Source organism: Haemaphysalis longicornis, unplaced genomic scaffold, assembly GCF_048455015.1.
Source record: "Haemaphysalis longicornis isolate Haplotype H1 unplaced genomic scaffold, Haemaphysalis longicornis Haplotype H1 scaffold_25, whole genome shotgun sequence".
Classification (NCBI taxonomy): domain Eukaryota; kingdom Metazoa; phylum Arthropoda; class Arachnida; order Ixodida; family Ixodidae; genus Haemaphysalis; species Haemaphysalis longicornis.
In genome coordinates, this window is record NW_027526314.1 from 4,255,037 (window position 1) to 4,327,125 (window position 72,089).

Consider the following 72,089-nt stretch of genomic DNA (forward strand, 5'->3'; position numbering starts at 1 on the left):
AGTGCAACCCCCCCCCTTTTTTTTTGAGGATCACATTTTCTTAGTGAGCACAGATACTTCTGTAGGTACGTTGACAACGGATATTGCCAGGTTTGTTTTTCTGAAATGGTTGCCCTAAAGGACAATCCCTCTTTGTGCATCTTCGCATTAAAAAAGGTTCTAACGTTAAGCCCTTTGCCGTTTTACGCTCGCCCCTACTTGTTCCAAAACACAACCTTCTTGAAGTTTTTATTTACAGCTGATCACCCCTTCTCATTGTACAAACCTCCCGGAACAACCACAAAAGACCTTCTTCAGCGGACTGTAGGACCCTTAACCCGTTGTGAACCATATAACTAGCAACAGTCAGGGAACGGTCCCTCTGCCTGTGAACTGATCTTGATATTTCTACATCAATGGCAGAAAGGACTGGGGGCTTGCTTTGGACCTTGTTTAGGCCGAACCTCCCGACGAGAACAGCCCGTCAAGAAGCACCAGGAGACGTCATCATCTTCCGACACTGCGAAGTACTGGAGAGACTGAAAGGTGTGTTTAAGAAGGGCCCCAAGTTTCGTTTTGAGCCGTGGCTTGGGCCGGCTGACAGACTGTCTGTGTTAAAGTCATTGCAATGGTTTGCAACTGAGGAGTTCCAGGTGCAGTTTCTGGCAGAATGTGCTGACGTCGTAGAAAAATACGGATCAGTTCACAGGCAGAAGGACGATTCCATGTCTGCTGCTAGTTATACGGTTAACAACGGGTTAAGGGTACTAGAATCCGATAAATATGGTTTCTTTGTAGTTGTTCCGGGAGGCACGTACCACGAGAAGGTGTGATCAGCTGTAAATGACAACTTCAAGAAGGTCAATATAAAACCTGAAGCGCAAAGAAAAAAGGCGTTCCGGTTGCTTTCAGATTGCGCTTTGGAACAAGTAGCGGCTAGTGTAAAGGTGGCGAAGGGTTTAACGTTAGAGAATTTTTTTCACGGCGAACACGAACGAACAGGGAGTGCCCTTTAGGACAATCATTTGAGATAAATACACCTGGCAGCATGTAAAGGAAAGTTTGACATCCACCTAAATGCAGCCATACGGCTACAAAAGAAAGCTATACAGCTTTCCCTTACAGGAAAGCTGTAGAAAGATTTACAGGAGAGAGAGAGAGAGAAATAATTATTACTTTCCTTTACAGAAACTTACTCCACGTTGGGGATTTCCCCTAAATCTGGTCGATTAACACCTGTCCTTCACTTGGAGTTGTTGATCAATTCGCTTTCGCGCTACTAACGACTAGCCTCCTGCTTAGCTCAGTTGGCAGAGCGACTGCCCCTGTTAAGCAGTGGTCCCGGGTTCGAATCCTGGACCAGGACGAATTTTTCTTCAACTGCGAAGTTTCCGAGGAAGCGGTATAGCTTTCCTATGTAGCCGTAAGGCTGAATTTAGGTGGATGTGAAGCTTTCCTTTACAGAAACTTATCTCCACTTTGGGGATTTCCCCTAAATCTGTTCAATTAACACCTGGCAGCATATGTTGTCACAGTACCTACACAAGCATCTGTGCTCCCTAAGAATACGTGATCCGTAAAAGAAAAGGTGACCTGTTTGTGTTTGCCACCGTCTTTTCGTCTTGTCTTTTTGTGTACTACATGGGCATATTACTGCAGTGTATACAAAACACATAGGTGATCTCAACATGAAACATATATACGACACATAGGGAGGAAAAAAAAGAAATAAACAAAAGGAGTTTAACAATGGTGCTTTCAAGGAATACATGCAGGATGTCCTAGCTATCATGCACCAAGACTTCAGAAAAAAGAAGAAAAAAAGAGCAATGGCGCCATTTGAACAAAACCCAGTGCACAATCCGGTACAGCGGGGCCGGGACAGTGTTTTTTTTGTTAATGAGACCAGATTTATTCGTTGTAATTAACTATCTAAATCGAGAAACACTGTCCCAATCATTAAAGTGTCAATGAGGCCCCGGTAGGTACCCAACGAGAGGAATCCAAGTGCGGTACTTCCAGCGACAAACCATATGCGCACTCATTTTTTCCGACTGACAAAGAAACCCCGCGAAATACAAAAAATACCGAAGCACTTGTCCACGTTCACGAAGTGATAAAGTGATATGATCAAGGTGGCAAGAGGAAACAAACACGCTGAAAATTCGCAATATTACGTCGTGACGCTAACTGAACTATATTAATCTTGAGAATGCTCATTGCGTGACATTGCCTTCTATTTTGGTTCAGCCAATTTCCACCATGTGCAAAGGGCCGGTTTTTTTTCTTGTCTTTCCCAGAAATGTTACAAGCAGTCTGGCGACGCACTGGAGGAGGTTGCCAGGATAACGCGCGCATTACCGCCCACTACGTCGCCCTTGACTGACAGGTAAACTGCGCACGTGCCGTTCCCCTTTCGAGAATCTTGTCTCCGATGAAAGGTCCCTTTAGTCCAGATGCCATTCTGACTGAACAAAGGCCGGGATAGTCAGCGCCCGTCACTGCGATTGCTGTGCGGTCGACATAATAGTGAGGAGTCCTTCGCGGTGAAAGAAGACAAAAACAAAACAGGCGCCGAGGTCATGCTTTGTCAGCCGGGCATCACAACTGACTCACTGCGGTCATCAACTGTGATGTCCTCAGGTATAAACGCGACGTGCCCACCGTGGTTCCGCTTTTCTGTGTAGAGGAGTTGGCGCGGACGCCGTAGAAACATTGCGGTGCTTACGTAAAGCCACACAGGAGCATTTTTGTGCACATTTCTAACAACTCTCGTTTATTTAATCACCTAAAAAAGTAAAAAGGGAACTAGCTGGTAGAAACAGCTCAAGTACGTACATCCTTAAACGGATATTTCGCGTTGCCGCAGCGGAAGAAACTGCATTAAACAACACCAAATAAATTTAATTTTTATTTACCTGGTACTTTAAACAGATACTAGTATTGTGATTCATATTCAAGAAATACCAGTTACCAGAAGTTAGGCGCGCATTCGCTGCGGACCAATGGTTCCACAGTGGATTTCCAATGGCTTCGTCAGAACTTCTAGGTTGGATGCGCTAGTAATGACTGCTGCCCCTTGGCTATTCGGAACCTTGTTATGCTACTTCGTGGTCTCAACAAGTAGGGCGTGGCTAAAAATGTGGCTGGCACTGAGACCTCTCCCAGGACCTTGGGATGGCATTCCCTTCTGGTTTTCAACAGTCACTTATTTGAAGAAAAATCGAGAGTTCAGCGCCAAAGACGCTGCTGTTGGTGAGTACAGGTTTTGTCTTTTTGCTAAGCTCAGATAGACCTGTTATCTATAGACGTATTACCTGCTATGATAGATAGACGTATTACCTTTTACGTAATGTTGTCCCAATTACCCGGTTTTCACTAAGGGTGGCGAAACAAAACACGAGTTAAAGACATAACTGAACTTATGGCCCTGTACACCCCCGATTCCGCCTCACTCGGCATTTTAAAAGCGAACCTCTAAGAGCAACCTCACAGATTCCCCCTTTTCTGGATGTTTTTACCTCAAGAATACTTTCTCCTGCCAAATTTCAGCTATTTGTTTTTAATATTAAAACCTTTGAAGTCCACGCGCAGTGGTTGCTGTTCTTCAAATTACGCTATCAGTTCAAGCTACGCCCTCACCAAATAGAACGCGCGTAATGCTCGACGTCGAAGCGCACTTTCATAAACCGTATCTTTCCAAAAATACGGAATTAAAAAATGCAGACTGTTTCAATGTTTGTTCATTAGCAACCAGAAGCAGCCGAGTGACACCATATTAAACTTTGAAACTTTATAAATGCATCTAGGAAGAGTTTAAAGAAACTAAAAAAAAAGAACAATTTCTGCGTATAAAGCATACGAAGCTCGGCTGTATCAACTTCATCTTAAGCGTCTTTTGGAAAGAGACAGACGAAGCGACATAACAACGAAAAAAGGAGGACAAAGCACTTACTGAAAAATATATTTAGTATCTGGTGTATTATCTAATATGAATATAGAAAGGAGTCCCCCCCCCCCCCCCAAAAAAAAAAAAAACATACGGCACGAGACACAAGGGGAATTTTAAAGTAAATGATGATTCCTTTTTAGAATGCGATATTGAGGGCCCACTCGCAGAATCACTGCCGCTCTTAATAAAATATCTCTCGCATATTTTCAGCGCTCCTTGTCTCGCATTGCTTTTAGCAAAGAGACGCATCCACTTTTCGAAAAAGGGCCCGCCTTAGGACTTCCAAACGACCATTCCAGAAAATAAGCATACTAACGCTCGTTAGTGCGTCTAGACGTTCGTGCGTCTGTCCGTATAGCCCGCGACTAGATTGATTGATAACTAAACTACCTGCTCAAGCATCCGGCGCTTACGGGAGTCAGTGCGCCAACAAATTGCTGCGTAGAAACGGCCCGCTTCGTCAGGTGCTGCTAAATTTATTCGTCAACTTTGCCAGCTTACGTTCACTCGTAGTGTGACCTCTGACTGTTGACGTAAGACGTAGCGGTCGTATAAAAAAATACCGACCCCACCGATCACTTCACATAATACCGGTCAGTGCCAATTGGTCAAACTGAATCCCCATTTTCGCTATGTAAGCGTCAACGCACCCAAGTAAACCACATTGGTACCATGTCGGCATTTCCAAGCGCTTGTTATTTTTGAGCATTTGCATTGATCCAAACTTTACGGACCTTTCTCAGCCTCGGCTTTACCTTGAAGACCTTTCTTTTTGCGTGAAGCTCCGCCAGTATACGCTAAAAATTCGACAGCAAGTACCTGATTGTATGCGGAAGCCGCTCCAATTCGCTCATTTTGGCTGTGACAGCGCCATCATTTTTGCGCGAAAACCGAAAACTTTTAGAGCGAATGGAGCACAAGAGACGCGAACTTCTTCCACAGCTGCGGCTCCTTCACTAGAATGAGTATCCTGGCTTGTATAGCAGCTTCTCAACGTCGCATACATTGCCAACAAAAGGCAAAGTTGGGTATGACAGCCAACCTCAGTCATACCTGTTGTTATCAAGATGTCTATTTTAGCCACTGTTTGCGTACAGAAGCGACAGGCAACTCGTGCAAGGTAATTCCTCTGGCAGTGCGGCCGCTGCTCTCGCACAGCTGTAGACAACGATCCACTATGGGGTGCTGTAATGTGCTCACTGAAAGTACGCGAGAAAAACCTCCTCACTTAAACACTCAATCGAGACCACAGCAGGCGTGTACTCCCCCCTTGCGAATGGGCAATAACTATGTGCAGCGAGAAAACGGATGAAATAAGAGCAGCGGTAGATCTAGAAAGCGTGCATACAGTGCACAAACAGAGGACTAAATAGGACCGTCAATTTTTATAGCTGAGCATAAAATACAGCGCGATCTAGTTCAGGGGAATCAGAAAGAGCTAAAAAAGTATAAAAAAATGTCACTAACAACTTTGTTGCGCGGTAACGCAGAGCATGGCTAGGTCGTTACCTATAAAGACCGTTATGGTACTTATCACCTTAGCCAGCGGCCTACGTGTGCAGCACAGAGAATAGAATCCTGTACCCCACAAGCATTTGGCACAGAGCATCCTCACAGTCGTGGAGCTTACGTTAACTGTGCTGTTACTGGGCTTCTACAGCCTACTTAGACTGTAACGAGTGCTTAAAACACCCGCCTTGGATATTTTGCTTGCAGATTAGGCGAAACGACATATTTATACTCAGAAAATGAGGTGACTCCTTTTCGGGACCTGGAGGGACATTCGAGGTTTCCTTTTTTAAAGCAAAGCTTTTTACCTCTACCCCCCAAGGGTTCTTTCGCGACCGTTGGTGTCACCAGAAAACTCCAGCGAACAAATAAAAGAATACTGGCACCGCCGGGAATCGAACCTGGAACAAATAGACTAACAAAGCGAGAGCCCTTTGTCTTACCGATTAAGCTACGAGCCCACGCGAAGACTGGGAAGAAAGGTGGTGTACTCACCAAGCACATCTACGGGTTTACCCTCTGCGTTCTCGCTGAATGCCACTTGAAAGCGTTACGCGACCACTCACGCCCATCTAGTGGCCCTGTGCGCACCTTTCTCATGGGATTAGAGTTCAAAAAATTCAAGGAAGCTCACACCAATGCATGGCATCTCACTTCTAGTAAGCCAATGTGCTAGAGCCTGTGGCCTCCAGTGTTCACGTAAACACTTACAGCTCCTTGTCGTCCGCCCTCACGCCAAATCAAGGAATACATTCAAATACTCCTTGATGGCCAGGCCATCACTCCAAGTCCCAGCATCAAGATCCTGAGCCTACATCTCGAGGCTAACACCAAGAGTGACGTCTCCTTGCAGCGCCTCAAAAACAGCATTAATCAAATCATACACATGATCAGGCGAGTTGCCACCAAGAAGCTAGGCCTAAAGGAATCCGGTACCTTTCGATTAACTGAAGCTTTTGTCCTCTCGAGAGTTACTTATGTCAACCCCCTGTCTTCTCGACAAGGAAGGCATAGAGATGCTTTATATAATGATTAGAATACCGTCGAGCAGGCCATTCGTCTTCTCATGAGTGCGTCCACACAGAGGCTGCTAGCACGGGGCTACACAACACGGTGGAAGAGCTGATGGAAGGCCATCTTTCCAACCAGAAGGTCCGGCCATTGTTCTTCTCATGAGTGCGTCCACACGGAGGCTGCTAGCACGGGGCTACACAACACGGTAAAAGAGCTGATAGAAGGCCGTCTTTCCAACCAGAAGGTCCGACTCAGAACTGCGATGGGTAACCGCATGCTTCACAAGATTGGTTGGGCAGCCCAGAATATCACTCCGCTTGACGTACTCCGACACTCTTGGCGACTAAAACTAAAGATGCTCCTTTTGCTTAGAAATATGAACCCCTCACATGACGAGGGTCACCGAAAAGCACTCGCTCAAGCGCTAACCTCCACCCTCGGTGGGGATCATGCAGTTATCTATAAAGACGCCTTGAAACATCGAGGGCAGCAATACGCCATCATCGTGGCTACCTCCAGAACCATCCTCCTTGCGTGTACCTCGCTTAGGACCCAAGAAATGACGGCAGCAGAAGACGCAGCCATCACCTTGGCTCTCGCTCAACCAGGGGTTCGGAGGGTAGTCATCGATTCCCAGCAAGCCTACTGGAATTACCAGTAGGGTTTGGTGTCCTAACCTGCCCTGTGCGTGTGAAAAAAACCACTCCCCAAACGGTTCCATTCAGCTCATCTGGGCATCCGCTCACGATTCAATGGAGGGCAACAAATACGCCACCCAACAAGCCTGCGCTTTTACCTCCCGTGCTATGGAGCTGCCCGAGGACAGTCACCAGCTTGTCACGTTCAGGGAGATAACCCAGCATTATCGCCTTCTGAGTCAGACCGTACCTTCGCCTTACCCTGCCCTTTCCAGAGAACAACAAACTACCCTACGCCTCATACAGTCGGGGCGCCTTCCCACAAGCTACGCGTCTTCACTTCATGTATCCGAATAGCTACGACGCTGAATGTAAATTTTGCTCAGAAGTAGGAACACTCCGCCCCGTAATCGGGGTGTGCGACTTTAGCCCTGAGCACCCTCCTCTCCTTCCGTCAACTACCCAACAAGAGAAATAAGAGATACTGCTGTCCAGGCCCTCTCTACCTACCCAGCTTCAGCGGGTGTACAGAACAAAGGCCGCACGGACTGCATATGGGCTCCACAGAAGAATCACTCCCCAGGGCTGCACTCTGGGCAGTTCAGAAATCTGAACAGAAGAATTTCTTCCTCTTCCTCCTTCTCTGCCCCAAATCTCGTCGCCTCCGTCCGCGGCGCCGAGAAGGAGAAGACAGATCGTCTAACACCGGGTTGGAGCTTACTTTACTTTTATAAAAAAAGTTTCCACTCTTGAGCTACACCAATACAACTCAACCAAACACCGTTCAGGCTTCATGCATTGATTTAACCTTAACAAGAATATTTCTTTGAAGTAATAAATGGTGTGGTTAAGTGCATTTCACTTCTCTCTGGTTTTGCTATTTGTAGAGCGATGTGAGGGAATTTAAGTTACGTCACATGGGTAATTGTTATGGGTGCCGTTTACAGCTTTGCTTTCCAACCACATTCACGGGGTGGATTGGCGCGATTTTTTTGTTTATGCAGCACACTTAGGCTAATATCAGAAAAAAAATATAGGGTGTGAGCGAAGCTGGGCGAGGCAAACGCAGCGGCCCCAGGCTCGCGCATACTTTTCACGGTGCATTCAAAAGTACAGTGGTGATCTCGCTTAGGGTGAACACGGAAGCCCATGGCCGCCGGTACTATCAGAGCAGCCTACCGTGGGATGCGTGAAGCCGCACGCATGCGCTGTGCGTGTCGAGCGAGGCTACATTTCCAGCGCGCACATCGCGTCATCCGAGCGTCTGAACGTCGTCTGCTAACTTAATCGCGCTAGAAGCGGTGGAGCAATCGGCCGCTGTAAAAATAAGTGGAAACTTGAAACCGCAAGAAGGCTGTTTCTTAGTGAGAGGTTATTCGTTCATCAGCTTGAATGCAATGCAATTGGTTCGTCACATCGCAACTCGCCAGCTTGCTTCAATGAGACTCCATAAAAAACATGACGCTAATTGAAACAGCGATTTATTTGTTTAAGTTTGGCCGCTGAACCCAAGTAAAGCATGCACACAGTGTTTATCAGAAATAAATTGAGAGCTTGAAGTGAGCTAGGGCACTACAACCTCGATTCAATTTACGGTGGAAAAGCACCTTTGTGATTTTTATTAGGCATGTTCGGACAAGGATCGAGGATTCGATGTTCAAAGCGAGGCACCATTAGCAGATGACGCACAACATAGCAGAAGACTAGCGGACGATCCGATGACGCGATGCGCGCTTTCAAAGCCAATTCCGGCTCGACGCGCACAGCGCAGGCGCGATGCTTCGCGCGCCCCACGGTAGGCTGCTCTGAAAGTATCAGCCCGCACGCGCTCCCGTGTTCACCCTAAGCGAGATCACCACTACTCTACATTTGGCGTTCGAATTGAGGTGTTAGATATGCTCACCAACAATCCAAATTCAAAATTGGGCGTTTAACGTGCCGAAGCTGCACTCGGTCTATCAGGCGCCAACGGGACGGCTCGGGAGACCTTTGTAAGGCTGAAACCACGAAAGTCGAAATATCTCGACACACGAGCGCTTCCGTTTTTCGCCTCCGTCACATAAAAGAGGCCGTCGCAGCCGGAATCTAACCTGCGTGCGCTAGTTCCACATCACAACGCCGTGTAAGGTCGCCACGGCGGGTCTGCGCTCATACAAGATGTTGGCGACACTTCTTGATAATTTTCAAATATGGTGACGAATACAGCTAAAGCACTTTTACCCCACCGCGTGCTTTATGTCCACAACCACGTGCGCGGCCCTAAAATAATTCTGGGTCAAGGTAACGGATTCATTACTATGTGCGGCCTCTGACTCTATTTTCGGATGCACCCCGATGTTGAAAAAGTATCAGATTATGAAGAGATAGTGCACAGAAGGAGAAATGTGCGAGGTTTTCTCTTTATTTAGAGCAGCTGCGACCACGCTGATCACGTCGCATCTTGAAAAATGAATGATGGTGTCTATCAAAACTACACACTGTGCTTTCCTACCTTCTTTTTTATTATTTCGAAAACGTGTTTCCGCACTTATGCCAGCGCTTGCCTAATAAAAAAATTATTCCATTTCAGAGAACGCTTGGCCCCCCCCATTCTTCGCCCGTCGTGTCGTTTTGCGGTTGTCATTCCAAAGCGAGGTCATGTACCAATCAAATCGGTGCTATGTGGAAGTTCTAACTTTATACCAGTATTCTGGCCTATAATACGAACACACATCATGTTCTGCGGCCCCGTAATGCCTCTTTTTACCGCACGGTGCTTTTTGTGCTTTATTGTGATTGTTGTCCGGCTATGTCGATGTGGGCGTGAAGAACGGCCAGAAAAATGCGGAAACTAAAGGAAAAGTACTTGCATGAAAGAAACCACGGCACAAGATGTAAGGGGAAACCCCTTGTGACTTATTGGCGACCATTCCCATTAAAAAAAAAAAACACGATAACTAGTGGGCTTCATTTTGTTTGGTTGCACAATGCTCACTCCCGGTTGAACCTTACTGAGGTTTCGCGTTGCTTGGCAAAGAGGATACGTTCCGGTCATTAGGAATATTTTTATTTGACGCACAAGCGCAATTTTTCATGTCAAATAACAGACTGCAAGTTTTCGCGCCAAAGACATTCCTGCTAATATCAGCGTATGGTTTCGTGAGCCACAGCAGTTGCTATTAGGACGCTGGGAAAACTCTTTTTTATTCCTTTTCAGGGCTGTTCTCCGTCATACGCGAGTTGTGTGACACGTATAAGGGAAAGACGTTCAAGGTGTACTTGGGCGTAACACCCATCGTAGTTCTGCACACTCCTGAAGCCGTTGAGGTAAGTTAAAAGGTTTCGCAACGAGTTAATTTGCCGAAAATCCCAGGTGCTCGTTCTCAAGCGGTAGCGCCATTTTAAATGAAGGTTCTGGCCCTAGTATTGTCTACAAAGAAAATTGCCTTAAAGGACGTTGAAAATAACACGCAGGTTTGGTTTTTAAAGGCTGCTTTATCCCAACAACACTGATAGCAATTTTATTGCAAACTTCAAACAAACAATCGAGATATAAGGAGAAAAGACGAAGCAGTGGTGACTCCCCAGCCATTTTCTGGCCAGATCTCAATGAAGTCATTGCGGAGGTCTCCACTACGGCGCGCCTCATAGCCCAGCGGTAAGTGTTGGCGGGTTAAACGCCCATATACCCCCCCTCCCCCCACCGTAAAAAAAAAATGACGCAAAGAACCTTAGCATCCACCCACAAAAGCTACTGCCACGAAACACGACGGAAATTGAAGTGGGGCCTCTAGATCCGTCTAATCGCATCAGTTGAATGCTGAAGTCAAGCTACTCCGCTGATACAAAATACTTTTACAAAATACTTTTAGTGTTCCCTCGTTGCGTCGCTGCTCCCTCGATTGCGTCAGTGTTGTCATCGCGTAGCGCAAATTTCGAAAGTAATTCAACATGTGGTGTATTTTCCGTTAAAAAAATTCCCCGCATTTCCCCGAGGGGAAGAATGTGAAAGTGCGAATGCAGGAGTTGAATTTGCGCGAAAGAGAGATCACACACACACACACACACAACTACAAAGAAAGAGAGATGCATTTATTCACAGACACCTATTTGTGTTGTCGTTGTACTTGATTGCTAGAGCGGATCTCAGCTTTGAAATTTCGTGTCAGGACTCCTTTAAGCAGGTGCATTAGCCCTTCTCACGCCCGATTCTTGGCCAATCCCCCACGTGGGTATGTGCCATGTCAGCGACCAGGCAGCGCGCGCCCATCTCCCCCCGTTGCCAAGGAAGACGAGGAGATTCCTGGCCAATCCCCCACGTGGGTATGTGCCGTGGACATCGCCGGTGGACGCAGGTTCAGGGTCGCTTAAGAAGTGCATTCGCACTTAAAAACGTCTTGCGCCATAGAGCTGAGCCGGTTTCCAAAGGCTAGCTCTTTCAAACTGAACGGTGTTGTATATTGTCTTCATGACCCCTTTGACGCCCGTTCCCACTATAACTGACATAGCCTATGTATATATAGGAACTATATCGCTCATTCACGAACCCCCACCTTTCGCTGAAAATTGTCAACTTCTGTTAGAAAAAAGAACAAGGTGTTCTTTTTTTACGGAACTGTTCACTTTCTTTTACGCTCCTGACGGGCCAATCGCTCAATCGGGTCACTTGTGCGCAGGTATCGGCGGTGCATGTCCTGGCCCAGAATCTCTGCCGGGATATGTAGTCAGACCACCACGGTTTGGCCTGCGGATATACTCGGACCGTCGTTACGTTCGCCGCCCTCGCATTCCCAAAAATATCATTGTGCTCCACGCGCACACACAGACTTACACCCGCACGCCCGCGCACGGATGCATACGCACGCAGACACAGGCAATTTCTTAATTTGTGGTGGGTGACAGGAAAGAAACGATGGTGTCAAATAGAGCTTTATTTCTAAACTAAGCACCGGAGAGGCATGGCGACAAATACAGCATGACGCCGCAAGGCTCTAACAGCAGCAAAAATTTTTATAGCGATGATTGTGATTATTATAGAAGGTAGTTTTATGAAATGTACTTTTCTTCTGAGTGTGGCTCTCACTAAGCGTGCGTGGCCATGTGCCAGTTGTCGGTGTCACAGCGCGTGCGCTTCTGAAAATCAGAATGATTGTGCCACTTGAGAGGGGTGCGGTGTCAAACCGATGCCCTTATTTCTAAATTGGGCATCCCAACCAGTCAACCATGAGTTCTCGCTGATAATGACGTATAATTGCGGGTTGTGTATTCAAGTGTGTTACCTGTTTGAAGGGCTAGAAGGCAGAAGAAAAAAATTCCCCCGCATTTCCCCGAGGGGGAGAATGTGAAAGTGCGAATGCACGGTTGTCGGCCCGCTTGCGGCGCTTGCGCTCGGCCCCCGCAGCCCACCGCCTCGCCGCCTTCTCTTCCATCTCTTCCATCGGGTTTGTAGTATCACGTGTACACCACGCAGTTATCAAGCCGCTATAACGCCGCTGAGTCGCCAACGCACGCCGCTGACGACGTAGTTTGAATGCGTTAAAGATATAAGGCGCGTCACTAACACTAATATCAGCGTCGTGTCCGTGGCTTGGTCGGTAGAGCGTCGCGCTGCGGCCGCAAAGTCCTCGGATCGAAACCTGGCGCCGGATGCTGTTTCTTTTTTAAATATAGAGGAGCACTGCGGACGCCGACGCCGCCGCCGCCGCCGCCGGCGGTGGATGGTTTGGGGTCGTTTATAAAGTGCATTCGCACTTAAAACATCTTTTGTGGCTGTAATGGATTGTATACTTCGGCGCAACTTGAAAAGCACGATTACACGCTGTTTCTGCTTGATACCCATGCCCACGGGCGCATGGTGCACATCCACACGCATAAATGACCACCAATGGAAACTTCTCACAGAGTTCGCTCGACCATCTTCGAATATGCGATAAAAATTAATGGTTCGTCACTTCCGTACACTATTTGCTCTCGTAGCCCATTTTTTCGAACAAAAAAACATTTTGTCTTACGGCAATTGGAAAATACTGGCGATGACTAAAAACCTTTGTTCGAAAAAAAAAATCGCAAAAATAAAATAGTGCAGGAAGCACAGTCATATAATTCAAGGAGTTAGAAAAAGGAGCGCGCTTCTTTGCTAGAATGCATGGACAGTTGTTAGTAGGTTTGAAAATGAACTTTGCCGTGAAGAAAAGCGGCATTTCTGGCCGATTTTCACACATTTTTTACATGCGGTAAAACACTTTTAGAGACAATGAAGCTGCACGCCTTGTTCACATTGTTGTCGGTAAGCGCGAAAAAATTCTATGGGAGCGGGAAGAGGTAGTCTCAGTGCGGTAAATACATCAACTGTGAAACATTTGCAAAACTACTCATGTTCAGGGGCTTATCGTGCTATGTGGCGCTCAATGCGAAAATTCACGTTTAGGCTAATTTTAAAAGGTGTACAAAGGGCTTATATTTCAGAAAGCGTAATCGGAATACTCGTTGCTTTAAGTGATAAAATAATTTTTATATTGACCGCCCACGACGGCCTGAGACGGCGGGCCTTAAAGGGGCACTGACACAAAAATTTTGCATCTTGTTTTTTTTTGTTGCGATAAGTAGCTAGTGACCTACTTATCACCTGTAGAAACCTCATTTGCTTCAGCGTGCAACCGTTGTTTAATTAGAGGCATTTTCAATACGGCCAGTCGGAGTTTCGGTTTCAGCGGGTGCCGCGAAACGATGGATTTTGTGTGAGCAATGCTGACCACGTGACCATCGGAGGGATATCACAGAGAAAAGCTGCCGTAGCCCTGTCGAATCCGTGTCGCCGGCAGTTTCTGCCAATGCCCCCACGTACTGATCTCGTGAGCCGCTTAATTAAAAAGCGACCGTGGACGTGACGCAGGCGCTGCGAGTGCAAATGCTGCCGCGGCTAGAGAACGACGCGTGCTGGGAGCAGCCGTGCGGCCTGCCTACAGTTCCGCCTACAGATATGTTCGGCTTAGCACTGCGGCGGATATTCCATTGCCGCTCTCGTAAGCGGTGGAGATGACAATTTTTAACGCAACCCGCCATCGCATCATTAACTCCTTTCTCATATAAACTGCCGTGGTTGGGACTTGGGTGCAATTTTGTGCAGCTGTAACAAGCTATCACTCGAGCTACCGGCGCCGGCATGGGCCACTTCGCGGCCGTGGCGGCCGCCTGCACAGCGACCGCGCGGCTAGCTCAGTGGGCTTTTCGTGCCTCCGGCGCGTTTTCGCGTCCAATGTAAATCAAAAGTAATAGAAACAGAGTGCCTGGAATCGCTGTAGAACTTTGGTCGCGGCAAGCTGCCCGATGAGCTGACGAATTCACGGCGCCTCCGCCGCCAACGATCGGGTCGTTCGTTCTCGAGAGCAGAAGCTCCGCCCTCCGGCCCTCCGATTGGAGCGGCGAGCCGGGTGAGCCGGCGAAAAGCGGCGGCAGTGCGGAAGCGGCAAACACAAACTCGTGACGTGGGTGGATGTTGTTTATTTACAAAATACCCACGGGATGTCGATTGCGCGTGGTCCTCTGCTGGCTGCTCGGTTGCGTTTCTCACACTCTAAAATTCATTTTAAATATGTTCTAGGCTGTATTCGCCGCTGATATTTTGCAGATGATGTATATGTGTCCGCACCAATCTATTTCCGAAGTTATCTCGCCTGCAAAATTTTGTGTCAGTACCCCTTTAAGTCCGCTTCACTGCAACGATAGTTCAAACGCGACCGCAGAGAGGTGGAGCTGCAGTTCAGGTCGATATACCGCATGTTTCGTTGGTTTATAACGATGCTGTCGGCTTGTTAAAATTGATTTCACATGTATCTTCAGGCCTTCCGTCATGCCGCAGGCGAAGGGTGTTGTTAATCTGTTTCACTCAGTTCTTTGAATTAAGAGACTTAGGATAACTATTTCCGGGCATACTCTTCTTGCAAACAAACTGCGACTATGCCGCACGCTTCGGAGTGACCCGCGTGCGAAGCTATGTGGATTAGAAGCAAGGACGGGGTTCTTGGTGCACCTCCAAGAAAAGCAAGACGCGAAGTAGCGAAATTTTCAATGACAAGATTTTATAAGGACAATGCCGTCTTGTATTTCCTACCCGGAAGGGAAGACGTAATACGTGGTGACCAAAAGCGATTAGTCTTGCTAAATCGGGGAGAAACGTACGAGGAGTGAAAAAAAAGTGCGCTCTAAACTTGCGGATTCTCATCGCAGCTGTGCGCCCTCCACCCTGCGTTTTGGCCGGCGGAAGTGGCACCCACACAGTTTACGTGTGTATGGCGCTCCAAAACTTCAAACTCATGCTTAATGCCGGAGGCTTCACGCAAACTGCAGAAGAATTGATGTTAGCGATTGTATGCAACATCGACGATAAAGACGGCACTGGAAGCCTCCGTCCGGTGTGTCCCGGCAAAGATGCCCTTCTGAGCTTTTTTGGAGAGCGCACTGGATATGGGCAAAGTTGAGGACTTCCATGTTGAAAACTGGTTCGCAGATGCTTGCTGAAGGCTAGAGAAAATCATTTTTCGGAAAAGTTTCAGACGTTTTAGGAGATATCAAGGTTAGCCGCTTCATAAGCAAACAGCAAGCAAAATACCTGCGAGAGCTAAAAAGTAGCCTAAAAGATGAGAAAATGACTATTCTTTTAGACTTCGCAGGGAATTATAGCGTCTTCATCAAAGATGCTCCACAATTGTACCACTGGGTACGTGCGCAGGCCACGATACACGCCTTCGGAGCATACTATCGTTCAGAAGACACTCAGGAACTCTGTGTAAAATCGCTTGCCGTTATGTTGGACTGTCTTCACCAGGTAATAGCGGCCGCGAAGGCACTGGTTTTGGCGGTAATAGCTCTTAAACACTCATTCTCTGCTGTCCGAAAAATTTCCCATTTTAACGACGGGGAATCATCACAGTACCAGAACAAGAAAAATTCCCTAAATTTGTGCTACCATGCAAATGACTTCAATGCATCAGCTGAGTGGAACATTTTGCAACGTCCCATTGAAAGAGCGCTTGCGATGGTGTTGGCGGGGCGGTGCCGTTAAGCGATTGGCGGCCAGCGTCAGAGACCATACCAGGGACTAATACTTACACCCCATCAGTTTTTTACATGGGGGGTGGGGGGGATAACAATAAAAGTATACCCTGCTCTGAGTGAATGGTTAAGGAAAAAAAAGATAAACTCTCAAGAAAGTTTGAGTCGACAATTCCCTTGAAAGTACGCCTACCTTTCACCACTTCCTACCATAATCGCTAACAACTATAAATGCTGGAATCACGTATTACTCCGCAACCTAGACTTTCCAAGTGACGAATAACACACGTCTACAACCACGATGAAAACTGGAGCCTCTTATATGGACCAAAGCCGGACTGGAAGCCGACTTCCTACTACATCTGTATCACCTGCATAAGTGAACCGTTCCGGAGTTCATTTAGGAGCGCCAACAAGTGCTCATCTGCCGATGACGCCCTTCCGAAACGCAGTACCAGCCAGCTGCACTTCTTTAAAGCAGCTAGGCGCGTAAAAACTCAAACCCCACGTGACCTGGGCTGCCTCCGCACCTCTCCGCTGCCGTGCAGAATGCGTCGTTGCCGTGAAGCGGGCTCGTGGCCCCCGTCTGAGGCCGTGGTGAGCGCTAAATTTAAAAATATTTTCTTTTTCAAAACAATAAGTGGTCCGGTTAAAATCTCTTAAATAAATGGTCTTTGTACACCCTTTCAAATGAGCATAAGCCTGTATTTTCACATAAGCCGCCACACAGCGTGATAAGCCTTTGAACATGAGTAATTTTGCAAATGTTTTAAAGTTCGTTCTTTTACCGCACTGAAAGTACCCCCTTCCCCGCTCCCATGTTATTTTTCTGCATTTATCGTCAACAATTTGAACGAAGTATGCAGCTGCATTGTCTCTAAAATGTTTTACCGCCTGTAAAAAAATGTGTTAAAATCTGTCAGAAGCGCCGCTTTTCTTCCCCGCAAAGCCCATTTTCAAACACACTTGTAACTGTCAATGCATTGTAGCAAAGAAGCGAACTACTTTTTTCTATCTCCTTGAATCATTTGACTGTTTTCTGTGTATTATTTCATTTTTCCGAATTTTTTTTTCGGAAGATAGGTTTTCGTCCCAGCCGCGATTTTCAAATTGCTGTAAGAGACAGATTTTTTTGCCAGAAAATCGGGTACGAGAAGGAATAGTGCAGGAAAGTGATCATGCATAAATTTTTATAATGTAAGCAGAGATGGTCGGGCGAATTCTCTGGGCCATTTGGCGTGGAATGAGCCAGGTGTGTGAATAACTTCTAGTATATTTGGTCATCTGCCCGAGTTCAATGCTTATGTGTGGACACATGGTGCTTGGTCACCCTGAGGGTTTTGGTTTTGAAGTCAGAACTTTAGGATGCAGCACACGAAATGTTGTCCTAAGGTGGCTATCTTGACGTGTTGGTTGAACATTATCCGGTGAAAGACAGCTCAGCTGACACATGGTTAAAAAAAAGAAGACGTGTGTATCCAGTCTTCTTTTTGTCCGTGTGCCAGATGCGCTGTCTTTCCCCGGAAATATTGCCGATGCAGAATAATCATCACAGAACAGCGCTATGTAAAATGCTGTCGGTGTAATTTTGATTACTCCGGTGTGCTCGTTCGAGATATCTAAGTAAGTTGGGTAGATTTTCTATATACACCGTATTAAAATACCCCCTCCTTAAAAGACTGTTTTTAGTTAACTTCGACCCACTTTTAGAGTGTTGTGAACACTGCTTTACTATATTCGTTTTTTCTCTGAATGAAAGCTTGAACTTTGTGAAAAAATTAACTGCCTGCGCTAGAATGTATTTAAAACTACATTATTGTTTACATGACGTTTAGTCGAGTTGCTTCATTTCTAATTTTACTGAAAGGTAACAGCCTGGGTTTGCACAGTGGGACCCGTGAACTAGTTGTATTTAGCAGTGTGCGGGACCACAAGACTTCACCACACGAAACTTCAAGAAGGTGATCTTAGGGACAGCAAACACTTAATCGACTTAAACAGTTCCAATAGGCTATGTTACGTGAAGAAAGCGTATTCTGATGTTTTAACTGAACCACAAAATTTCTAGGGCTAGAAACGTGGGTTTATTGACTGCTGCCACGCTATTCGAGAGCCCCTGTTGGATGTTTGAAAAGACGTAAGCAAAAAGCACGGACACTTTCACTTCGCAGGAACTACTTTCGGACAAGGAATGCCTCAGGAAACCAACTGTATACAACTTCATTGCAGCATGGCTGGGGCCAAACAATCTTTTGACAAGGTTGGTACTGCACACTGGTTTTTGATGCTTTCAAAAGAGAGACGGCCGGCTTGAGCTGCAGCTTCACGTAGCACAGGAGTATAATACGCGGCACAAATCTTTCAGCCGTAACATATTTTCTTAACACACCAGTCCCAAAGACCCTTGGAAAAGAACTGTGCTGTTGTTATTTCTTCCCTATAACTGCTGCTTGAAAACATTTGGAATGTTCATTCCTGCGCTGCGTTCCATTGCGGTGGCAGGGACAGGGGCAAAAACAGTGAGAAAGAACTTGTAAACTTGGTTCATATTAAAGACACACTCACACAGACACAGACACACAAAAAGAAAACGGTGAGCTCGCTGGTCGTCCCTGTGCTACGAGGCACTGCAACGAAAATGGACCCCGCACACATCCACGACTCCCGCTTGATCCAAAACTGGCGTGCCTAGAAGCTCGGCGGTAGAAACGCGCACTTTCAGGGCACCCAAGCATTCCACGGACCTCTTCCTACTCCGCTACCAGTTGTAACCTTGCCCTGGCGGAAATCAGTTGTGGCTTCATAATGGGGCTCCCGCGTGATGGTGGCTCGTATCACCGATATGCCACGGCAGGGTTTGCAATTGGCGTTCCTTTCTAATCATCGGTTCTCGCTGTCCGTGCGCAGCTGCCAGTGCAGGGAAGATCAAGGCCGGCCTGCTATGCTCTCTCCACCGGTGAACCTACACATGTGCACCACATCTGAAAAAAAAAAAAAAAAGATTTTGGCTATTCATGTTTTAATACGGAACGACTAGCTCTTCTAAACCTGTATCAGTCATATGGAAAGGCGATGAAGTGGTTTAAATTGATGAATTGGGTTGTCCTTAGTTTGAGTGGCTGCTGCATAAACTATATCAAAAGCCGTTTGATGAAGTTCATGGCCTAGGGGAAGGGGAAGCGAAGATATTTTTAAGTATTACTCTTTAAATTCGATGCGCAAGTGGTTATATCTAAAATAGAACCTCAGGAACCTAAGAGCCCTGTAACGTAAACATTACAGGCGAACGGGCCAGTAGTAATTGCCAAAAAGCTTTGCATCTATCACATTTTTGCAAACAGTGGGCCTGCACTTATCAGTCTGTAAACATGAGTTTACTTCATGCGTATTAAAATATTCCCTGCTCCGAGCCATGTCACCCGAATAAAGCAGTCTTCCAGGCAAAAGCACGGGCTCCGTAAAGGGGCCTGCGCCTATTAGGGTAGCAAAGAAGATGCGACGACCGGCCGCGTCGGGACGGGGGTCATAACAAACCCCCGCCCACTGCAGGATCGATGTGAATAAAATCCTTTCCAGTCCAGTTGTCCAGGCATAATACAGGTAATTATTGAACACGTTACACAAGATGCATCCGGTATTACTTTACCCTAAATCATGCGGAAAATATGCGCTGTGTCAAGAAATGAAACGCGTGCGCTGCGAATTAAGCAGACAGAGAGAGAGAGAGAGAGAGAGAGAGAGAGAGAAAGAGAGAGAGAGAGCGATAAAGACAGGGGAGAGAGAGAGTGTGGGAGGGAGGGATGGAGTCATGTGGCCAGAAATAAATAACCCGACGTTGAACAGGCTAGGGAACAAGTATACGGCCTCCCGTAAAGAGAGATTTGCGCCTGTTGATAGAAGCCCGTACTTCACACATTGCATGATGGTGTCATCAAATGAGGGTGGGTTTCCGGGTTAGTTGGTTCGTGGTGACTAGTGTTTAGAAGTCGGCAAGTGCGAAAAACGGACACGAAACACGTGACTGAGCTTCTGGCAAGAATAAATCGCTGCGGGAAGTAGACGAGCTGCAGTGCCTTCCAGGCGTGTTCCACGCTTTCGACAACCACGCAGGGCTGTATAATTGTCCCTGAAGGACAACTCTTCCTTCGCATAAAAAGGGCGCTCCCAGAACCGGCTTGGTGGGCCAGCGTTGATATCCCCAAAGAGACAAGTACCAGTTCAAGCACAGGAACGAATTAAACATTAAAAACAAGTTTGTGTACGTGAACGCGTCAGCGAAGCGGCAGTCAGTATATAGGGACTCTTCACGATGGTCGATTTAAACGGTTAATGTGGCAACGGTAAACATACATAGGAAGAGAACCCAGGTCGACGAGTAACAGTTTATTTTTCGAAGAAAGGTATTGCTTTACCGGACAAAAAAAAAAAAAAAAACTGTCACGACAGAGTTAACTACAGCCGCCATTCAATAGCTTAAAACTTGTCTTTCCGTGGTTCGTTTTGGGAACTATTGAATGGAACGTAGGATAGAGGAGAGTCAATATAGCTCCACAGGCCAAATAACTGCATCAGTTTTTTATACTGCGGAATCAATCGCTGGCCGCTACACCAATAGAGGGGAAAGGGGGGGAGGTAGGCTAGCGGCTAGCTTAAAGTGACCCTGCAACACTTTCGACAAACGCTTTCACTCTTTCCTTCGCGCCTAGAAGTACTGCGAAATCTATAGTTATCGCCAGCACGGAACGGCACTGCGTGATTTACTTGTCGCAGCAGACACGCCTTCCGTTACTGCTTTGTTTTTGTAGCTTTATTTTCAAAGTTGCTACCGAATGGGTTCATTGCTGCATCTGAAGCAAAACCGACCAACAGCTGCTACATGGCATCAGTGACGTAATTCGGGCCGTCGAAGAACGTCAAGACCGGCAAAGAGCGGAAAATATTTTGAGCGAGTTTTCAAGTTATCTGATGGGCATAGAGAAGTAATTTTTGGCTGAGGTACTCTGCGACCCCATAATGTAAGTACTTAATGTGTTGGGCTCTGCAAGAATTTAAGATAAAAAAAAAGATGAAAAAAGTGTTGTAGGGTCCTTTTAAAATTGCGTACATTCAATCTCCATCGCTAGGTAACAGCGTTGAATCTAGGTGCGCCTATCAACATGGTAAACACACAGGAGAATATCAGCCGCAAATATCCGAAAGAGTCTCCAGTGATTTGCGGTGCCTGCGTGGAAAGCCCCACGTTGCACTCCAGTTCGTTGGATCACAGAAACCGAAACCGAAACTAGCAGTGATCGCACTCCGCAGCTTGTTTTCTTTTTGTCCCTTTATTAGAGCTTTATATAACAGCAAAGTTGTTTAAAGCGACGAGTACTGTTGACCGAAAGATCGACTCGCAAAGTTATTAAGGCGAAGGCCTGGAGCAACACATTTCAGTTCATAGGAACGCGGGCCTCCACAGTTGTACCCTAGGGCACTGCCACTGTGCTATCTCCGAACGTTGCCAGCGGTGGAAAAAAAGGTAAAAGCTAGTGCATGCCGCGTGACAAGTGAACGTGACCGTACGTGAGTAGAACAGGTTCACCGAGCCGCCCGATTCCGGAGAAGCCGTGGCGTGTGTCACCAGTCTGTGTGTTTGAGTATTTCGCGCCAAAAGACAGAAAAGAACGAAAGGGAGCAAAGAGACGCGGACACGGTGTAGCAGTTAAGAAGATTCGGTCAAGGGCCCAGCAGAATTTGAGGAGAGAATAAGGACAGGAAAGAGGTCTCGTTCCTATCCTTACTCTTTTCTCGGGCGCTTCAACGAAATTCCTGCACGGGAGTATCAACTCGCCCACACATACACTTTAATTCCGTACGTTGACAAGTATTGCAGTCTCTCGCCTACAAAAAATACAAGCAGACATCAGTTCCCCGAAAAGTTTTGCTCTTAAGGATTGTTTTTAGCCATTAACGACTTCAAAACTTTCGGTCGCTAAAAGTGCTTGAGTAACCGTGGGAATTGTATCATGCAAGCGGGCACATTTATTACACTTTTATGGCGCGTTTTACCCTTTGTATTTAGGGTCGTGTTTTTTTAAACGTAACGTAACGCGAGCATGTCCTATGTTTGTGACCAGCCGTAGCCTTCGCTATTGTCTCGTGTTTTGGTGAGAAACCACCCGTCCGTGGGTGCGGGCTAATCCCAAGCTGATGCCATGATATCTTCAGCATGAACTGCTTTGTGGATCTGTGTCCTAGAACTTTCTAGAAGATGGCTTCTCTACGGAGAATTGGGAGATGCCTCTTTTTAGGGAAAAGGCTGATTCCTAACACATAGCAGCGAATTGCTTCAGGGAGGTAAAAATAACCCGCAAACCAGTCAGCCGTCGTGATACGCACTGAGTCATCCGCTATTATTGGTCAGCAAACTACCGCTACAGTGAAAAGGAATATGCGGAAGAAACATAGAAGGCTGACATTTTTGTGGGTTTATCTATGTGAGTTCCTCAATGTGAGTTCCTATCTATGCGAGTTCCTCAGTGGCTTTTGCTAAAGCGGACGTAGGTGTGCTCGAGGTTGGGGAACAATGGCTCATGCCGGAATGTGATAGGTGAGATCTTGTGGATCCTGTTATCGAATTCTGATGCTTCCTGAAATGTCAGTACAGGCAATGTGCGATGTACCCTCTTGCGGATGAGCTGCGAATAGTGTTTTTTTGGACACTGTACCATGCATTTCCCTCAGTATCCTTGCCGTCGTTGAGGCCCTTGCTACGCTTAAAACACAGTTTACCGTTAAACATGTGTCTTTAGTGCCTGCATGCACAGATGCCAAGCGATGAAGGCAGAAGTTCATTTCCAGCTTTTGTTTTCAATACACAGAGCACTGCCATGCATTATAAAAATATACAGTCTGACGAGGAATTTTCTGAAACAGCTGCTTTCTTTTCTTGTTTTGGCCTTTTTTCAGTCGTGGAGAGCCCTGGAAGCAGAAACGCAAAATATTCACTCCCGCCTTCCACGCCCGTGTGCTAGAAGTCTATATGGATGTTTTCCACAAGAACAGTGACGCCTTCCTGGCGCAGATCGAGCACGCAAACAAAATTTCCCCCCACGAGCCTTTCAACTGTTTTCGCGGACTCCAGAAGTGCTTCGTGGACATCATGGCTCGTACGTGGTATAGAATATATATTTATCACTGATGCTGGTGTTTAACAAAATCATCAAGAATTCAGTGCCATTCCACTCTCTCAATGTGGATGACGAGCGGTGCTGTTTGTAGGTTATTAGTTCGGCCACAAAGATCCCGCTCATATCGCATCTCCGCGCCGGGTATTGTAGCGTCGCCGAATTTGTAGCCCCGCCGACTTCTTGCGATTTCCCTTCGCGGTATGCAGGGTCCCGACGGGCATCGCGCTTATGCTTGTCGTCCGGGGCCCTATCGTCGTCAGCGACTTTCTTCCGTCTCGTTCGCGCCCATTGCCGCCTAGTTTTTTTTCTTTGAGTAGGCTTCACTGTGCAACATATGATGTGGGAAAACCAGCTTTAAAAGACCAAGTGAGCTCACACCGATTTTCTTTAGTCGGTTACACATGTGAACACTAGCAATATACGCCATTTTAAATCAAAATATTGAGCGGTGGAGGCAAACAGGTGGCCGAAGTGAGAGGGTGTGCAGAAGGGAGGTGGAGGGTGTGGAGAGGCTTTTCTCGGTTTACGCACACAACAAAAAAGAAAAAAAAAAACCTTGAAAGTTAGCCTATAACAGTTCCGCCTTAATTATAAGAATAGCTCTGGTAACTAGTTTGTTTTGCGCTGCCCATTCTACCCGGATTATTCTATACAAAACTCTTCGCATCAACGAGATCTGATATAATTTAATAGAGGCAATAATGAAACGAAACATTCAAGTATTTGTGTTTTATTTATTTTGTAGGAAATACGAATAGCGTTCATGCCACGATACAAAACACAAAACCATGCATGTTGTATTTTCAGCGGCCTCAAAATATAAAAATGACTAGGAGCGGAGATGTATGGTTGTTTGCAAAGTCAGGGCTCATCAGGATGGCAGGAATGAAGTTTACTGAGGGAAGGTTACCTCTTGTTTTAAAAGAAATTTGATAATTGTCTGTTTAAAAATACCTTTAAATGGACTCTGCAACCCTTCCGATAAACGCGCTCACTCTTTCCTTTGCATCTGGCAGCATTGTGAAAGCTGCAGTTGTCGACAGCTCGGAGAGGCACTGGTGATTTCCTCGGCGCATCAGAGCCGCCTCATGCTGCTGGTGCCCTATTCTCGACTCCGTAAATTCACCGTCAACTGTGAATTTACCGGAAGCCTCTTCTGATTTGCTTTCAGTGGTGGTCACGTGCTTCCGGTTGACAAAGCGGTTGTGTGTGCGTTCGTCGTTTTGACGTTTCATGACGTTTACTAGCCCCAGTTTTAAAGTTTGCCTTATCTCTCTATTGAAAGCACGTAATTCTTGACCGGCAATGAAAAACTAGACGAAATGCAGCGGTCATGACAACGTAGGTCTTTCTTCGATATTCAACTACAATATGGCTTGTATGTCACGCAATCTCTGTGACTGGCTCAGAAGACGTGACGGAATATAAACACTTGACGGGAGAGTTTACCTCACACGTATTGGCCACTTCAGCCTGCGTAAAAGTGACGTGATGATAAGTAACAGCTTACAAATGGCGGCTGCCATCGCCGTCAAATAGGGCAAAACATTTTACCGACCCTCGGCCCCGTGGAATCCCCGTGAATTTTTAGCAGGCGTAGTTTCGCTTGACCAGCGGTTTAAAACCATGTTGTCGAGAAAGAAATAACAGCTTTGACTGCTTTCAAGTCAGCGATAACGGAGCATAAAAATAACGTCCTATATTTCGTTTTGATGTTTTGCAAAAAAAGTATCAATTATTAGTTTGGTGCAACAGTAACTTAATAGGACAATACGAGCTTCTCCATTGCAAAGAACCCAATGCATGGCAGCTGCGCACATACCTCCTAATAAGCGGATGAGTCCCATGATCGAATTCCATGGGAAAATAAAAAAAAGACTAACTTTTATCCATTACTGCGCTCATTGAGTACGAGCTTAGCGAATGAGTGAATCGGTGGCATCGGTATGCTCCTCCGTTATAAGGCGTAGCGTTTCGCTGTCTTTGTTTAGCCTGCCGTTTTTCATGGACCTCCGCGCTTCGATAGCAAGCCGGAGCGCCATTGCGCATGCGTGGCGCGCTTGGCCGCGAACGGCATTGGCTCCGGTTGCGCTAAGCGGGCCGCTGATACCGGAGCGGACCGTCGAATACGGTCAGCTAAAACTCTCTTTGTCATGCAACCGTTGGACGCGGCTGTCTTTTTCTGCGATCACGCGCCAAAACTTGTAACATAGCAGCAGATGATAGCGTGGCTGCGGTGACGGAGGGAAGGCGACAACGCAACAAAGCTTGCATTGAAGCAGAGAGCTACACTATGCTACCAAAAACAATTGAAAGAAATAAATAGATACGGTAAAAAGATTGTGTGATGTTCTTTAGCTCAACACTTTTCTTTCGCTCGCTTTTGGATCAACGTTACTCGATCGGCTTGTGATGTTCACGCTAATGTTAACCTGAAGAAATGTGTTTCTCTTGCCGGCCTCAGCTGCCGTCCAAATTTTTATAATACTTCCCAACTGTTTTAATATCGTTTATGCGCAATATTTGATACCTTGGTTGTGATCTTTACAAACTAAGTTTCAAATTACACTGCACGTCGTTATAGCTATACGAGCATCCCCCCACTGATGGCTTACGTTCTGCTCACGAAAAAAAAAACGGCGAATTCATCATGAATTTACGAAGTCGAGACTAGGTTTTGAGGCGATTTTTAAAAGCGGCTACTGAATGGGCTTATTGCCGCAACTGAAAGGAAGCCGGCCATTAGCTGCTACATCGCTCTAATGACGTCATTCAAGGGCTCGAAAAACCTGATTACGGGTTAAGATAGCAAAATCTCTTCAGCAGGTTTCTAAGTTTTGATCGTCATAGGGCAATAATTTTATGTTTAAATACATCTTGACCCCCTAGTCTAAGTACTGAATGTGTTTGTTGGCTACAGTCCTACGCCTTTAAGTATTAGAAAAAAGGTGAGGAAAGGGTTGCAGGGTCCCTTTAAGGACTTGCTTCATGTGCTGAAGACAAAGTGTGTCCCAAGTGTCGGGGAGGTCTGTTGGTTTCTCCACAAAATGCATCATAGGGATTAGAAATGACTCGAAATATAAGAATCAAGGGCGAGAGGGAAACCACCCACATATTGAGATGTAAGCGAAAATATGACGTACACATGGCGTCGCAGCGGTCGTTTTCGCTAACGGCCATTCGATCGTCCACGTTTCGTGGCTTGTCAAGCGAGTCGCTGTAAAAACTGGCAGGGGCAGGTTCGAATTTGGGTTCCTCCCTCCCACGGGCCGCGTCGGTCGCGTGTTCATGGTCGGAGCAAGCCTATTGTCTTTCAGAGCACCCAACGACATTACGAACACATTTTTAAGCGCGCATCATTTCCGTCGAGGACATAAAAAGACAAAAATTGTTATTTTTCAAAAACGTTAGTTAAGGTACCATTCATAAGTAGAGCAATGCACTATCATGATTGTTTTATTCTGGTAACCAACCTGCCGCGGTGGGTAAGTGGCTAAGGCGTTGTGTGCGGCTGAGCCCGAGGACGTGGGTTTGATCCCAGCCGCAGGTGGCTATTGTTATGATGTAGGCGAAAGTCAGTTACGCAACAACAAAAAAGGAAAACTAGGTACTTTTCGCGTATTCAGTGTATTAAAAGTCCTTACAGTCAAAATAGCTATTAGGGAACAAGTGAACCTAAATGGAGGGTGCTTTTGCGGCGATTCGCGTTCCCCGGAAAATATTGATCATTTTATTTTGCTACACAGAATGCTTAGTTTTTAAGGTCCGTTGCAGAATGAGGTCAAGAAGGTTAGGGGCCCTCCAGATTGATCCGCTTGCACAACTACGTTTACCACTTAAGGGCTACTGGGCGGGGGGTGAGACTTCCCAGAATGGATACGGAGGGGTAAGGCAAGTAAATCAGTAGCGTCACTAAGTGAAGGTTTATTTCGTGGCTCTATCGAGGAGCGGCCGCTCTGAGGCGGGGTCATATTCGGCGTCGGCCTCCACCTTTGCATTACAAGTCAACACACCGTGAACGAGCGGTAGACTGCTCGGGGTATCATTTTGATGTCAGAGTCGACGGACGGTCGCGAAACTGGCGAGGATAGGCGGACATGCGGATTTCTAGAGCTTATAACTCATCTCATACGGAAAGACATTGCACACGAAATGCGGCTGCTATACGCCCCAGAATGTTCACCTACGGGCTCCGCAGGGTGCCTTTCAACGTGCGCCCGGGCCACACGCGGAGCTAAAAAATCGTATCGTTTGCACGTTTCTAATAATTGCTGTTCCCTTCAAGGTGTGTGCATGGGAGTAGAGCTCAATACCCAACAAGATGAAAGAAATTTTTTTGGAAACTGCTTCAATCGGTGAGTCGAATTAAAATACTTACCGCCACTGCTCGACAGCCGACGCAGTTTTGTTGCATAAATGCGAACCTGAAGTCATGAGCATCCAGCAAGTCTCCTTCTGAAATTTTGAAAATTATATGAGGCAAAACAATCTAAGTACGTTTGACATTGAAGCGGTTAGCTGGAAAAGCCGGCGCTTCGCCCTAGCGTTGCTTAAAAACAGTTTCTTATTTTATTGTTTTCCTTCATCTTTTCATGCCCACCGTGTAACCAACATGTGAACGGAAGCCTGTCTTATCTGACGGCTGTTCGTGGAGTCCGGCCGTGGTTGTGGGCACAACAAGTCTATGACCACACTAGGGAGGGCAAAATATTCAAGCAAACGGTGCAAGAGATGCAGAAGTTCAGCTATGCGGTAAGTAATATTCGGGACGCTTTCCAAAACCTTGAGCGGACAGAAAACAATTCATCAGTCGTTTTTCCCCCACGCAACAACTCAGGTCCTCAGTGAAAGGAAGCGACAACTCCTCAAAATCCCTCCTTCAAGCCTGAAGGACAGGGGCGCCAAGATAACCACTACCATGCCGGAATCGTCCTCGTTGTTTCTGGATGCGCTCCTCTCTCACAACATCAAAGATCCTGCTTATTCATTTCAAGATGTCAAGAACGACATCGACTCCATAATCTTCGCGGTAAGTGGCGGACGACTGGATTTTTCTTATCGAAGGCGGCTGAATCCGGCTTTGGAATCGGCGGTCACCAAGAAAGGCAGCAAGAAAGAGCAGCTATCCCACCACCCCTTAAGGCCGCCAAAGATTTCGGCAGCGGAGACAACGGGGTTTACATGCACTCGGTATCCAAAGCCCATAGAATTTATTTCGGTTTTTCAAAATTTTTCGTTGCGGCGTGTTTTGTGGTTGCAAGGCAGAATGCATTATCGCTAGCGATATCGCACTCTCCCCCGATGAAACACTCAATCATCTGGACAGCCTTCAATGACCGCAATGTGTTGAGAGCACGGCCGGCTTTACAGACAGCGACCTGCCCGTAGCAGCCGGCGACGACGGGAGCCAGCGGGCCGAAAAATTGCCGCGTAGGGATGGCTCGCTCCGTCAGGTGGGGCTACATTTAATCCCCAACCTCGCCACCTTCGCTTCGCTCGCAGCACGACCTGCAACTGCTCGCAAGTACGACCTGCTCGCATAAAATGTAGCGGCCTTACAAACCAATACCGATTGCCCCCATCATTAGCTATAATACCAGCCATCACCTATAATTTACGGTTGAGTCTAGAACCACTTCTTATCTAAGCAAACTTTAACGTACACAAGTGAACCATGCTGCCACTATACCTTCCTGCTCGACAACAATTCTTTATTTTCGATCATTTCAGTTCACTGAAAAATTCGAAAACTTTACCGACTCTGACTTTTCCTCGATGATACTTCGTTTATGTCAAGTTCGTCTATGGACGTGCAAAAGTTCGCTGGGAAGGCTTCAATGTGTTTGAAGGAGCCTCAACGGAATCCTTGTGTCCGTGGAAGCGTCGTAAATATTGAGCTAAAACAATGTTTAATGCGTAGAATTCTTTGCCAAGGAGCCCCGCAGCTGGGACCGTGTAACGTCCTGTATTTGCCCTAAACTGCATAATTAGCGGAAGTAACACCTTTAACCGTTATAATCTGTCGAGCGGAATTTTAAAAAAATGAGACATAAAAATAAAAACGAGAAACATTACAAAATCAACGGACAAAATCCAACATATACATCTTATACAGCTCATCCAAAAACCGGAGACTCAAATAAGAATGCCAGGTAAAGAACGTTGAAAATACAAATGAAAAATAGCGAAAGCGCGCCAAACCTGCGCTGCGCCTTGCATGTGCAGAGAAATACGGAATTAGCGAATTAAAGGCACTTAATCACTATAACGGTGTACATTTACATATTTGCAGAGAAGAAACAAAAGGAAAATTAAAAAAAAATAATACCCAGCCGAATTTGGCTACTCATAGCCAAATCTGGCTGTAACGACTTCACAATGTATACAAGCGGTGTAAGAATGCTGGGCATCAGCAGATAATTCTGCGAATTTCCGCACATTTTTTCCAGCGAAAAGAGAACTAATCGACGGAAAATTCTTCGACGGCTGCGTAGTTTTCACCTCCACTTGTGATGCGCTTTTAAGAGCTTTCTCTGGGTTGTTTACAGCGCAACAAATTGCGAAATTCGGTATTACAGGTATGACAGCCGTCTTCAGTCAATGGGTTTGGTGAGAACCTCAGTTATCTTCATGATATCTTTTTGAGCCCTTTCGCCCGTACGAAGCCTTGGAAACCCGGTGAAAATGAATTCCCTTTGGGTTTATTTTATTTATTCATGGTATGGAACAAAGTGCGACGAACATTTCTTTGTGTTTGATTCTTTCTTATATACGCGTGCTATGAAACGGATGGAATGCTATGGAACGCGTTAGCAAGGGGTTAGCAGCTGTGGACGCTTCTTGCGGACGATATACGGATGTGTCCGTGTTCGGAGGACGCCAGCCCGATGCGTGCTTTTTCAAACCTAGCCATGTAACGATTTCGCGTTAGAAATTCCCGTATTTAAAGGGACACTGCAACACTTCTTCCAACATTTTTTAAAATCTTAGATGCTCCCAGAACGTAGTCACCCAACACACACAGTACTTACATTACGGGGTCACAAAGTACCTCAGCCAAAAATTACTGCTCTATGCCTATGAGATAACTTCAGAACTCGCTCAAAAGATTTTTCTTTCTTTCCCGCTTTTGGCGTTCTTCGACTGCTCGAATTACGTCACTGATGCCATGTAGCGGCTGTTGGCCGGTTTTGCTTCAGATGCAGCAAAGAACGAATTCGATAGCAACTTTGAAAATATAGCTACAAAAACAAAGCAGAAAAGGAAGGCGTATTTGGTGCGACAAGTAAATCACGCAGTGCCGTTCCGTGCTGGCGATAACTATAGCTTTCGCAGTGCTTCTAGACGCGAAGGAAACAGTGAAAGTGCTTATCGAAAGTGTTGCAGGGTACCTTTAAGCACACCGTCGATCCCACAGAAAGTGTGTACCTCCCCCAAGGTGAATTGGCAGAAACAGACCACGACGGAGCGAGAAACAAAAAATACCAGCGATGGCAGGCGGAGCAAGCGCGTACAAATGGCGGCCTCATACTGGTGCAGTGGATTCGAAAAGAACTAAAAAAGGACAAATAACAGAGAGTTTTAGCTGACCGTTTCTGAAGGTCCGCTCTGCTCCGACAGCTTGCGGGAGTGCCGTTGCGCATGCGTGGTGCGCTAGGGCGCTCGCGGCGATACCGGAGCGGGGCCCCGCTCCGCTAACTGGGGCCTCTTAGCGGACCGTCGCGGCAGCTTACGCTGTCGCGCGGAGTTCCAACATAGCTGCTCCTCCCCCCCCCCCCCCCCGCGAGGCGAGCGCGCCTCGCCTCGCCTAGGAGCATTATCTTGTGTATGATCCATGAGGCCGGGAGACTTTGAAACAAGACTGCTGTCGTTTCTCGTGTTGTAATATGGCTTCCCGACACTGCATTTTCGCGGTTTAGTCAAGGCGAATTTGAATAGGGTTGGTGCATAACAGGGCGGCAGGAAAGAATGCCTCGTTACCCTTTTCCGCCTTCCTTTTCTCTACTTTTTTCGCACTGCGTGCTTGCTCATGCTTCTTTGGTGATATTTGAATGTCTTCACCAATAACAGGCCCGGAATAACTCCTAAATGAAAGTGCGCCTGATATGAACGCTGAGAAATGCGGTGCGAATTTTTTTATCATTAACCGTTTGTTTAGTAACATCGCCTTGCTGACGGAATTAAACGCTGAGCGATCGCTCGGTGACTGCGAAACTGAGACCCCGGTTTTTAGTGCGATTCGCGGGGTTAAAAAGAATGAGATTTACCTACGTCCGCTTGTGCAAGCCTTTGGAGCACGCTAAACGAATCTGCAGCAGTCCATTATGACCTGTCATTTTGGCCAGGTACGCGCTAAGTACCAACGGCGGACATCCATATCAACTTTTCAAATACGTGGTTGTAGTACTTCGTGATTATCTGGGCAAGGCAGTGAGTGTTTAATGCATACAACACATACAACGAAGAACCATTAAGTGCGCTGCTGAGCACGAGGGCGTGGGTTCGATTCCCGGCCACGGCGGCCGCTTTTCTGATGGCCGCGAAAAGCAAAAACGCCCGTGCGTGCGAGATTTCGGCGCACGTTAAAGATCCCCAGGCGGTAAATATTATTCCGAAGCCCTTCACTACGGCGCGCCTCATCGCCCGCGTTGCGTCGGCGCGTTAAACCCGACAATCAGTCGAAGAACCATTAAGCTAGCCGCATACGTGTACGCTTCGTTGATTGATTGGTTGATTGTAGGGTTTACGCGCCGACGCATTAACAGGCGATGAGGCGCGCCGTAGTGGAGGGCCCCGGATTAATTTTGACCACCTGGGGATCTTTAACGTGCGCCGAAATCTCGTGCACACTGGCGTTTTTGCCTTTCGCCTTCATCAGAAAAGCGGCCGCCGTGGCCGGGAATCGAACCCGTGACCTCGTCCTGAACAGCGCAACGGTGTACAGGGGGGATTAAAAGAAATGCGAACAATGGAGCACACAGCCTCCGACGCATGCCGCACCACCTGGTGGCACTGTCAGTAAACTGCGCGCATGCGTATTTCTTACAGAGCGTTTGAGAGTGTGGTCTACTGTTAGGGGAAATGCTCAATAAAGAAGCGACGCCGGTAATTTATTTTAAGGCGATTTTTATGCTCTGTCGCCACTGAGCGTCATGTTATCTAGTACATTGGGGAGTCAAGCGCCCAGCAGGCTGATTGCAGCTAGCATGATGCCCTTCAACGATAATACTGCTCAGTGGCGACAGAGCGGGAAAAGGCGCCTCAAAATAAACAACTGGCGTCGCTTCTTGATCAAGCATTTCCCATAAATCTATGATTGATTGTGGGGTTTAACGCGCCGACGCAACGAAGGCGATGAGGCGCGCCGTAGTGGAGGGCTCCGAATTAATTTTGACCACCTGGGGATCTTTAGCGTGCGCCGAAATCTCGTACACACGGGCGTTTTTGCTTTTCGCCTCCATCAGAAAAGCGGCCGCCGCGGCCGGGAATCGAACCCGCGACCTCGTGCTCCGCAGCGCAACGCCTTAGCCACTGAGCCACCGCGGCGGGTATTTCCCATAAATCTAGGCCACACTCTCAAACGCTCTCAAAGGCATGCGCATGCGTGCAGTTTACTGAATTGGCAGCCAGACAGTGCGGCATGCGTCGGAGGCTGTGGGCTCCGTTGTTCGCATTTCTTTTAATCCCCCTGTACGCGTCGTGCTAAAAGAAAGAGGAAATCCCTCCTCGCTAACGGCAAGGAAGAAGCGATACTGCCCCGTTCTTCATTCAGGACCTTCTGAACATTGGCTCTTTTTTACGCTCAGTGACTGCCGGAATTCGTGCCTGCACCGCGCTGCGAGCAGTGCAATATTACGAGTCATTTCCACCATCTTAGGGCAATTCATACTTACAAAAACGCAGCTGGTAGCAACAGTGAAACTTCCTTTCATTACTTATTATCAAATAAATCCCTGATTTCTGTGATGTGGTTGTAAGCTAGAGGAAAATGTTTCCAGCAAGATACCGTGCCCACCGCCGCTGCTTCAGATTGTAAAACTTCCGTACACGCAACGCAACACTCTCCAAGACCTGCCGACTACTACTCACTCGTACTTCTGTATTTCCACGTCGGCACCCACGTGAAGGATACGCAACAAATATTTGCAGACCTCTATTTTTTGGTTGCGCCAGAGCCCTTGTAAGTTCTGTGGCGTCATTGCAGCTTCGTAGGAGAACGGTTGCGACCACAATCAAGCGCGGCAGACCTAGCACGTACCAAGGGCGCACTAAGAAGAGAACACAACCGTATGTGGGAGCTCAGATGCTTGCGCCAACCGCCAGGTGGCGAAAGCAAGGTTGAAAATGCGAATCACAGTAGCCGATGAATCAAGGTCTGTAGATATGCTGTGGCTGCCATACAAAAAGGGTCTTCTAGACGGACGTTGATTCGCCGAAATGTTTTATTTTCCGCGTGCCCACAAAATAATAAAAAAAATCATGACGTAAGCGTGCCTAGATGACGTATTTAGAAAACTTGGTAGGGAGAAGACATGAATTCAAGTGGAGAATATTCAAAACAGTTAAAATTTGCGGATGACATCGTCTTGAGCAGTGATACGGGAGGATACTTGCAAAGAATGCTTCAGGAACTGTACTCGGAAACCCTTACTGTAGGATTGAAGATAAATGTGAGTTAGAAGTTAGAAGAAAGTAATGTCAAATATCCATGCAGAAACCACACCTATCAGCCTAAGAAATGAAATATAAAAAGTGCGTGAATATAACCATCTTGATCAAGTTGTACGAGGCGATCCAAACCGTGAGAGGTAAATCAATCTTATAATTATTATCGGCTGTACAGCATTCGGAAAACACTCTGAAAGAATGAACAAAGGGCTACCTTTGCCGCTAAAAAACTACTCAACTAATGCGTACACCCGGTGATGACTTGTGGCTTCGAAACCTGTGGCCTTACTGAGAGCCTTGAAAGAAAAGCCTAACAAGGAATGGAAACAAATAATGATAGGAGTGGTGCTTTGAGATAGCAAGCAAGCGCTTTGGATTAGGACGAAAACTATGGTGGACGATATCCTAACTCAAATTTCCAAATGAATTTTAGTTGCGCTACAAATGTAATGCGAAGAACTGGCGAATCGACAGGATCACCAACGTAATGGTGTGGCTACCGAGGGAAGGGACTGTAAGTAGGGAAAGAGGGGTAACTCGCACGTTACTATGAACCGGTTACCACGAAGTTTGGGGGCAAAGAACGGATTCGTACAGCGAAGTATAGGAACAAATATAAGTCAATGGGGAGGCCTTCGTCTTGCAGTGGACAGAAAACAGGCTCATAATGACGATGATGATGTTTTTTTTTTTCTATTCGTCTTAATTATCACTAACTGAACTACTCAGCTTCTTCCGAGCAAGGCGGAGTTGTACTCTCGTTCTATTTACGTTTATTACTTTGAATTCTGGTCAAACAGCATTTTTGTTTTTCCAGCAAGCCGGGACATCTGAAGCAAATTGTTACACTCGGCTTTATTTTTAAATACTGTAGTCTCTCTTGGGCTGCCTAAACAAAAAAATCGTCCTGCCTGTCTGTCTGTCTGTCTGTCTGTCTGTCTGTCTGTCTGTCTGTCTGTCTGTCTGTCTGTCTGTCTGTCTGTCTGTCTGTCTGTCTGTCTGTCTGTTGGTCGGTCGGTCGGTAGGTCGCTCGGTCGTTCGGTCTGTCTGTCAGGCGACCCGACAAAAGTTGGGAGTGCTTGATCAAGCAGTATTTATGGGTAGAACCTTTCCCACCTACCGAAACTGTTGGCACGCGTCGTAGGTGTCAAGACCGATCAGCAAAAAAAAAAATTCACAGCATATCCACGGGGTGAATGATGATGAGTGGGCGAAGCTCCTGAGGGGAAATCATCGGTAAAACCGTGACTCTTCAGTGAAAGTTCGCCCACTACATCTGTGTCCGAACGTAACGTCTAGAAAGTCTCGCTTAAACCGCGCGTCGGCACCTTGGGGCTGAGCTCGCCTGATGCGTTTTGCAGACGCCTCACGAGCTCTCACTGCATCGGGGTCTGCCTGCCGATACGCGCGCTTTCTCGCCGCTTCCCGTTCCCTGACGTTTTGGAGATCCTCTTCGCGCCGCAGCCGTGCCGCTTCGCGTACGGCAGGGTCCTCGCGCCGTTGCCGTGACGCTTGGGCCTCTCGTTCTCGAACGCTGGGATCTTGGCGGCGTCATCGCGCAGCCAGACGACACGCTTCGGCCTCCCGCTCTCGTACGGCAGGATCTTGGCGGCGGCGTCGCGCAGCTTCACGGAGCGCTTCTGCCTCGCGGGCTCGCACATCTGCAGCCTTATCCATCGGGCGACTCCGAGCGCGCCAACAGCGAACGGATTTTATTACAACGCTCCCCGCCATCTAGTAAACAATCCAAGAACTAAACTAGAGGTAGCCACGCCATCTAGTAAACAATCCAAGCGCATCTTTTCATCATATACAAGTACCGCCATCTAGTAAACAATCCAAGAACTAAACTAGAGGTAGCCACGACATCTAGTAAACAATCCAAGAACTAAACTAGAGGTGGCTACATACATACGTCGAGGATGGACAGACCCACGCCCTAAGGAGCTTCGCCCCTAAAAAAAACCCGTTAGGGGCGTATTAGCCAAGACATCTGTACATAACTGACAGTACCAGCATAGCTTTAATTATGACGTGTGAGTCGTTCTTGCAGCAGCAAATAAAAAAGACGCGTTAAAATGGGTATGGCGGAGGAGAAATAGAGGAAACAGTGAATAAAACGTCTCCTCCACTTGTTCGAGCTGCACTAGAAGAAAAGGTCCCAAATTATAGCGAATGAGCAGCGCCAACGCAGGAAAATTGAATCCAACTGAGAAATTTGCAATTTGTACCCATCATAGGAGGAAGGTATGAAGAGTGGAACAGCATTGATGCATATGAGAGTAGAAGGGAGTGGGCGTTAAGTAGCAGGAGGGCACAAGAATATCGTCTTTTGATGAAACGCATGAACCTTCTCAATGACGTCAATTGCACTACATGTTCTCGGGCGGGTTTCATTAAATTTCGTAATGTCTAAATCGGCGGGTCTAAAATATGTCCGGTGGGCTACTCCGCCAATCGGAATGTCCGTCCCGAAACGGTCGGATGCCTCGTAACTGCTTGGGAAACACCTATGCGCCCACCTTACCTACCACCGACGCCACAACAGCAGGAAAAGTTCCCAATTTGCATTTCTGGTTTATGATAAGACTAAACAAAAGGTTCTGACTGTAGCATTTTGGTGATAACTTTCCCCCGTTCATTGCTGGCTTGTTGTATTTTCTCGCGTTCATTTTTGCGAACTCTGCTGCACATTTTAACAGGGCACCGATTCAACTGCCTCGGGCGTCAGTTGGACCATCTACCTTCTCGGGCTCTATCCATGTAAACTGGCAAAACTTCAAGAGGAACTTGACCGAGTGCTCGGATGGGACAGCTGCCGGACCATCGCATTGGAGGACCTTTTGCAGTTACACTACTTGGAATGCTGCATCAAGGTGAGTTGCGGATAGCAAACGCACTTTGTTCCTATTTTTGCGTGTTTCTTTTGCGCAGAAGAAACGTAACACTGGAAGAAAACCAAGAATAAATTGAGCTGTTGTTATTCCTACCAGATGTAGCATAGCATAAAATCTAAAGTTGGTTCGTTCGTTCGTTCGTTTTTTATAACAACGCACAATACTAAGGTCAAGTGGAATGTTTGCTATAAAATATATGTTGTATTCACTGGCGGGGCACGCATGCAGGCCACCATGTGAGTGCGCCGTCACTCGTTACGTCGGGCTCCGCAGGATGGCGGTACTTGTCCCTGCTAAGCACATAATGTAGGTTGGACGTTCCCAACTCTACCCCACCGAACGCAAAGTAATGCCTCTGCTCCAATGTGAGTGCGATTATAACGTCTCTGCTGACACCACCGCTGAGAATCGGACTGATATGAAGCAGGCGAGGCACGCCGGTGATTTCTTGTTTTGTTTTGCGGCTTGCGGGCAGTGGCACAAGCAGCGCCATGTCCATGGCGCTTCGGCTATGTCCGTGGCCGTTTCCAGTGTTGCCAAGCGAAGAAATTGACGGCTAAACTTTTCAGTGAATACCATCGATGGCTTTCTTGGCAAGGATTTATTTTTCTGATTACTTAGGCTGAAGTTAGAATAAGTTCTTAATTGTGTATAAAGCGAGTCCTAGGATCCTCCTACGGTATTTGGAGGGAGTCTACTTTACAGTTACGTTTATTTTGGATATTTTGTTATATATTTCAAGCAAATACAACTGATTCGTGTTTCAGAGCACTGGATAATACAACTGCTACTGATAAGGTGGGGGAAAATTGGAGACGGATATTGATTGAGTGCTTCCTGTTTGTTTCACCTGTTTACACGCATTTTTGTCGTTTAGCTGCTCGTGACTCTCCGTTTCTCGAAGTACCCGGATGGTAGTATGAATGGCGCTTGGTGTGAAGATGTAACGTTAGAGTTTATGAATGTTCTATTTATAACCCATCTTTACGGTACGCTTTTCCGGGACGCGGCCCGAGCACCGCCGCAAACAAACGAAGCAAGCCAGTTTTATTCGTCGCCAAATATGTGCGCCCCAGCCCGCCTGAAAACTTACCTTTATTGAGTATATGTGCTATCAAACGGAAGACAGGTACGTCGTGGTTTTGATGTTTATTTTGTAGCCGCTACCTACGCTAAGAGCGTCAGCAGGGTGAGGTCACGTGGCCGGGGCAACGAACGCACCCACCCGCTGGAACCCTGACGCGCCCTTGGCATCAGCATAGGAATTACCGGTGTGTTCTCAAATAAACCTGCTTCTACGGCGCTGTCTGCTCCTCTCCTTCAACCTCTCCGTGGCATGCCAAGCTTATGCCAAGCTCCGTGGCATGCCAAGAGCTTATGCCAAGGAAGCGTTGAATTCCCATTTAAACTAACCTTTCTCCTTCGGCGTGCTGAACTGCGTTCAACGGAAGTTCTACTGCACTTCCTTAGCCGGCGTATTGCACTACATTATAGGGTGTGCTTTTGCACTTGTACGTGAGGTGTTCCGTAGGAAAGTTAAGGGCACAGGGTAAGGCGAAATTTAAAAAAAAGGACTTTTTTTTTCTTTGTAATTAGGGAAGTTTGGTTCCTTGTGCACATTTTCCATATTCACACTTTTCTTAGAAATTCATATTTCTCACTCAAAAACAGTTTTTCCGAAAGCAGGTCGCAAGTGACCACATCCTCTTTAAGAGTGTTCTCCGTGTTTATTGCCATTTTCTTCGTCACGAAATTTCCAGTTCCACATCAAAACGCTTTTCTGGGACCAGCTGTATTAAGAAATGGCTTAGCAACCATTGCATAGCTCATTTTTCAGTGAGGGCAATCTAAAGACGCTGTTGCATGTTTTTTCCACATTTGTCCCTCAACGCCGCGCACGAAAAAACGTCTTTTTTTGGGCTGCACACTGTCATGATTGCAACATTGGATGCGGTTCTTTCATTCAATGATGATAGCAACGCACGAGCCAGCATGTGGAAATAATTCGGATCAAAACGTGGGCCCAAAACCACCATCAAATGGCTGAAAGAGGTTGACTACAAGCGAAAATACTTTGCGAACAGAGCTGTACGATGGTGCACAAAATGAGCAAGGAAGGACAGACGACCGGCTGAAAAGTAAACAAAAAAAATTCGATGGTAATTACGAAGCTGAATAAATGACTCCAGTGGTGTTTTTTGGGGAAAAAAATATTGTTTCCCCCTCTTTTTTACTTTAAACACAATTATCTCACAACAATGCTTTTATTACTTAGGTACCAATATTTCCTATATCTCCAGGGAAAATGAGCTGATTTTTTTCCCTGTCATCTACATAACTTGTCACACCTACTGTACCAGATTTTAAAATATGCACGCAACCATGTTTTTGTTACCCAACTTTTAATACTGAAATAATGCCCCAAATTTAGGTACTAATGGACAAAAAATGTATTAAAAATTGAATTTTTGATGAATATTCCTAATTATGCGATAGTTCAAAGACCACAAAATTTGAAAGAAAATGCTATGTACGTTATGTAGCTACCTTGAATAGATATTGAAAAAAGTGTACCTCAAAATGGCCAAAAATGCATGGGAAGTATAGAGATTACCCTGTGCCCTTAAAGGGGCCCTAAACAGGGCTCAAAGGTTGCGATTTTACGTACGCAATCGTTGGAGTACTATCCAAAGAACGCCTTGCCGCAAAAATGGTTTAAAAGTGGTCAGTATTAACCGAGTTATCGTTCATTAAAAAGGACCCGCAACAAGGCCCGGCGCATTTCCTGTTTCACCGCGCCTCCAAAGCACTGTGGAAGCGGAAACGTCACCGACCAGGCGCAAGACCACCTAGAGAAACAGGGTTGGTTCGAGAAGCGCGCAGCCATTGGCTCCCCTCGGTGGCACGTCACGCTTCTTTTTTAGCAGACGACGGCCAAACTCCGCCTACTACATCCGCTACCGTACAGCGGGGTCGGTCGGTGGCCGGTCCGCATCGAACGGCTGCTCGCGCAGGCCGTGGCCACGTCAGCGGAAACGAGCGGCTACAAGCGTTTGAAGGCAAGATAGGGGGCACGGAGATAGGGGGCTTCCAAACGCAACATGCTCGCTATTGAGGGATGCTAACGACGACTATCGCGGCTCGCTAGCGTTTCGGCATGCGGCGCTGTCGCGGTGAACTCGTCCCATCGAGGTCTGGGAAAAGGCTTAGCGTCGCCGCAGTTATCCAGACACTGCTTTGCGAGGCCGCGACGACGACGATCCCCCGCGCAATCTTTCACTGCACTATCACCCCCTTTCACGTATTTGCAAACTGATTTTTGGCAATAGTCCCGCTCTGGCGGGCGGTGACAAGTTTTAGCTGCTGCGGTGTATGCCGTATCGTGCATACACCGCACAGTGGGCTGCTTGTCGACCGTGCACGCAGATGCTTGCCGCAGTCGTGCGTGTAGCGGGCGTTTGTGCCCGCAGAAAGGCTCCGTGTTTTTTAGCGCTATTCATACTTTGTAAATGACGCGCTATATATAAGCTCGTGTAACGGATGGCGACGATCTACATTCGTCCGTGCCTCCGGTGCATACGCCGTGCTGCCGGTGCTCGAGCGCTGCGCGCAACCGCGTTTCCCCCAGAGCTGGGAACGCTGATTGGCTACAGCATTTAACTGGGCCCACCAATAGCGCCGCCGTACTGTTGAGAGCTTCGTACGTCACAGTGGCGCGTCACAAGCGGTCTGTCGCACGTCAGAGCGCGGCAGTGTGGCAGCAAGGAAGCGGTAGGCGAGCAAGGAAGAAATAAAGCATCTTTGTTGCGTGTTTGTGCGGCCCCTGCTTTACGCAGAGGTGTAATATTTGTTATACATTGTCATGAAGGGGTACTCTAGCGATTTCGCGATTGAAATGGCGACCTTCAGAAGCCTGTTAAAGGGACACTGAAGTGATTTGTAAACATTGGGGGATTACTAGCGCAAATTGTAGTCCGGAGTCCATAGGCCATGTTTCGACCGCTGTGAGTGCGTTTACGCGAATTTATTTGTAGAAAAATCAATTCGAAAATGCTGTCCTCCTCTCTGCATCCTCGCCCATTTTCTGTGGCGTTTTCGTGTGACGTCAAGGGGAAATGACTTAGCTTGACTGCGCTGCTGCACGGCTCGCCGACCTTCCGAACGAGTGAGTCGGTCCAGCGTGTAATCCACCGGCCGCCGACGGGTCTTCGCAATTCGTTCGCTCTGTTGAAACTAAGCCACGACACGTTTGTGAACGAAAGAATGTGCCTTTCTTTACATTGTTAGTTTGTACACTGTATCAAGCTCTAAGTCCGGGTCGCTCCACACAAGCGCTGCACAAGTGCATATGCGACGCTTCGCTGACTGGTACGCTAGTAGGAAAACCTATAAGGCCACTTGAAGGCGGCAGAAGAGTCAGCGAATATAGGTACTAAGGAAATAAAATCCATTGGAACGTTTACCGTACAGCTAGGGAGCAGGAAGCACTTTGCGCTGGGTGAACAAGCACAGCAGTCAGCAGCACGACCACTCCTGGAACGTTTTAGATGCAAAGCATCTCTTAGTCGACCCTCCGTCGTCCGGAGTCCGGCGTCCTCACCTCCCCTCCTAGCCACAACAGTTGTGATAACGCCGTTCTCTCTCCCCTCCTCCTTTCTACACCACCTGTGCGCTACGCACGCTGCTCTTCCTCTCCCCTCTACACACCAGCTGTCCAATCACACGCATGCGCGCTGCTCCTCCTCTCCACTCCCTCTGCTCTGCAAATAAACCCGGTCCGCACTCCGCTCAGTTGCTTCTTCATTACTGCGCCGTCTGATGACTGGAAATGGACGCCAACGATTCGATTTGATTGATTGATTGTGGGGTTTAACGCGCCGACGCAACGCAGGCGATGAGGCGCGCCGTAGTGGAGGGCTCCGGATTAATTTTGACCACCTGGGGATCTTTATCGTGCGCCGAAACGCCAACGATTCCGTCAGCGAATTGGCTGGCACACCTTCACCTAGCGCCAGCCAGCACACTGTCAGAACCGCGAGCACCTCGAAGACAAGGCTGCACAGAGGAGAGCTCGCGACGCCGAACGTAAACGGCAGCATCGAGCAGCGGATTCCTCGCTTCGAGAACGAGAAGCCGCTTTGAAACGCCAGCGGCGAGTAGCTGATCCAGATGGCGTTCGGCAACGTGACAACGCTTCGAAACGCCAGCGTCGAACAGCGGATTCCTCGCTTCGAGAACGAGAAGCCGCAAAACGTTCTCCACTACTCGATAAATAAAGAAGATATTTAATACGCTACTACACGTGACTTTACTCTAACAACCAACTAAAACGCTACTATTCCACGGCTTTGCATCCCCTCAGGGTGCCCACGTGGGAAGATGGTGTAATTTTTTACGTCTAAAAAATGCAACGCTAAACGGGAGAAATTGTGGAAATTTGGGGAACACTTGCTGCACGAGCGCTATATAACAAATTGTTACCTAAGCTGCTTGAAATGATAAAACTAAATCAAAGTGTAAACTGGTTATACATGATATAGCTTGTATTTCCAAGATCGGCAGCACTGGCCCGTGTGGCCGAGTGGTCTTGAGCGCTAGGTATGTGTTATTTTGCAAGTCGCAAGTTCGAATCCCCGAGAGTACGTTTCTTTTTTCTTTGGTAAGTTGATTTTTTTGTTGTTTTCGGCCGATGTTTTCTATACTGAGTTCACCATTTTTGTGCCGTAACGTTCATTGCTCGAGGAGCAGGTTCGCAGAACCCGCGCAGACTGACACTGACGCGCTAGCGAGTTTTAGTTGGCGTGTTGTTGCCATAAGCACCGACTGCTTGCGGGCAGTGGGCACAGGCCAGAACCAACAGACCCTTGGTCAGGTGGGAACACGCTTTTTACGGTACAGGCATCAGTGAGGCAACCTCCAAATGGGGGGGAAAAGCGCATGCCATTTCAGCGTCTGTAGTGACTCGGAGGGCGTTCATCCACTGCGTAGGCCTCGGCTAGTGATTGCTACGATAACAAGCCGTCCTAGGAAGCTCATCTTAGGCGTTTTACAGCCGACAACACGGCACGCGGTATGGCGATTATTGAGATATCGAGAATACCCATCCAACGATAACGTCGCATGTCAAGCATTTTGTTTTACAGAACCGAAACCGAAACTTGTTTGAATGTTAATCTTGGACACCGTTCAATCACGTTGCACCTCCTCCCGACGTCACAGCCTTTAGTTAGTGCGGCCGCCGCAGACCGCGCATGGTAGTTTTTCTTCTTTCGGGCTTTATAAAATATTTACAGACTTATCATCCGGATAAACGAGGAAAAGTGTGTTAATTTGAGCCAGTCTACGCAGTGCAAGCAAAAACGGGAGCTTGACAAATTCGCCTCAGTGTCCCTTTAAAAGAGGAGAAATTAACTTCAGCCTAGCAATTGAATTTCTGGTTACGTTCCTGTGTAATGTTGCGTATTCGGTTTTTGTTTCTTTGTTTTATGTTTCAGGAGTCGCTGCGCCTGTATCCACCATTCCCGCTTTTTGGAAGAATGCTGGAACAGGATACGGTTATAGGTAAGGAGGGTTTTTCCCTTTATTTTCACTGCCTTTGACTTTTCTGTTTTTCAAATGTGAACCTTGTGGAATTAATGCATGTTCAAACTGGTCACTTTATTGTGCAACCGCCACAGCCCCTCCTATGACATCTGTACAGTTTTTATATTGCGACTATTTTAAGTCCTGTTGTTATAAAAGGTTTGTGAGTATCGTCGCAAATACATTAGGATGAAATGTTTTACCAAGTTATTTCGGGGCGCACTCGCACGTAGATACCCTGTAACACATTTTTTTTTAAAATCTGAAATGCTTTCATGCGGCAGTAAACAAAAGCGTCTAGAGTCAGATTAGGTGGCCACTAATGACACAAGCCAAATATTCCTGCTCTACAGCCATGATATAGCTTAGAAACTATAGATCTAAATATATTCCTCTGGTTCTTGGTCTGAGTATTGTTTGCATGCTTTGAATTGAATCTCCTAATCGATATTGTGGTTATTGGCTCACTTTATTCCACTTGAAGCTACAAAGCATTCCGCAGACACTTTAAAAACTATCGCAACAAAACAAAACACTCACTAGGACCCATATTCTCCGAGGCACCGAGAAATTCCCGGCGTCGTTGAATTCTCACGCGTTCTGTGATGATTTCCTCGGCGTGCACTTATATCTGGCGCTTTCATCCGCAGCCATTTGTGTGAGACCACGCAAGAATTCAACACCACAGAAAAAATTCCGGTGTTCCAGAGAACACTATATGCGGGTTTTGAACAGGTATCTGCTGCAGTAAGCAAGTCCCGCATGTGTCGCTGTGGGTAGGCGGTAACTACACCATTAGAAATGCTTCTTGGCGCGAAAGTAAAAGGAATATGTTGCTTGATTGTCGATTGATTGTGGGTGTTTTACGCACAGAAGCTACACCTTGGTTATGAGGCTCTCCGTAGCGGCGGGCTCCGGATTTATTTTGACCACCTGGGGATCTTTAACGTGCGCCGAAATCTCGAACACACGAGCGTTTTCGGTTTTCGCCTTTACCAGAGAAGCGGCCGCCGCGGCCGGGAATTGAAGCGACGTCTTTGGGCTCAGCTGCACAACTCCTTAGCCACTGAGCCACCACGGCGGGATCGAATCTGTTGCAGGGTGCCCTTAAAACCTTCACTTGGGCAACGTTCATTATTTCTTAGCTATCATAAATGATGAAAATGAGAGAGGAGAGACAAGGAGAGAGATAGAAAAAAAGAGAGAGAGAGATAGCTGCACAACTCCTTAGCCACTGGGCCACCCCGACGGGTTTGCCAAAGCCACCACGGCGGTATTGAATCTGTTGCAGGGTGCCCTTAAAACCTTCACTTGGGCAACGTTCATTAGTTTTTGGCTATCATAAATCATGAAAATGAGAGAGGAGAGACAAGAAGAGAGTGAAAGAAAGGGAGAGAAAGGCAAAGAAAGAGTGAGGGAGCTTTTAGTTTGGCAGGCGGACTCTAGGTCAAGTGGGGGAAGTGGGAGTAGAAGGTAGGGTGTTTGTGGCCTGGGACATCTGTCCACCTTCAAGATATTCAAGGCTATAGTATACAAACACCCTACCTTCGACAGCCACTTCCCCAACTTGACCTAGAGTCCGCTCGCCAAACTAAAAGCTCTCTCTCTGTCTCTCTCTCTCTCTCTCTCTCTCTCTCTATCCTCCGTTTCGCGATTTACAGCGGCGGCCATTTGGAGTGCACAGAGTGAACGATATGCCCCTGGCGTTTAACGTTCGCTTTATGCAAAAAATAATCTAGGCTTAGAAAATATGACCACATCTATGTGTACCCATAGGCAAAGCAACTTCCGGTGCTTTTTTAATATCCTATGGCCCTTAAATCTCTGTAGCTGTAAAAATGTAAGCCAAGTTAGAACTTGAAGGCTATCTCTGGCGAATTTAATGTAGGTTTATATAAGGTAACGTATTGTCGTGAAGGAAGAAACGCCCGCAGGCATGTTAAAGTCGGAAGCTCGAAAGCAGTGTAAGGCGGAGCCACTTCGCATAACCGTAATCATTTTGGAATGAATGGTGAGCATAATACTTTCTCGTCTATTCACGCAGCTACCGTGAAGTTGCTGACAGAAAGCGGCCCCAAAATCGTTGTGGCCTCCCATGTAGATGTCATAAATTTGCAAAAAGAGAGAAAATCGAACGTCTTATGTGCACCCACATTCTCTCCCCAGATGGATACACCCTTCCTGAGGGTGTCACGTGCTTTGTGGACCTGTACAGCCTACACCGAGACCCGAGGCACTTCCCCGAGCCAGATTCCTTCGTGCCAGAGCGCTTCCTGGACGATTGCGGGCTGCGCCACCCTTATTCCTACATACCTTTCTCAGCTGGTCCCAAGAGCTGCCTAGGCAAGCTTCGTCTAAAAAAAAAATCAAATGTTGGCGGCTTAACTTGGCCGAAGCTGCAACCTGGGCTATGAGGCGCACCTAATGTATGACTACGGATTAATGTTGACCGCTTGGGGACAATTACCTGCGGCGAATGTCGACACACGGAAGTTTTCGTTTCTCACCCCCACCAGAAAAACGGCCGCCGAGGCAATCCTCGTCTTCGTTCTAGGAGTTGTCGTGTACAGTGATAATTTTTAACGGCCATTGTACACGGCGTCTCCGCTATCGTGCACCAAGATTTCGAAAAAGAGGAATTACGTTATTCGAAGAAAATCTAGTTCACAATGTTTGCAGTACAACGAAGTAGCCGCCAGTAATTTTTTAATTGATGAGATTTAATTAGGCAGTTTGAAATATTTGTAATTAGTTATATCATTCGAGAAGTACTGCTCCAATAAATAATTGTCCATGAGGCATTTGCAGGTATCCACGAGGGACATCTAACTGCGGTACTTTCAGCGCCGTACTAATTGCTTACTCATTTTTTCGCAGCGCGAAATACACGTGGCGAAATATGAAAAATACCACGCCACTTGGCTTTTCGGCGTTCTTACATGAGCTACTCCTGCGAGGAGGAGTCCGTGAAATCACCGAGAGTACAGAGGAGAAAGAAGGGCGGAATGGCCGGAGAGAGAGATATAGGGAATGCTCTTTAATGTAAACTGGTGAGGTCAGCCCCGCGAGGGACAAGACTTGCTACAGCAGATCGGGGGTGACTACGTTGATGAGTGGTGAATATCAGACATTAGGGTTACAGCAGGAAGAAGACAAACATGAAACGTTAAAAAAAGGACAAGAAAAACAAAAGAATGCTGCCAGCAGAGTACGGACATAAAAAATGCAATTGAAAGAAAAATCGTTAATGGAAACGCTGAAACAAAATGAAAAGTAAACCAGCGAAAAAATGAGTAACAACACCAACCCAAGAAAAATAAATAAATGAACGCCACAGTGACACCAACACAGGTGTAAAGCCCGGTTTGGTACCCTGCACTGGGGGAATGGGGTTCAGCGGATAAAAGAGAGGGAGGGAGACGAGGAAGAGAAAGGAGTGGGAAGGCGGCACTTTCTAGTCTCGTTTTAAGCACCACAGTCGTTCAAGTAAATTCGTATCGATCAGTAATTATGATATCACCGAGATTATGAAACACTTCGACAAAAAGTGCAAAAGGGGTGAAAAAATCCTCCCTCACTTTGGGTGCTTCAGTTCTGCCCGTAGAAATGGCGGATTCGCTTTGGAAAGGGGAAATTTGCCCGTAGCAAATTGTCCTTGTTTACAGTTTCTTCTTCCGGCGTTCAGTTTACTGGTGGGAACACGCCAGTGTAGACGTTCCTCTACAGCTCACATAATTTTGTGATTTTCTCTCAATGTTTTGAGCATATCTGAAAGATGGAATAGGAATCTGGGGCAGAACCCTTTATCTATGTTCACTTTCCGGTGCCCTGTTTCTACGAACTTTTATTGTTATTTTGTGTGGGGAGTTAGGAACATTAATTATCATGGGAGCCTATGGTGATCGTGCAAACTATGCATTAAAGTAGAGCTGAAACGATGAGTTGCAGAAATCAATTGCGTTATTGGCAACTTTCTCTAGTACTTAGTTTGTGCCCTCTTTGTGTGATTGCAAGACAGACTTAAAGCGACGAATGAATGCATAGTGTCTCTCAACTAGTATCTCAAACCTCTTCTACTATGCAGGTCAGCGCTTCTTCCTGCTGGAAGCGAAGCTGTTGCTTGCGAAAATTTTGTCCAAATTCAGCGTGGTTCCTACGAAGCCTGTGGACCAGCTGAAGATCAGCTACGAAGTCGTACTCAAGGCGAGGGGTGAGCTTCGAGTCTGGTTTTATGAGAGAAATGGGCCGGCTCCATAGATATTGCAAGAATATTTCATTCACTCAACAGACTGGCAAACCGATTGTAAAAATGAGCTGAAGCGAAATAAAAAAAAACGAAAACCCATAATGCTACACTATTTGACATCTTTTGTTTTTAGCCTTTGGTTACTCTTTTAATCACAAACCTCAAAACACATTGAAGTGCGATATCCCGCGGAATTACTGTCTTTGCAGGTGACGAGGCACGGCTTTCGGAACAACAAAGTAATTAAATTTCAAACTTTCAAATCTAAGGAACTGTAACATATGAGTAATTTCAAATCACTTGACAATAAATTCTGATTCTCATAAGAAGAACATCATGCCGAAAGCGATGTCTTCTCAACCACCTTTTAATGTGTTCATTGAATGAGAAACAAACTCCACATGCGCAGAGCTCAGCGGAAGTAATTTTAGGGCGTTGTCACACGGAGTCTATAGCCAGGACGAAAGAAACTACGCAAGCAGTTCGCAATAAGCACCATATCGAGGTTTTAGGAATAAACTTTTTCGGTTGCTTCCCTCAAAATCTGCTCATATATAAAGAACAAGCGCACAACGTCGACAGAAGAAGGACTTGTATTTGTACAGTGTACATACAATTCAATGCTTGCACACCATCTTGGATCGCAGAATCTCCACCGCTGAGAATACTTCAGACGTACTTGAGTGCGGAAATGCCAAAACTTTCGTCCAAGAGCAACAACGTACTAATTCGTCAATTGGTTACGCGGGTGTGGGGGTAAGCCGTGGGAGTCGCGCACATGCTTGCTTCACCGAGAAGGTTAGTTTTTCGACGACATTTTTCTGCCGCCCCTGCCACGTAAATACCCATCATATTCCCCCTCCCACTCCCACACTCGCCCCTTCTCCTATCACTCCTTTCATGAAGAAAGCAATGGAGGTGTAGTCAATCGAATGCAATTTTCCGTGTTCGCATTCCTGGCGCGTTATATGTTGGAACAGCGCCAGTATTTTTTTTGTTCGTTTTACTTGGAACAACACGGGCCGGCATCTTTTGTTTCAGTGTTTGTTCTTATCTTGCATCTCTTCGACGGTGGTTTCAAGGCGTTTGTTTAATTGGCCGCCATAAACGCCAATCAAATGTGTGCGCCTAATTAAAAAAGCTCCGGTGCTCTCAGTAATGCTGTTACATTTTGCCTCAAATATGCGTGGAGTTCCCTTTGCGCTGAAAAGAAGCGGTATAGATGAACCATGTCAGCAGTTTCAGTAATTTGGAACAATTTTTCATTCACATACTTCGTGTTTAGGCTTTCTTTCACATTGACCGGGCTGCTAAATCGAGTGACAGGCAAACAGAGAGACCAAAACTTTCCTGGATTAGATACAATTTTCTGGTTCAGGTAGCCTAAGAAATAGTGCCGTCTTTCATAAATCGGGTTGCAAATTTGTGTCGGAGCTAGATCTGCGGTCCGAGATGCGAAGTAGTAGAGGGATGGAGCCTAATGAAGTAGAACCCCGCTTATAAGTTACTCACTATTTCGTGTTCGTGGCTATTACGTCGAGGTAGCGTGGTCCTTCTACAATAGAGAGTTTTAGCATAGCGGGTACCGTTCGCTACGCTAAGGTTAGCGGGTAGCGGGGCCCGACTGGGAAGGTGCAAATTCGTTCCGGTGGGGTGGATTAGTTCCTTCGTAGTGCCCGCGCATTCGCTCTGCTGAGGGCTAATTTCCTCGCCCTCATAGCGGCTTGCGGAGGCTCACGCTACGGTGGCGGGTTAGTGGAACCCGACTGCGCAGGCGCGCGCGGGCAGGGCGAGGAAACTAGCCCTCAGCAGAGCGAATGCGCGGGCACTACGAAGGCCGGCCGGAGGAACTAATCCACCGCACCAGATCGAATTTGCATCTTCCCAGTCGGGCCCCGCTACCCGCTAACCTTAGCGTAGTGGGCGGTACCCGCTATGCTAAAACTTCCTAATGTCTATAGACATTGTAGACATTACGCCACGCATTACAAACCATGCATTACAATGCGACGTAATACGTCGCCACACCACGACATTGTTGCTGTATACGTTACGATTATAGGGCAGAAATAATAAAAATATAGCAAAAAGTCACAAAAGTGCGCAAAAAAAATTAATAACACTGAAATGCGTAGTCCCCAACGAGCGCCGTTGGCGCAACACCGAAATCCCGGAATCGGGAAGGTACGGCACAACACCAGTAAGCATAATCATCATTGTCACCCGCGCAGTTATCGCTACACTATTTGCACGGGAACGCGAACTCGTTACCCTGCCCGTACAAATTGTTGCAAGTATTTTCTGCTAGCAACTTTACTATGTTTCATACTTCGTTTGCCTTCGTCACGACCGCTGATGGCGTCAAGAAAACGGCGTTTTCTTCCTTAAATACAAGCGCCGTTCTGCGGGTAGTCAACAAGGAACCAAACCTGGAAAAAGTACGTATCGCGAAACAGTGTGGACGTCACTGTTGACTTTGAACTCAATTGTAGAACACAAGTGAGCTGGGGGTTGTATGAAGGTGTTTAATTTATTATGATATTTAACTCGCCGACGCTACTCAGGCGATGAGGCGCTGGGCTGTGGAGGGATCCGGAATAATTTTGACAAACTGGGGATATTTAACGAGCCCCGAAGACTCTAATACACAGGCGTTTGCGCTTTTCGCCCCCATTAAAAAAGTGGCCGAAGAGCGTTGTACGAAGGTACCTGAACCACTTCGCCGGTGATGACAGCCACAAGGTGAACTAACAATTGGAGAAAGGCCGTGTCATTCTACAGTCCCTGAAGAAGCACCAAACTTATATCACGTGTTCTTAAACCTTGTATCCCAGGTAAATTTATTTTGTGTTTAACCATGGCTTATGTATTTTCATAATATTTAATAGCATATTTTGCGATGCTAACGCCATGCTCGTGTCATGCGTTTCTCTGCCACTACGTTCGTGTTCTGTGGTCGCATTAAAAACGTATAAGTGGGATTTTACTCTATAAACCATCTGCAGATCTTAAACATGAGCGGGAATCTCGTTTCTTTTTATCCCCCACTAAAAAAAAAAAACATTCACGGCTGTCTGTAATCAACTTGCGATTACCTACTCAGAAGTATAACGCCTCAGGCATTCAGCCACTGGAATGGGTACGTCCACAATGAGACCTTGTAGAGGTTTCTCCACAAGCTGAGAGTTTCTCAATTGGATATTCTACCTTCTGCGGCCACATATGCGCCAACTTTATCATGATAGCCTCTTCTCGCAATAAAATTTGAGATTTTCTTCCCGCCCTCGGCGCCCTCAAAAGTTTTGGCGACAGTTTTCCCGCGTATTATACGCGTGTTTGTCAATATTCCGCTGCTCCTAGGACTGCCACAATGTGCTCCAGTGGAAGAGGTACTACTGGCAACTGCTCCTTAAATATGATGACTTGAGCAACTCAGCCTTCCGTGCAGCAATAAATTCTACGAGAGTGTAAATTTGGGCTGGTTGGTGATGCATTCTTGTAGGCTAAGCGCGAGGCCGACACAGGACGAGACAAGAGATGAGGCGAGGACGAGCGCTAACCAACACTGTTTTGGAAGGCAATGCACCCAAATTTGTCGATGCATTCTTCAATACAACTAAGAAGCAAGTCATTAGGGATCAAATAATACAGGTCTTTTACGCCAATAGAAAATGCCTACATGCTTTGATTAAACGCGGGGAAACAAAATCTATAACCTTATCAGAATTTCTGACCAGAAACGGATCGTCAACTGTCAAAAGGCCATTCTTTCATCAAAGTATGTACACATTTTCCATTGATGTAAAAGACCGGTATTATTTGATCCCTCATGACTTGCTTCTTAGTTGTATTGAAGAATGCATCGACAAATTTCTATAAATAGATTTCTATAAATAGGTTCTTCACCCTATGTCAACCACGAAGAAAAGACTGCAACGTATTTTCACTGACTTCTCGCATTGTGGCCTAGAGACTCTCCCCCTCACGGATTAGCGCTGGGATAGACGAGTCGATCGCAGGAACACATCGCCCTCGGTATTCATGACATCGATAGACAACGGGACGAAGTAGATATGTGGCTGCACCGTTTAAACCAAGCCGTTTACTGTCAGCAAGTATATGCTAAATTAGTTGATCGTGATGTTTGTGGAGACTCTGGACTTTTTCTGCGACGCAGTATAGGTATAACCCCCCTCCCCCCTACCCAGTTTTTATTCCGGTGAAGCCGATTTTCTCGGCGCCGCTGTGGCGCCCCTCCTCGCCACTGCCGGCAGCGCTTTCGCAACTGCTATTCCCATCACCACCAGTTATGCCTCTTTCACAAGCTGCGCAATCAGCTGATAATGGCGGCAGCGCCCTTATCGGGCGTCACCAGAGCAACGTTCCCGCTTTGAACGTCGACGTGAGCCCATATTTTTTTCAGCATGGAAGGCTTCCCGCGCGACATTTTCGTTCGTGTATTTCACGCCTAAGCATGCGTCCACGGTGCTCCGTGCACGCGCCCATCACTGTTGCCGGTTTATGCGTGTACTGGTTGGGGGTGGGAGCAGGGGGCGTGCATGCACAGCTAGTCTTCATGCCGCTACTGATGATATGCGCGTTGTGCTGGCGGAAAATTTAAACGTGGAAGTCTCGCGGCTCAATGCCACCTGTCATCTGTCGCATTAGTCGAGCGGTTTGGGTTTGGGTTGGTGTGTTACACAGGCAGTGAGATGCATACGACGCGAGACAGAAACGGACAGCGACATGCTTGTCCTCTAGAATAAAGCTCGAGTCCTTCTAGGTTCTAACTCTCTATGGACAGACGCGTGTCGTTCGCTCGGAGGAAGAACATCGAGTAAATGGAGCTTTCAAGAGCTCCCCGGCACCACCTTAGTATAACCGGTTATACCCAATTGCAACAGTACAAAAAAAGGGCCAACCGGCAAAGAGGAATTTTGTCCACCCGAAGGTGGGGAGAAATTAACGGGAAAAGCTTTCTTGCGACCCACCGCCAGGGGGACGAGCCCGGGGGGACCCCCCTTGTCCCCCCTAGGAAAAAGCCGGATAGGGTGGGTTGCTGGGAACGGGAACTTGGACATCGGGAAGCGTTATGGGAAAAAGGGTGGGAATGGGGGGAGCAATTTTGCTCCAATCCTTTAGTCTGACTCTCTTCCAAGACTGATTGCTCAGCGAGGGCATCAGACAGTGCCAATTGCCAAATATGCGGTCCCTGCCACGGGTTACCGCCCACCCATAGGGTCCGATAACTGGGCCCCAACTGTCGGAGACAGGAAGTACCCTATTTAGTGGCGACGGCCGGGCACCCCCCGACCCCCCGCTCTGCGGCCAATGCGTACTAACGTCCTCGATCAACTGTCCCGCACCAGGTACTCACGAATCACCAGTGAAGCTTTCCACTATACACGGGTACTTGCAACACCTGCTTTTCACGGTCTCCGGACACCGGAAGTTTGTATGCGAACGTTAACTGAAATCCACGTTCGCGAGGCTCCCATGGGAGGGGCTATGAGAGCCCTGTACTTATGTCCTCCTCTGTGCCTACTCTTTCGCTCAATGGAACAAGAGTCTTTTGGCATTGCCGCGGGGTCAGCGGCTCGGCAGAGGAGATCGGTCCGGGCCTGCTAGCCGTTACTAAGCCAGGAGAGTTTCCCCGGTCGGTGTACTAACCTCACCTTTCCTCGTTTTTCCCGTGCGGAACACCAAGTAGCTCGTGGTAGCACGTCCCGTGGCAGCCAGAGAAGATCAGTCTATAGGCCCCTCGCAGCAAGGTTACAGGGGGGCGCGACCCCCCCCCCCGGCCTCATACGGACTGTACAACATCTAGCCCCCATGACATTTGGTTACAGGGGTATGTCACTACCCCCGACTTATTGCGATCAGGTCGCTGGCCCCGCCAAAACTTGCGGTTACAAGGGTCGCCAGTCCCCCGGCCCGTAATGGTTTCCCGAATTTAATCGATATTCCCAATACAAACGACTGTACGCTTGCGGCACTTGCTACTTTCGCAACTTGACTCGCCGGCCTCCTCCCACGCTGGATTACAGGGGTGCGTTACTTCCCCCGGCCAAAGAAAGTCATAGTTGATCGATCTCGACACGCTTTCCTGCTTCAATCGCATTGCCAAGTGCCGGGTTGACACCCGACCGCCCGACCTCCGCGTAGGACCTGATTCCAGTTGTACCAGGAACCTCCGCAGTGGCGGCCGTTTTGCACGCTCCCTGGGCAGGGATTGTGCGGCCTCCCCGATTCCTCGAGGAGGTCTCGTGGAATTACCGTACTTCCACGCTCTGGCCCCTATGACATTAGGTTACAAGGGTTTGTCACAAACCCCGGCCTGCAGACCAGTTCGCAAGTTCAACAGAACGAGCCCCAAGCTATGGCTACAGGGGTGTGCACGCCCCCGGCTCGGTAGTGGTCTACCCATTGCTTCAGCAATGGTACGCCAACACTACGTGCGAACTGTACCGCTTGAGCGCAGTGATTACGTCGCAACATTGACCCGCTGGATTCCTCTCACGCTGGATTATAGGGGCGCGTTACCACCCCCAGCCTTTGGCCTCCTCCCACACTGGATTACAGGGGCTCGCTACTTCCCCTAGCCAAGAGAGTCATAGTTGCTCCACAAATACCATCTTTCGGGATAAAAGGGATCCTCTGAGGAACTCCCAGTGGCTCTGCACTCTCGCCCCCAAGACTGAAGGTTACAAGGGCTCATCAAGTTCCCTCGGTCAGCAGACCAGTTCGCATTAAAGGCCCCTTCCATGCTCCGGTTACAGAGGTTCGCTACACCCCCGGCCTCATTGTGTGTACCCATGCTTCTGCATGGCACGATAAAACGAACTGTACCGCATGTACCCCTATGACTTGGGTTACAAGGGCTCGTCACCTCCCTCGGCGAGCAGATCGGTTCGTGTTTATAGGCCCCTTCCTAGCTGCGGTTACAGGGGCTCGCCACTGCCCCGGCCTCATAGTAGCGCTCACATTGCTTCAGCAACCGTGCGCCACTATAACATAAACTGTGCCGCTTGGTGCAGTTGCACTTCGCAACATTGACCCCCCCGGCCTCCACCACACTGGATTACAGGCGTGCGTTACCGCCCCCGGCCAAAGAGAATCATAGTTGATCCACAGAAATTTGCGACCGCAAATTTTGTTCGAATTACCATTCCAAGCACCAACCTCGGTAGCCACCCAGGCTGTCCGGGTCTGCGTCCACATCACGCATCGGTGTTCTTGGAAGGCACTTGCCCTCAGAGTGCCTGGGAGTTGCTCAAGCTCCCATGTGCGTTGAATACCCAATACAGTGGGCCTGGCACACCACTGACTCCTGCCATTGCGACGGACCAAAGCAGGACAGCCGAAACCGACCGACACAGCCCAGTCCGCCAGCAGGGGGGGGGGGGGGGGCACGTGCAGGCCGGCAGTAAGATTCCCCCCCCCCCCCCCCCGGATGAAGAACAGTGGGAATCGAAGGAACGTCTGCCGGAACAGAAGCACGAATGTTTGCGAAACAACAGAAAGCCGCTGCCGCCGCTGTTCCTACCGCGCATTCCAGCTGGCCGAGTAGTTGGGAATCTCGCCCGGATGAACAGTAACGTCTACGCGAGCCAATATTTCTTGGTCAGCTTGAAGGGCTTTCAGACCGACAATGTTGGTGCCTTCAACATCTAAGCACGGGCAGGTGTAGGTTTCATGCCCTCACTGATGACATGTCTGTTGGAGGCAAACGTGTCGGAGGCAAAAGTGAAGGGCTAATACTTCATTATTCCGCAGTAGTTTTATTCAAATCCCGCTCCGGCGGGGCAGGATAGGGCTGAGAGTACGAACGCTGTGTTATAGACAAGCCTTTTACCAGCTGTACGTCCACCACCCCTACGTGAACTTTTCGGTGTCCTCATTGGTCGATTGGTTTGCGTTGGTGTTTTGAAGGGACACTGAAGTGAATTTGTCAAGCTCCCGTGTTTGCTTGCACTGCGTAGACTGGCTCAAATTAGCACACTTTTCATCGTTTATCCGGTTGACAAATCGGTAATTATTTTACAAAGCGCGAAAGAAAAAAACTACCATGCGCGGTTTGCGGCGGCCGCACCAACTAAGGCTGTGACGTTGGGAGGAGCGGGCACCGTGATTGGACGATGCCTAAAGTGAGCAACCAAACAAGTTTCGGTTTCGGTTTCGGTTCTGTAAAACACAACTGGTGGCGTTGTTGGATGGGCATTCTCAATAACTCAGTAATCATCGTACCGCGCTTCTGCCATGTTGTCAGCTGTAAAAATGCATAAAGATAAGCCTCCCAGGGCGGCTTGGAATCGTAGCATTCACTAGCCGAGCTAGCCGAGGCCTACGCAGTGCATGGACGCCCTCCGCGTACCCGCAGACGCCCAAATGTCATGCGATCTTCCCCCATATTTGGAGCTTGCCTCACTCATGCCTGTACCGTAAAAAGCGTGTTCGTACCAGGCCAAGGGTCTGTTCATTCTGGCCTGTGCCCACTGCCCGCGAGCAGTCGGTGCTTATGGCAACAGCACGCCAACGAGAACTCGCTAGCGCGCCAGTGCCAGCCTGCGCGCGTTCTGTGAACTAGTTCGTGGTGCAATGAACGTTGCGGCCCAAAAAAAGGTGAACTCAATGTAGAAAACATCGGCAGAAAATGAAAAAGTTAACTTACAAAAAAAAAAAGCACGTACCCGCAGGGACTCGAACTCGTGACTTGCAAAACACTTGAGGTAACATACCTAACGCCCCACACCACTCGGCCACGGGACGGGCTACGCGAACATTGGTAATATAAGGTATATATTGTACAACAAGTTTACACTTTTATTTAGTTTTGGCATTTCAAGCAGCTTAGGTAACTATTTGTTGTATTGCGCTCGTGCAGTAAGCGTCCCCCGAGTTTCCACAATAGCTCACGTCTAGCAATTGCATTTCGTAGACGGAAAAGCGTTCGCAGATGCGTAGTCCTGCTGCTGACCGCTGTGCTTGTTCGCCCAGCGCAAAAAAGTGCTTCCCGCACCCTATTTTTACGCTGTACGGTAAAAATATCAGTTGATTTTATTTCCTTAGTACCTATATTGACTTCGATGACTCTTCTCCCGCCTTCAAGAGGCCTTATATTTTCCTACTGGCGTACCAGTCAGCGAAGCGTCGCATGTGCGCTTGTGCAGCGCTCGTGTGAAGCGACCTTGACTTGGAGCTAGATACAGTCTACAAACTAACCAAGTAAAGAAAGGCCCATTCTTCCATTCACAATCGTGTCCTGGCTTCGTTTCAACTGAACGAACGAATTGCGACGACCCGTCGGCGGCCGGCGGACGAAACGCTGGGCCGACTGACTCTGTCTGAAGGCCGAGGAGCCGTGCAGTAGCGCAGCCAATTGCGAGCTCGGCTCCTCGCGACGTCACACGAAAACGCCGCAGAAAATGGGCGAGCGTAAAGAGAGGAGGACAGCATTTTCGAATTAATTTTTCTACTAAATAAAATCGCGTAAACGCGCCCAGAGTGGTCGTGACATGGCCTGGGGACTCCGGACTATAATTTGCGCAAGTAATCCCGCAATGTTTACATATCACTTCAGTGTCCCCTTAACGCCGTTACTCTGATGAAGGTTCACCGGCGACGGTGAAACTCGGCTGGGCTAGGTTAGTAAAGCTATGCTTTAATAACGGACGTTGCGTAACGACTCGTCTGTGGGTGGGTCCAGTGCACGAATGATGGGGATGATCATGATGATGCTGATGATGACGAAAGCTTCTATTTGAGCTAGGTAAAGTGGAAGCGGTCCCTGAGACCACGAGAAATTTTGACAGCCGGGTGATCCGAACTCTGGAGTCCAGGGGTTTGTGGACATCCAAGTAGGCGCTAGTCATCAGGTTCTCCCACGGCTTAAAGGAGCCATGAAGAGAAAACACGAGTTTGGTTCATTCGAAAGGTTGCCTCGTTAGAACCATACTGACACCAGTTTTAGCACAAACTTCGCTCAAATAAGCTACATAATTAGGAAAAAAGGGAAGGACCATGCGACCCACCAGCCCATTTCCCGCAACAGAACCTATGATGCCACAGGAGAATGCTCTGCGATTGGCGGAGGCCGGCAAAAGCAAACGCAAGTTAGGCAGGGCTTACCAGTTTGCATAGTGAGCTATATGCCCGTTAAACATACTGCAAATTCCTTTTAAGACACTAAGAACGGTGGAGTAAACGGTTGAATTTCCGAACAAGCATGGAAACGTGTACGCCAATGCGTAGGAAACTGCCGCCGGCCGATCTCGACATCTCGCCGTCGCGCAGACGAATTTTCGGGTTCGAGGCTCTTCGAAGCCAACGAACCGAACCAGCACGTACAGTAGCGGCCTTGCTTGGTATCTTAATCGCTTGACAGGAGGTTGGCCGTCATATCACCAACCAGCAAAGGTATAAATAGAAACGATGGAAGTAAGGAACAGCAAGCACCGACGAGATAGTGCCAGTCGTCGCAGGAGTTTCGGAATGGTGTTGGCTTGCTCCTGTCGTTACGAGCTCGTTTCCAGTATACAGCCACTGAAAACCTCAGTTTGTTCGAGTACTTTACAATGAAATTTCGTTACTGCGTTGTGAAATACCCATTTAGTACGGGCAAATCGTCGAGGGAGTGTGACATCCCCGCCGGTGAGATCTCCTTTCATGTGCTGCCCAACGACGAACCTCGGTGAAGCAAGCGGCTACGTTTTGTGAACTTTGCATACGGAGAAGAAAGGGAGCTAAAGGACGTACGAGTGTGCTCGCTTCGTTTCCGACGAATTGATTAAGGCAGGAACCATTACGTTATCTCACTCCTGGGACATGCTGGCGCCCGTCGCCGACTTCGTCAAAGCGCTCTGAGTTTGTAAAAAAAAAAAAAAAAAAAAAACTGTGCGCACCGCGCATTGACGCTCGTATCGTTCTGGTCGGAGCAGAGAGCTCGCGCGAACAGCTTTCCATACACGACACCGGCCAACTGGCATAAGCGATACTGCTACTGAAATTGAACTATTATTAACCGTAATAAAAATACGGCACATACGTACCAGCCTGTATTCGTCCGTCGCGACAGGTCTGACGAGGCAGTGGTGCCGACGGCTGGGCGTTCGTATGTTGTGGCTAAAGCGGAATGGTCGATTTCCGGTCCATCCGCGAATCCCACAACTCCTGCCGCTCGTGCACTTAGAAGCATTGAGCGTTCAAGTGGTGTGAGGTTGTTAAATGCAAGCCCGAGCTCCTCGGCGAGAGATTTGTCGTCCGGATCAGGCGATTCCATGACTAGGGCTGCGGGTGCACTAGGTTTTACTAGTAGTTTTAAAATGGCCGCCGTCTCGGTTTCGGCACAAGTTCCGGTTCCTGTCTAACTCCCGCGTGTGGGTGCTATATGGAGTCGACATACGAAGTATCTGTTTCATGGACCGGCTCGTATGACGCCATTGTTCACGTCACGAAATGTGCAATTTAGCGGGAGATTTAAAATTTTGGCGTAAATTGCCTTATTTCTCAGTGAATAAAGCACCATTTGCTTCCGGGGAAGTGCTTGGGTTACTATGAAACACCTAATCTTTCGAATAAAACAAACTTTTGTGTTCACTTCATGGCTCCTTTAAGGAGGAAGAGGGGTAGATAAAGATAAGAGGGCTAGGTTGAAGGCGCACTCCAAGGTCCTGTGGATCAGTGTGCCTGGAGAGGGGTGCACTATTTGACTGCCTCAGAGTGTTGAGCGGTATATTGGGCAATTGAGTGAAGGAAAGTATCGGTTTGAAGTACTCTGAGCAGTATTGCGAAGTTACCACTCCGGAGTTGGAATAACTGCGGAATCATTCCGCCTCGCCACTACCCGGGAATGGAATGGGAATGGAATGACGGCAGGATTTGGGGGAGTGGACTGGGAATGGAATCGGCTGGAATTTTAGACGAGCTGCGAAGACCTTCGGTAGGGACCTACACAACCGTACTAAATAGCCAAGCTAGTTCTTGAAACATCACTGCAACCAAAGTGGCTGATTGCTGACCTCACTGTTATACCCATCTATGCGTCCTTGTCGATTGTAATATGCTTCTAGCACCTGAAGACATGACAAAGCAGCTGTTGCGAACACTACTGTCTCACTCCACGCGCGAACCGTAGTTTTTGTAGCAGTCCAAGCCGGGGTAAGGTATGGTTGGACGGTGTAGGAGATTTTTGCTCCCATGTCTAAGCATACGGAGTCGTGGTGATTAGCGCCGCAAGTTCACATTGCGAAAGCTTGACCCTAGCAACCTCAACTTCCGTCCCCGAACCGATAACGAGTCGTGGCGCTCTCTCTTAACTTGACACAGCGCGCACTGAACATCCTTAGAGCTAAGTCCTGCCGGCCGACGTGGTACGCGCATTCCCGAGAATTTAGTGCCAGGTTGGCAGCCATCTGTTCGTGTGGACTCTGTAGCAGCGAAGCACAGCGCCGGCATATACCATTGAAAAGGCAACAACGCTGCGGACCTCGGGGCACCAGCAATAGCATACCATATTGCAATGATAAAAATGGTGCTCTCCATTCTCACCTCACTAGACGATCAGGCAGAGCCGTACAAAACAGAGGCAAGAATAAAATATGTATCATGCGTGCCGGCGCCCACTGAAAAGCTCCAAGGAGCCTGCTTCGACGTCTGTGTGGCTGAGTTTTCGACATCCACGCTCTGTATACTGTAATAGCCACCTTGCATATATGGTTACATGCGACATAATGCAGCAGTACAGATGGTACAGCTGCACAAGGGCGTTATTTCAAACAGTTCCGGCGTTAAAACTTCCTGCTCCAGCAGCCACTGCAGCGAAAAGGCTTCGAAAGCTCTCAGCACTGCGACCCCGTGCTTTGCTTCACCCTGACGGTGTGGTCCTCTGCTTTTGCTGCGTCAAACCTATTTCTGGAGTTATATTGGTACGTGCCTGTGCAAACAACACTTGCATTTGCGATAAACATAACATTTTACCGAATATTGTAGCACACTCGCCGGCTTGAAAATTGACCGTCAGCGCGAAGAGCTCATTTCTTGTAGAGACTTCGATCCGGTTAGCATACGGATGCTCGCTCCCATGCAGAAACAGACTGACCATATTTATTTAGTTTGCCAGTGCTCCGGTCACAACGCGGTTCTGTAATTCTGCGCGTTACGGTGCATTGGTGAACTTTAAAAAACAGGTGATCCAAGTACCTTGAAGCCTCACAAAATAGCAGCGCGGCATGTAACCCCTGTAAATCCCCGTTGGCGCGCGTTGCTCTCTTTATGCCGACTGAAAGAAAAAAATCCGAACAGTGTGGTCAGCTCAGAAAACGTCCACTACGTGCTCGCGGTATACCGTTTACGGAGCATTCCCTTAACTTCGGAGACAAGCGCACAAAAATGTGTGAGCATGTGCTCGTTTAATGAGGGCGGTGATAATGGCGTACGCAGGACAGAATACCCCTCGCCCCATCCCGAAATGTTCAGTTCCGCAGGTGAAAGAGGGTGAAAATGGACGGGGCTGGTAACTCTGCCAAATAATTACTTGAGTCGAAAGCTAGGCACAAATGCCACTTTAATATATGCGCTCACCAAGACGCTCAGCCATTTTGCAATTTCAACAGGAGAAAGCTGACCAAAATAAACGGAACATTATGTAGAGTACGCCATCATGGCGAAGCTGTCTTTATTCATTTGAACAAGTTTCTTGTTTCGGCTTATTTTGTTGTGTTGTTGCTGCTGTTTTTATTATTTTTTCTCCTATATTCTTCCTTTCTTTTCTTTTTTTTTTTGGGGGGGGGGGGGGGATGAACACCCTTTTAAATGAAATCTTGTGTACACCAGTGCTCGCATTGAACAGTCAGTGTTGAATTAATGGCAGAAACATCAGCAAATGAAGTGAGCTCTCTGTGGAAAAGGTCGCTATTTTGGTATAGTCAGCGCACTATTTTGGTACACTATCATGTACGGGTGAACGGGCGTTAGTCAGGCAGAGTCCATGTGCCTTTAGCCTACTCACCCGGGAAATTTTGTCTGAATAAATCGTTTTGGAAACCTAAAAAAAAAAAAAAACCTCCACGCCGCTTCTCTGACTATTTCTACAATATTACAATATTTACAATACTACAATATTTCTTCTGCCCAAAATCAATAATTTCAAGTTCACGTAGGTGTCAAGAAGGTGCACGACGTGTCAGATGCACGACGTGTCTGTTTGTTAGCTACAGTTGACGAATGGCGGTGGTGAAGTGATATCGCAAACGATAGCAAGGCGCCAAAAGCTGGGCAACGAAGTATAGAAAGCAGAGAGCAGTGTACTCGTATACTTTACTCGAAAAAACGGCTGATGAGTTGAATGCTTTGAAAGCTGTCACTGAGTGCGATCCAGCTGATTTGAAAAAGCTACAAGGTGATTTTTTGGAACTCGAAAAATTTGTTGAAAAATCTGTTGAAAAACGAACTAATCGCAAAAAATGAAGCTCTCGAACGCAAGGTTGCTCAACTCGGCAGTACTCACGGGGGAACAGCCTTGAAATCAGACGTGTTCCTGTTACTAAAGATGAGGATTGCCACGGGTTATTACACGTGCTCGCAACGAGATCGAGTGCCCTCTGAGGAAAGAGGACATTAACACAGCCCACAGAGTACCAACTCGAATGGCGAATGAAATCAATATTGTTGTTATATTCTGCTCCCGTGACAAGCGATCAGAATTTCCCGCCAAAGCCCGGAAGACCCGCTCAACTTCAACTTGTCCCGGATTCTCTGAAACACAGCAGAAGCCAGTTTACGTCAATGAGCATCTAACGGTCGAAAACGAGCGATTAAGAAGCAGTTTGTACGTGGGGGAATTAGAGGAGTGGAAAAGAACGGCTCGTTCATAACTCCGTTAAGCGCAGTGAAGAAAACACAGGGTAAAGGAGCGCTGGTCCTTGTCTCCCTCGTCCTGTGCTTTTTTTACTGCGCTTAACGGAGTTATGATGGAGTACCAACTCGCTCGTACCCACACGCTGCTAAAAAAACGGCTCGGCCATTCCACGAGTGGAAATCGGCAAGTTTTATCATTCCCAGGAATTGAAAGGAATATACTTGTGGGAAATTTAATTCCCCAGAATGAAATTGGGATGGACTGGTTTTGCCCATCCCGCAACACTGACCCTGAGTAGGACAAGCCGGTTTTGGTAGGTATGAGGTGAGGCAACCAGAATTGGCTGGGCGAGAGGTAGCGTTGGTTAATAGCTACGAGGAGAATGAAACGAGATGTTTCCTTAGAGGCCTGGATGAAAGCGGGCGGGCCTGATAATCAGCAAAATTATTGCACGTAGAGGGGACTGTCCCGCAGCTCAAACCAGGTTGAATTTCCCGTCGGGGGTGTGTTTACGGAGGAACGTTTAGGTAGTAGGGGCCACCTGCCGGGTAGGAAGCGTTATGTTCTCATAACTACCTAATTCCACCGGTATAAACAACGCCCACAGCGTAACCGGTCTGACTCTTGGCGCGAAAACACTCCACACGTGAGTGTCTAGCACCAGATGCCTGCCGAGGACGGGGCGCCATCCATCGTCACACTCGGGGAACGTTCGCACGTAGTTCCGGAAACTACCGAAACGCGACCGCAGCAGGCCACGACGAGACCGAAACCAGAACTGAACCTCGAACACAACAGGAAGCTGTGGCAGGCAGCTTCGCTGTTGACATAGAGTTAATACTCAGCTGACTACGGTTATAGGCCTCCTGCGCTGCCCAGGAGGCGCTGCGGAAGCTACCACCGGTAGATCTATGCCAGGAAAACCGGCTTGTAATAGTGAACACGGAAAGCTAGTGTGATGGACAAATAACGTGGGAAAGCGGTAACAGACAGTCTAGCATAGACTACAGTTTAGTATCCGAGACAGTATACGGAAGGCTGCGGGAAATGAGGATAGATGAAAATGGAACAGACAGCTTAGGAAGCGACCACAAGCGATTTAGCTTGCACTTTGGAGGCGCACCCCGGAAAAATGCAGAAATAGGTACAATAGAAGGAAATAATTTGAATAATGAGCAGTTAAAGACCATCGCTGATAAATTGGAAGATGAAATCAATAAATACCCAGGCAAAAATTGGGATTACGACGAAATGATTGCGTTCATAAAGGGTAAGATGAATGAAGCAAAGGAACGAAACCGATGGAAAGGGAAGAGAAAGCCGAGAAGCTGGTGGAATAAGGAAATAAAAGAGGCTATTGACCAGCGAAGAAAGGCGTCGAGAGAACATAGAGAAGCAAAAAGAACTGGTATGGAACCGGAGGTAGTGAAGGAGAAGTGGGAGGTCTACCGTGAGAAAAAACTAGAAGTGCAGAAAATGGTGCAAACAAAGATAAAGCAGAAAAGCGAACAATGGATGGCAGAAATACGGAAAAAGGACAAAAGCGCATCCAAGAAGTTTTGGAACCATGTAAAATCACTAAGCTCAAAAAACGATAACCATCAAAAATTCCTGATTGATAAAGAAGGGGAACATTTAGAAGCAGAGCACGCGTTGGCGCATATTCATCGAGTGATTAGTGAGAAGTTTAGGACAATAGTGATAGGGAAACCTGCACCGATAACATCAGCGCCACAAAAGACTGCGGAAAGGGAAATAAGTTTGAGCAACCTTGATTGGAAAAAAGCAGAGCAAAAGGTTTCCCCCCAGACAGCAGTGGGCCCGGACGGAATACCAATGCAACTGATAAACCTACTTGGACCTAAAAGTAAGGATTCGTTTATGAGGGCAATAGATAAGGTGATAGAAACCAAACAAATACCAGAGGACTGGTTAGAAAGTAGGATGAATTTAATATATAAAGGCAGAGGAGACAAAGCCAGTATTGATTCATACAGACCACTCACAGTAACGTCAGTGGTGTATAGATTCGTAATGCAGGCGATAAAATCAGAAATCCAAGCATGGATGGAAGAAAATGAAATACTTGGGGAACTGCAGAATGGATTTAGACAAGACAGGCGACTGGATGACAATCTGTTCGTGATAACGCAGTGCATTGAAATTGCGAAAGCACAGAATAGACCACTATGGATTACGTTCTTGGACATTAAAGGGGCATATGACAACGTAAACAGAGAACGGCTGTGGAGGATGCTGAAACTCCAGGGATTAGATGACGAGTTAGTACAGTTCCTTATAGCAATCTATAAAGACAATAGAGTGCACCTTACTTGGGAAGGACAGAAATGCGCCCAGCAGGTCAACATCCATCGGGGACTGAAACAGGGATGCCCTTTGAGCCCAATACTGTTCATGCTTTACATGGCAGGGTTAGAAAAGAAAATGGAAGAAAGTCAAGTAGGGTTTATTGATTGATTGTAGGGTTTAACGCGCCGACGCAACGCAGGCGATGAGGCGCGCCGTAGTGGAGGGCTCCGGATTAATTTTGACCACCTGTGGATCTTTATCGTGCGCCGAAATCTCGTACACACGGGCGTTTTTGCTCTTCGCCTCCATCAGAGAAGCGGCCGCCGCGGCCGGGAATCGAACCCGCGACCTCATGCTCAGCAGCGCAACGCCTTAGCCACTGAGCCACCGCGGCGGGTTCAAGTAGGGTTTAGCCTAACCCATATGCTGCAAGGCGAAGTGGTACAATAGCATCTTCCGGGAATGTTATACGCAGACGACATTGTTCTTTTAGCTGATAACCAAACCGATATGCAGCGGCTAATAAATATTTGCGGCCAGGAAGCCACTGACCTAGGATTAAATTTCAGTGCAGAAAAATCAGGAATAATGGTTTTCAATGACGCTACCACCGACGTAGTGTCTATCCAGCAAGGCGAATTACCTAGAGTGAAGGAATATAAATATTTGGGAGTGTGGATAAACGAAGGGGATAACTACTTAAGTACTCACGAGGAGCAACTTAAGGTTAAGGGAAAGCGAAACGCAGCTATAATGAAGCATAGAGCTCTGTGGGGGTATAACAAATATGAAGTAGTAAGAGGAATGTGGAAAGTAGTAATGGTTCCGGGTCTCACGTTTGCGAATGCTGTACTCTGCTTAAAATCAGACGTTCTATCAGGCCTTGAAGTAAACCAGAGAACGGTAGGACGTTTGGCCTTAGGCGCGCATGGAAAAACAACTAACGAAGCAGTTCAGGGAGATATGGGCTGGGCGTCGTTTGAAGTTAGAGAAGCTCAGAGTAAAATATGCTTTGAGATGAGGTTGAGGGCAATGGATCAACGAAGGTGGGCAACTAAGGTTTTTAGGTACCTGTACTTGAAAAGCGTGGACACGCAGTGGTTAAGAAAGACTAGAAGGCTAACGATGAAATACGGAAAGAACAGTGGGGAATCCAAAACATCCAAGGTAACCAAAAAAGAGGCAAGGCAGATTGAAACGAATAAATGGAGGGAAAAAATGGAAGCTAAAACGTCGTTAGAGGTGTACAGGGCTGAGAAGATGAACATCAGAAAGGAAAATTTCTACGATAATTCCCAGGGCAGTGCTTTGCTTTTTGAGGCTAGAGCAGGTTGCCTGCGAACTAAGAGTTTTGTGGGGAAGTATTCACAAAATGATGGGGTATGCGTGGTCTGCGGAAAAGAAACAGAAACTATGCGGCACATCGTGTTAGAATGTGAGGGTATCCATCCAAATCTACATGAAGGGAATATTGGGCTTTCAGAAGCCCTAGGATTTAAGGGTATCACAGAGGAAGTTACCTTCAAGGCTGTCGAGGGGACGAAAAGAAGATTAGAATGCTGGTGGACGAAAAGCAGAGAGGGGAATATTGCCTAGGACAGTTACCACCTGTAACAGGAAAAAAAAAAGTATTTTGTGCCTAATAAGCTTTTTGTGCCTGCCCTAAGGAGCGCTAGTATTAAACCAAAAGTGTAAAACATATGTATATTAGTCCTTTTTGGTAAGATGACATGTCATCACCCCGATACAAAGGGGAAACTAATAGAAATCATCATCATCATCATCATCACCGGGCAGTACTTCCGGGTAGTACAAAGCTGCGCCGGTCCCATAGGATCCCGTGTTGACAGAAGCAAAATGAGCTCGACGCTCCCGCTTATTTTGCGACGTGGTCACCAGCTCATCCCCGACGCGTCCGATCTATTTCAGCGATCAATTTGGCATTAGGGAAAAAAGCTTTGCAGCGCTAAACACGTTTACAGCGCCGGCGAAAGTGCCGGGACCGTGACGGCGTCTGCTACTCGGAGGTTCACCGATCGATGGTCGTACGAAGTGAAATTTTAAGTGAAATTTCTAGTTTAAAGTAATACTCTAGGTGACAAAGACTTCTCAAAAACAGCCGATCAAAAAAGAAGAGTGACGCAATCGGCGATGATCGCGCTTTAAAAAGCCAGCGAGTCCGGCGGACCGCAGGCTCGCCTGCTGCGGTGCGCCGCTCTTTTGCGTACCTGCACATTATGCGTGCAACTTCATTAAACAGTGCTCGTTTGCGTCGCCGTTACGAATACATGGTGCAGCGTTAGCTTGCCGTTTTGTTGCGTGTCTCAGTGACAAAATGCCGCGACCGTCAGAAGCGTGGAATCTGTTTTGCGATTCCGAAATTAGTGGCCGTAAAACAAAGTTGTCGGGCGAACTAAGAGGCCGCTCGCTTTCCTTGTTTGCTCTCACTTTACTTAATTACGCTCTTGCAGCATACATTCCCATTTCGCACTTAATAGCCTAGAATGAGGGTCAGCAACGGCCGAGTTCCATGCAGCCGACACCATAGAGTTTCATAGTATGAAACTCTATGGCCGACACGGCGGAGGGCTGGACGGCAAATGGGGTGAAGGGGGGGGGGGGGGGGGAGGAGGCGGGCTTTGAATGCAAAGAGAAAAAAATTCTGCGAATTTCTAATAATATTTGACAATAATCTGGCGAAGTGTGAAAATTGGGGGGGGGGGGGCAATTCAACTGGTGGACGCCAATTCTCTGTTCTTGACTCGCTGTCTAACTCCATTTGAAGTCAAAACTGGCGTGTCAGCGTTCAGATTCGACGACCCCTGCACTAGAAAACGAACATAGTCAGTGATGATAGGTATATAAATATTCGGGGCCCCGCGCCGTGTATGCCTCTGTGTTATGTTATGCTGTGTTATGTGATGTTATAGAAGTACACATCTCTGCAGGCAGCGGGCGTGTGATTTGGTGCGTGTTTTGCGTCCTTTAATAGCGCTTAATTTGATTATTTAATTGGCGCGCTATTGCCCCACCTACTCGCTAGTATACATGTACCCTGCCGTTCGTAAATCGTGCGGCGTAAAACGTTACGCAAGAATCATTTAGTTTGCGAAAATACGAAACAAAATTTCCACTCGTTTCAAAGGCGGTGCCAGGCCAGCAGTGTCAGCTGAGTCGGCTGCGCAATTCTTGCGTTCGCTTACATGCTCCCGATGAAGCAACCTTTTGCAGTTACCTCAGGATGTAAGATGAGCAGCGTTCCGTGTTTATGCTACTCGTGAACTTTCCTTTGTCGACCGCACGCAAGAAGAAAAAACTGTAACTGTCGTCAAACAGTTAAACCACCCGACCTGGCGATACTGTCCCACGCCGCGACCACCGCGACAGCTCGCTCAAATGAAAGCCTACAAATCGGCTTCTTTTAGCGGATATTATTTTGTTTAGCCTCTGCAGCTACTTTAAGGGCTATTTCATACAGTATGCAGTCATTTAAACAGGCCACAAAGCGCCACAACCAGCTTTCACTCTGGCTTGTAATTGAAAACACATGAAGGGCGGCGAGGGTGGTCTGCTTTTGTACTACCCAGAGGCGTCGGCCGCTAGGGGCGCTGCATGTCGCCAAAACTCCAGCGCAGGAGGCCTATGCCCACAGTTACGTAGGAGAGCCGTGTTCGTGTACAGTATGACGGTGTCCGGGTGTGTTTTAACAGCGAATATGTGTATGAAAAGTCTGTGAAATATTTCCGTCCGCGCGAAAGTAGCGACGACAAAGCCAACTTTATTGGGAATACTCTTCTGCTCTCAATCTTGAAACTTCAAACAATTATACTGAAATTGGCCGCTAAGATGACTCTACGTTAGGCCGAGTTCCATTTACTTGCCGTAGTTAGTACGCAGTGAAGTTGTAAACGCGACCTAATTACAGTGGGGCGTCAATATATGGCCATCTACGAATGGAGAATGGTTACATTAAATGGCTGTAAGTCTCGTTTATGCGAAACTATCCTGAAACAAATCATATGAGTATTACCGCTGACGCGACTCTTACATTACGACGAGTCTCATTTACTTGTCATAATTAGTTCACCGTGAAGATTTGCAATAACTATCAGGAGAACTTTCGCGAACAGTGGTCTCCAGTTTCTTTAGTTTCTTTGCCTTTAGTTTACTTTAGCATTTTAGTTGGTTGGGGGCTATTTGAATCCTCGCTATGTTCTTTAAAGTAAGCGGCGTCTCCCTCTTATCCTTTCCCTTCATAGCCTAGGATTTCAGGGTTTGGGTGCCCTGTTCTGAATTCCGTACTCGTTGAGGCTGATCCGCGCAGAGATCAATCCAAAGATCGTGTTCGTGGAGCCCGTGTCTGTTAGCGCCCGCGTGAGCCTGTAGACCGGAACTCCTAACGCGACTTTTTTCTGCTTTACGTATGATTTTTCTAATTTTTAAACCCTGCTTTTCTTGGATTTGATAGGGTGAGAGTAAGAGATTTTGCAATGAATGAGTGCCCTTTTAATCCGCAGAACGCCCTCTTCCCTGAGACCTTTGTCTATGCTATTGGCGGTGAGCGCGAACACGGGCGGCGCTGCGAAGCGCGCCTCCGTGACGTCAGCTTAGGGATTCTCACATTAGTCGTCTGCTTCAGTCGGGCTCGCTCTCCCTGCGGTTTCTTAGCGCTCGGTTCGCGTGTGGTGCTTGTCCGCACCAGATTTTGCGTGTGCGTAAGTTTTTATCATAATAATTGACTTAAAATTGCATACACTAGCTCAAGGCGTGAGCTGAAGTATAGTTTTGGATACCGCTACGGAAGAAACATTGCAGGCGTCGCCCCATTCCTTGCGAAGCCGGTCCTGTGCGGAGCGCGAAGAGTCGGAGCTGAGCGTCAGCTTCTGTATTAAGCAATCTTTCGAACAAAGGTAACAGCCAGCTGCTAGTAACCGGCAACAGAGAAAATACAAGACCAAAAGAAATTCCAGGCCTTCCGGGCTGTCGGTTTTGGCAGAAGGCATTACGGTTCCCGGTAATCATTTGTAAGGTAAAATATTTTTTGCAACCTTTCCGAACGCTTAAAAGTATCGTACCACATCACTTTTCGTTTCCACGGCATGAAAGTATGCCGACATGCACTATGGCGCGCAACAAAATGTAGGTTGAGTTTGAAATAACCTATATACTGTGTGCATAGGCGCGTGCTCGTTTTATACCAGGCTTTAAACCACGCGTTTATACCAGGCGTTTTATACCAGGCGTTTTAAACCAGTATGGAGGTTTATTGAACAAAACGAGTCACGTCTACGGTAAAGATACAGTAACACTATGTTTGTTCAGACATGGGGTGATATTTCCTTTTCATTTCTCACCGCCATATCGCCCCAATAGTGAGATGTGCGTTAGAGGAAAACTGCACTCAAGAGTAGGAGCTCGAGGAGGAGGAGGAGAAGGAGGAGAAAACTTTATTTAATCGTAAAGTAGAGCTTATTAGTGGGCCGGGTCCTCACTCCAGGACAACACAGTAAGAGTAATTTTCTATTTAATTCAAGAACGCCATCCCAAGTAGAAAAGGATTTGTTCTTTACGCCTGGAAAGGTTAGAAAACAATTAAGAGCTGCTTGGAAATATTCATCAGCTTCGATTCTTGCAAAAAAAGCACGTATACTATTTATTACGTTCGTTAGCGAGTGTATAATGCCTTCAACGCCGTAATCATGTCATAAATGTTCGGGTTGAGAGTTAGTTCGTTATGATAAAGATGGATAGAAGAGAAATTCGAATCACAAAAACCACCTTCGAATACTCTGGACAAGGTTGTCTGGGGCGCGATCTAGGTGCCGTAGCACGAACCATCTCCTTGTATTTGCATGTGAATAAACAACGCACGCTGCGGATATGCATCTTCTTGCACGCAGCCATAACGAAAGCCAATTTCTGAAGAAAGGAACGTATGCCACACAGCCTGAAGAAAATCCACACTATCTTTGTGAGCCTCCCAAACATCCCCAGACCCACTAATAAGATGTTTGTAACGGTGCAGAAAAATTATTGCGTTGGGCATAGAAAAAAAAAAAAAACATTCATCTGATACAAGTCGACAACACGAAAGAAATAGAAGACAGCCGCTTTATTTCCTGCTGTGCGATGCGCGTGTTGGGGCCCGCTGCTTGGTACGTATACTCGGGGACAACTTTCTGTGGCAATGGAGACAAAGCTACGGGGGGGGGGGGAGGGGGGAGCTGCTTTGTGTTACCGCGCCAAAGTAGTTCTCAATAAACTAGTTTCGGTTTCGGTTTCGGCGTGACGCATATGCATTTGCTACAGTTCGTTTCTTCGCATGAGCTCTTTGGTTGAGTGCGCTGAACCGCAATCACCAATAATGCAGGCATATTGGCGTATCCTTGTTTACGTTTCATTTGATTCTAAGCAAAAGCCAACGCATTCACTGGAGAACTCGGACCGACTTAATATATTATAGCGTGGACGGTACCGTCGAACTCTGAGCCGCCCAGAAACGTCGTTAATTTTGTCAGCGCTGCAGTTTTGGGGGTAGGCACTGATAGTTACTCTTCTTTAGCCGAAAACTGGGCAGCACAACGCGCACGTGTAGCGTGCTTCCATAGCGCAGGCTCGCTGTACCGTTAAGGCAGCACACGGCACTACGGCGCGAAGTGAAATCCCATTTGGATCGCGCTGAGTTAGGCAGGCCCCAAGACGTTTCGGTGACCCGCAACTCGGAAAGCGTATAGGGGAAGCTCGCGCTGCAGACCCATGAATCTTGCGCTCCATCGCCACGCCGTCCTATTCCAATATCTTTGATGAACAGCGGGCGTTCGGGCGTGTCTCGCTATACTACGTGGCGCAGGTTTCATACCTTAGGATAGCAGTCGTAACTTCACTGGCTGAGTTGCCTATTTATAGCGTAAAGGCGTGTCAGCACTTGGACGGATGAAAAACGTAACGCTGTCTAAACACCTGCACAGTTAGCTCTGGTCGTAAAGTTTAAAAACAATTGGTCACTGAACAGTTTTCCAGTAATGTGGTCACTGACATCGTAAAATACATTGCATCAGCTAACTTTGCCCAACGCCAATATATCGAGCCGTTCTCAGATTGGTGGTTAAGCCACCCCTTTCAATTTTTGAATGTGTGGTCACTCGCATACTTCTTGGGTCACTTGCCGAAAAAATCACCGTATCCAGAACACCGCAACTGGGCCTGTAAGCAGAATTTCAATTGGCTTCCAAACCAGGCAA

The 72,089-nt window shown here is 47.4% G+C and overlaps 1 protein-coding gene across 1 annotated transcript; it reads left to right on the forward strand.

The window, feature by feature from the left end:
- Nucleotides 1–2,681: 2,681 nt before the first annotated feature.
- On the forward strand, nucleotides 2,682–47,695 carry LOC144172689 (cytochrome P450 4V2-like). Its single transcript, XM_077701322.1, has 11 exons — nucleotides 2,682–3,234; nucleotides 10,289–10,398; nucleotides 18,294–18,382; nucleotides 23,071–23,270; nucleotides 27,577–27,646; nucleotides 27,917–28,043; nucleotides 28,129–28,320; nucleotides 36,662–36,835; nucleotides 43,351–43,417; nucleotides 45,605–45,781; nucleotides 47,523–47,695. Exons 1-11 carry the CDS (start codon nucleotides 2,985–2,987, stop codon nucleotides 47,693–47,695), a joined length of 1,629 nt encoding a protein of 542 aa, XP_077557448.1. The 5' UTR covers nucleotides 2,682–2,984.
- The last annotated feature ends 24,394 nt before the right edge of the window (nucleotides 47,696–72,089 follow it).

Excerpts from the sequence above, each read along its gene's own strand:
- LOC144172689 (XM_077701322.1), top strand. The coding sequence starts at position 2,985 with ATGGTTCCACAGTGGATTTCCAATGGCTTCGTCAGAACTTCTAGGTTG. Across the intron at positions 27,647-27,916 it reads TTTGGAAACTGCTTCAATCG|CCTGTCTTATCTGACGGCTG; the intron begins GTGAGTCGAATT and ends TGTGAACGGAAG. Across the intron at positions 28,321-36,661 it reads TCGACTCCATAATCTTCGCG|GGCACCGATTCAACTGCCTC; the intron begins GTAAGTGGCGGA and ends ACATTTTAACAG.